General features: G+C 39.6%; 2 long non-coding RNA genes across 2 annotated transcripts; both read right to left on the reverse strand.

Moving 5' to 3' along the window:
* Positions 1-21455: 21455 nt before the first annotated feature.
* On the reverse strand, positions 21456-22756 carry LOC141006788 (uncharacterized). The gene is made up of 4 exons (XR_012179947.1): positions 22688-22756; positions 22392-22563; positions 22038-22147; positions 21456-21542 (listed from the first exon to the last, which is right to left on the reverse strand). It is a non-coding gene; the product is annotated as an uncharacterized lncRNA (long non-coding RNA).
* An 11631-nt stretch (positions 22757-34387) lies between these two features.
* On the reverse strand, positions 34388-59468 carry LOC141007486 (uncharacterized). Its single transcript, XR_012180017.1, has 3 exons — positions 59371-59468; positions 58902-59116; positions 34388-34629 (listed from the first exon to the last, which is right to left on the reverse strand). It is a non-coding gene; the product is annotated as an uncharacterized lncRNA (long non-coding RNA).
* Positions 59469-60981: the final 1513 nt, after the last annotated feature.

Here is a 60981-nt window from a genome sequence, read left to right on the forward strand (position 1 = left end):
ACTCATTAAAAGGTCTATTTTATGTGCTGTATTTATTTATTCTTTACAAAAACATTACTTTAGAAGACTGGGAGACAGTCAGTGATGGAGTGACAGATGCAGACGTGGAACTGGTCAGCGTAGATCTTGGCATGGACAGCAGTGAAGCGGCAGATGGAGAACTGGACCTGGACTGCGGACAACCTGGGAGGGCCAGCGGTGGTGTGGTACGCTCCAACCTGGATCTCTTAGGAGATGCAGCCGAATCAATTAAATTCCTCATGCTCTGTAGGAGTCCTGGCACATCTAGACATAGTATATCAAAAACAAACAACAACAAACACAAAAATTAGTTATCATCACTCTTGTTACGCCCCAGTCTAGGGGTGCCTAGAGCGCAATATGAAAACGGGTCCCCAATCTTCCCCGAGTCCCAAACAGCCACTCACAAGTTTTTATATACAACAGAATAGTTTATTTACAATAACTTAATGGATCAACAACTATAAATATAACTAAGGAAGCAACTTCGGGGTGGACCAAGGCCAAAACAATAACCAAAACACCTCTATCTGGGAAAATAAATCTCTTAGCTCAAAAACCAAAATCACAATAAACTTACCTCCCTCACTAACGAAAAAACAGGAGAAAACACGTTCAAATGAAAGGGCAGTCCACCCTTATGTAGGAACATATCTGTCCATCGCCTCTGCATTACATTGAGGCCCTGTTGTTCTTGTTAACCCTTTTCATCTGGATGAAGATTATTTACATGAAGGAGGCACCTTTCAGGCTGACATCTTATCTCCTGGCAGAGAGGATAGTGTTCTCCTGGACCATAAAGACTTCAAATGAGGACAGTTTTAATTAATTTACAACCCAAAGCCTTTGGATGAACTTTCTCTCCCATTTCTGAACTCTCTTTCCCCTCAAAACAGATAAATCCTGCCCTCACAGGTCAGTCTGAGGAAACATGAAGTTACCTACTCTCTCCACATCAGGAGGGACCGAAGCCATCTGGTTATCAGAGACTGTGTTAATACAATGTCTTTACATTTGCAGATTAAGTAACACGCCTGATCTCTTTCTACCTATTTCTCTCCCTGTCTCTATGACTTCTGATCCACAAACACTCTCCAGAGTGGACACCAGACACCTTCTGCTGAGTTGTTCTATGCTGTTACTCTGTCTTCTGTTATTTACGACCCTTATCTGTGGTCGCATTCCAACCAAATGGTCTCTGTGTTCCTCCAGATTTCAGACCATTTCTAATTAACCATTAAGTTAGGATCTCATTCTCTTAATTCCAACAGATTAAGGATCAGTAAGAGAAGCTCATAAAACTGATCTTTCTCCCGTTTCTCTGTGATGAAATTTGACTGAAATCAAATTTAATGTTTAAATGTGTCTTGTGTTTGGTGGAACCACAGTGCCCTCCAGTGGTGAGTCCTGGTACAGTTGGACGAGAAATATTCTGTTTAATATGTTCATGGTTATAACCAGTAAATGACTCTGATATGTCTTTGTTTTAACAAGTATTAAGCTGAATATGTATAATTAATGTTTAATCACGTCATAATCCTTTTCATGATAGACAAAGTACATCTATTGAGCCATGGTGAGAAACTGTGAAAGGTGAAGCATGGTTTTGAAACGTTTAAAACTATAAGTTTAGTTTAGTGAGTTTCTGTGAATCTTCACACCTCCACTAAATCTTGGAGACAAAGCCGGTAAGCCCCGCCTAGACACGCCTCGATTTGCAAATAATAAAACGGAGAGATCACGTCTCTCGAGTTCAGTTTTTCAGTTTTTAAGGTTCAGTTTTTAGTTTGAATTTTTGTTTTAGTTTAAGTTTTGTTTTAAAGTTTCTTTTGTAACTTATTTTGAAGCTCTTTACTTTACTTTGAAACACGCTCCAAGACAGCGATCTCAACAGAAGTGCTCACACGTTGATTTTTCTCACTTTATATTTTTCGCAGTATTGATTAGCTTCTTTTATTAAGTTTGTACCAGAACGAAGTTCTGTTTTAATTTGTTTTATACAGTTAAGTATCGTAACCTGCTTTTGAAGAAGTGAACTTAATTTAGATTATCTTGCATTAACTAACAACGGAAGATCCGCCTGATCAACGTATCATCCTCAGTTATTTTATTCAAGAAGTTAAATTTAGTTTACAAAGTCAGAGCCTGAAAACCACTCGAAGAAACGAAGAAGAACATCTTTATCACAATCATCATCACGACACTACAGCAACTTGCTGTGTCCGAGACCGTGCAAGCGGTTTCCAACGAAAGACTCTAACAAGCCCCCAGCGCTCGCTAGCGGTACCATCCCGCTGGGCATTGAGCCAAGATCTGCACCGGATCGGTACGGGACCAGCTGCCCTCTTCCTAAGACAAAGGACCGAGGTGCCCAACCGACTGATACCGGACGAGCTGACCCTCGGCCATTGGACCGGGACTGCCAGCTAGAGCCGCAAATCACCCGAGGGAATCCGCTGCCGCGGACTCCGCAGCTCTGCTGAGAAAGTAGGCTCTCCATCACTCACAACAGCTGGATTCACACATGATACATGAGATGGTGTATATGGCTCTGATTAATATCTTTTAGCTTAAGAGAAATTCGTTTAGGGTCTCGTTAGTATTAAAATTACTCACGTAATCTTTAAATGCTTCAACCTAAATCGTAATCTCACCATCAGCCCATATTCCACTAATAACCCATTACTTAGTTATTTCACTTTTCCTGTTACCTGTTGTTATTCATTTAAATTGCCATTTCATTTATTTAACCTGAATTATTTATTATTTAACCGTATGTCGTTGTCTGTGCAGGTTTGTTTTTAATGTGGAGAACCGATGGATATGTGTAGAATTCACTACTTCATTTATGAGATTGAATAAATTGATCTGAAATTGATTAAAATTGATACAAGTTAAACTTGTCCAGTCGAATTTGATTAATTACCTCCGGTTTATTCAAATGGACAAAATAACGGAGGTGGTGCCCCATTAACGAGTGTTTTATTAATCGCCAGTGATTAATAAATTATATTTATTATTAGTGTATCTCCTACACTTACTATTTAAACAAACAAAAGAAAAGCTTGTTGATCTCCACCCAAGGCTTTTCCAAACGGACATGTGGTTGGTTAGAAGAGGAGGAGGATGAGGAAGTGCTGTCTCTTCTTGACAGCCGCCATCTTGGCTCCTTATATATTGGGTGTCATCAGCTGCAGCCAATCACGGGTTAGGATCGGATCTCTCTACACCAATCACCTCTTGGGGATGGCACACTCCTATTTGCATATAAAATCAAAACACACACACACAGCAAAACACACAGCAAACGACACAAACTATGACCACAGTCATAACACTCTTCTTTAGGCCAAAGTAGCCTACAACACAGTCAATTCAGCCTACAGTCATTTAGACAAAAAAGTGTAATAGTTGTCTAATGGTTCAATGATTGATATAATGATACCTTGAAGAACCATCTCCTTCAATATAGCATTCTCTGCTTACGTAACCATTCAAAAAGGTTTGTTCCACCTGGTGTCAACTGTCAAAGTGTTATTATGTCACTTTCAATGTCAAATTGACAGAGGCTATGTCAAGTGACATGGTTGTCAGTTGATATACTGATATGTTAGGACACTTTCAGCAGTACACTGGTTGTAACTAAGGGATTAAGCATGTATAAGTTGTGCTTATGCATTAACTTTTAGTCAAGTTAACTTGTGTAGATGGGTGCATGTTTCTGAAACAAGGTTTCACTGCCAACTAACAACTTTCTAGCATTTGTAGTGCGGTATACATGATGAAATGGTGACAAAACTGTTAAAACAAAAGTATGAGCTCTGTTTAAACAAGTTACACTTTAAAACTAGAGTTGACTTGTTTAAATGTTTAAAGTTTCTACTTTAACAGTTTTATTGCTGTGAACACATTCCACCAAGAACATTCCAAACTATTTTATCATTTATACAACACAACAAATGCGAGAAAGTCTTTTGTCAGTTGGCAATGAAAGTTAACACATAAGCTAAAACAGGCTGAATCTCACCCTATTCATAGTTGAACAACTAACAAATTATTTTGAAATGCTGTAAATTAAAGAGGACAATCTGCAATTAAAGCCATAGTAACTCTATCTTACTACTAACAAAGATGACAGTGCCTCTGTAGTGAGGCCACCCTCCTCGTTGTTTCTTCCCATGGCGCCATTCAATAACAGCTGAGTAGTTTTTATCTCGCTGAGCTTCCCAAAATCCTCCCCTTCACTCCACTGCACCACGGCAAACTTCCTCTTCATGTGTCCTGAAGAGATCAAATAAATCAAATCTTTGCTAAGCTTAGCAATCAATAAATAGAGTAGACAGAAAATATGACTAAGCTAAACATCCTTTTTTGGACAAAAACCACTTCAGGTATCTGCAGGTTTAGGCCAGTTAGATTTAGGATTTTTTTGATGCCGCTCAGAATGAAATTTAAGACAAATGTCACATATATCGTGATATACAATTCTGTTGTCTAAATTGATAACACCAAGCACATATTAACCCAAATTTCTTCCTAAATTTGATCCGAAATATTTGAAGGAATATAATTGAAAATTGCATTTTTGGTTTTATATCACACTTTACATTACCACGCAAGTCTTGATTACAAATAGATGAGCACATATTGTGATGTACAGTATATCGCTATTGAGAAAAAGTCCTGATGATTATTGTGATTTTTACTTACAACCAACCAGAGAGGGTCAGGTGGGTCTGGTGTTTGCTATAAACAGACAGTAGAGAGATGCAGGAAGCACATCACTGGCTACAAGATGTTTTTGATCATGGTTATTTTGGCCAAAGGCTGTGCAACCAAATATAGTACATATATAATATAAATAATTATTCTATTTACTGATTTAAAGGGATACATTTAAAGTTTAGAATCAAAAACAAATATTCTGTAATATTGCAGCAAATAGAATAATATTATGTATTATATGCTCAAAACGTTAAGCCTACCCATTGTAATCTATTCATTCCCCATGTTTCTGTCTTGTAAATTGATAATTCCATGGGAAAAATGGATCTAGTTAACAGCTGTGCAGTCCTGATCACCTGCTACCTTACCCATGTTTATAAACAAACACGTGGCTATGCTTTATACATCTCACAATGCTCTAGTGACAAAACTTAACTTGCATGCAGGCTATATGACTCACCTGTAGCTAGACGAGAGACCCCCTACCAGCCGCTCTATTTTGTTTCTCATCAGATCTGCATTGATCTAAGAAATTATCATTTTCGCTCTTCAATGACGGAATTCTTTAATCCCTGTAGTCTAACGTTAATTACTAGGCTACATGAGTTAACGTATCTGTCCCTGCAAACATAATATGAGGGTTGCGGGTTCCACTTGTGTTATTGGCCTATCATAGAAATCGTATTAAAGCTAATTTATGTTAATGTTACGTTACCTTCTAAAAATGCGCCACTTTGGGTAACGTTAGCTAAAAATGACTGTTAAGCTAGCTAGCTAAGTGAACGCTGAAAATGAATTAACTTTAGCCAGACAGAAAATCAATTGTTACATGAATAAATGTATGTCAAATTTAAGCTAAAACATTGAAATACATATGTTAATTCACTTACCTCTAAATTCACCCAACTGTATGATAGCAAAATCTGGTGGCCGCCATTCGTCTTCATTGAAATTCATTCATTGATTCACGTTAGATAGCGTTGCTTCCCCAGTCGAGTTGACTTACATTAGCTACCCTACAAGACAGTAACGGTAATAGCTATGTCGAAAAGAAAACACAACGTTACTCCCAACACGAAAGAAAAAGATTGGTTGAGAGAAAATGTTCCTAGATGTACTTTGACAAGATGGAAAAAAAGGTTTGTGCTACATCTGTTTCTTAATGCAGGTTATAATTACAGTGATTCTTTCCTAGTTACTTTCGACTGTTTCCTTAGGAAAATCAACAGAACTTTGACTGACACTGAAAAACACACTGACAGCTAGCGAAAGCTGTGTTTGTCTCCAACACAGTCTCCAAACTCTTGGACACTGTTCGCATAGTCTGTCTCCAGTCTGCACGTTTCCAGACTTTTCACTGTGACAACCAAGCTCCTTCGTAATATTATTAACATTAAACTCGCTCCAAACGCTGTTGCATAGCGGACCGAAGCGGAGCTAACTAGTTAGCCAATTTCAAACTGACTTCACATTACTCTTAAGCAACTGTAAATACTATCAAAACGTGGCGACACTTACCTGTGGCTCAGGTGCAGTTGCTGGGTCCCGTATGGTTGGGACTGATACTTTTACCAGGGTCAGTGTCGAGGCAAAGCCAGCTTTGTACTGACCCTCGTTACTGAAGCAGTCCGATGTGAAGTGGTTAGCACACACAGACAAACTTACAGGAACCGTAGCTGGCACGTTGTCTTTAAAAATGAAACGCAACCACTGTCTCTTCTGTTCTGTAACATATTGTGTTCGTAAGCACCAGTGATGATAACTGCGCCTGCAGTAGCTGTGTGACGTCATGACTCATGTATGCTCGCAGCACAGAAGTAAAACAACACAGTTCAGCTCTATGTTCGTGTGCGGTTCTTTCAGCAATACATTACATGGTGTCAGAAGTCTGAAGTGCAGAAAATAAACATTTGTGATGGCGTCCTCACAGTTTGAGCACCCGAGGATCGACTGGGATGCTGCCGACTTATACCAAGTTTACCGAGTTTGAAAGATTCCGAAGTCATGTCACGTTCGTCTTTGATGGTCCGCTCTCGGAGCTAGCAGCTAAACAACAAGCCGGCTGGCTAGGTACGTGGCTTGGGGAGCAGGGCAGGGAAGTGTACAAGACATTCACCTGGGCTGTGGGTGAAAAAGAGGATCCCTCTAAAGTGCTGGATAAGTTTGCAAGCTACATCAGACCAAGAAAGAATAAAAGGATTGCAAGACATCACTTCAAGCAGAGGAAAAAAGGTCAGACTGAAAGTTTTGACAACTTTTTGAAGGATTTGAGACTCATCAGAATCAGAATCAGAAATCAGAATCAGAAACAGATTTATTGCCAAGAAGAATTTTACACCAACAAGGAATTTGTCTAGGTGAATAAGGTGCATACATTGAAGACAATAAACAATAAACAAACAGTGACTATAATAAATATAAAAAAGAAAAAATATTTTTAAAAAATTATGAAAAATAAAAGATGTACAAATTCTGCATTAATGTAATGCAAAGATTTCAAGGGCGGTGATAGGTTTGAGTGCCAGAGTGCAAGAGTCAGTGTCAGTGTCAGTGGGGGTGGGGGTCCCGGGACTTGTTGAGGATCCCAACTGCAAAGGGGAAGAAACTGTTCATATGGCGGGAGGTTTTGGTCCTGATGGACCGCAGCCTCCTGCCAGAGGGGAGGGTGTCAAAAAGGAAAAAAAAATGGACTGTGAATATCCTGATCCGGATGATATATTAATTGATGCAATCATTGCAGGTGTGAGAGAAAAAAGAGTGCAAGAAAGGCTGCTGGATAGAGGTGAGGAGCTGACACTGCCGAAAGCTATTGAAATTTCCCAGCAGTTTGAAATGTCACAAATGAAAATTTTCAAAGAAGCAAAGGTGTCTGTAGTGACTGTGAGACCCAAACATGCAACACCTAATAAGTATATGCACAAAGGACAGACAAAACCCACGCACCAGAAACAAACACCAGATAACAGGCAGAGGAGCTGCACAAGCTGTGGGAAAGATCCAGAGCATAAATGGAGCAAAGGAAAATGCCCAGCAAAGGGATCAGTGTGTTCATACTGCCACAAACCAAATCACTGGGTAGCTGTATGTCGCAAGCGTGCTGTCAGCACAGTGAATATTGAACCAGACCAGGATTCTTCAGAGGAGCAGATACTGAACAACAACCTTACACAAGATGAGAGATCTGGGGATGATAAATGGACAGTAAACTTGGATATCCTGTCACAGGAAGTATTGTTTAGGATTGACACGGGCGCCAAGTGCAACACCCTAACTCTGGACAGGTACCAGTTGCTCATGCATGAAGGTGAGCTGAAACATTCCAATACTGTCCTACGCTCATACTCAAATCACAAGCTAAAGCCTGTTGCTGCAGTTGATCTTCTGCTAAAGTACAAAAAGTGTGAAGTGAGTGCAGAGTTTGAAATCATGGACATTGCTCAGGACAATGTGCTCAGTTGTGCTACAGTGGAGGCTCTGGGCCTGATTGCTCGTCTTCATTCAGTGCAAAAGACTGTTGAAAGAGACAAAATGTACAGCGTTAATGCCTTTACTCCAACACAGAGTGTATCTACAGGTCTGAATGAGTTTCCAGAGCTGACACGCACCACCGGAACCTTGCCAGGTACATACGCCATCAAGATCGATCTGGACGCCAGGGGTGTGGTCCATCCTGTCCGCCGCCAACCCGCCGCACTTAAAGCAAAGATTATAGAGAGGCTGCGTGAGATGGTGGAAGACGGCTACATTACAAAAGTTGGTCAACCTACTGAGTGGGTGAGTTCAATGGTAGCTGTAGTACGTAATGGCAAGATAAGAATCTGCATTGATCCAAGTGACTTAAAAAAGGTCATAAAGAGAGAGCACCACCCGATGCGCACCATAGAAGAGGTTGTGTCAACAATGCCTGGTGCTAAAGTGTTTTCAGTTCTGGATGCCAAATCAGGATTTCTCCAGATAAAACTGGATGAGGCTTCATCCCACCTCATGACCTTCAACACACCAATCGGGAGGTACCGATGGCTGAGGCTCCCATTTGGACTTAAATGCGCCCCTGAAATCTTTCAACGCATCATAGATGAGTCATAAGTGTCATGGATGACATCCTAGTGGCAGCCCCCTCAGTGGAGGAGCATGACACAATATTGCGCAAAGTAGTTGAGAGCCAACCAACGGTGCCATATGTGGGTCATCTGATAACTGCTGATGGGCTCAAGCCAGACCCAGCTAAAATCAAAGCAGTGCAGCACATGTCGCAACCAACTGACAAACAAGGTGCTCGCCGTTTTCTGGGCTTCGTCACCTACCTCTCAAAGTTCATACCGAACCTCAGTGAAGTGGACGCTCCACTACGTCAACTTCTAAAGAGTGATGTGGAGTTCGCGTGGCAACCACCGCAGCAGAAAGCCTTCGCCAGACTCAAGGAGTTGTGCATGGATCCACCAGTGCTACAGTTTTTCGACCCCGCAAAACCCGTGGAAATATTCTGTGATGCCAGCAGTAATGGATTAGGAGCTGTTCTCCTGCAGAATGGGCAGCCCATAGCCTTCTCGTCCAGGTCACTGACTGATGCAGAAACGCGCTATGCGCAAATTGAAAAAGAGATGCTCTCTATTGTCCATGCCTGTGCAAAGTTTCACAACTACATATTCAGCACGCATATCACAGTTTTCAACGACCACAAACCTCTCGAAGACATCTACAAAAAAATCACTTCTGTCCACTCCAATGCGCATCCAGAGGATGCGTCTTCGTCTGCAGTGGTACGACCTGACAGTTAAGTACAGGAGAGGAAAAGACATGGAGTTGCCCGACATGCTGTCCAGAGCACAGCTTTCAGAGTGCACGCCAGAGATCGATGGAGTAGAATGTGTCTCCATGCTCAGCTTTGTCTCAGTCAGCGACCAAAAATACACAGAACTGAAGGAGTGCACATAAGAGGAGCTAAGCCTTCTCCTACAGACATTCAAAGTGGCTGGCCTGAATGCAGATGAGATGCACCCGTGCCTGTACAGCCGTACTGGGACTCAAGAAGTCAACTGGCTTCGTCTGATGGACTCATTTACAAAGGATTACGCATTGTGGTTCCCCCCACCATGCGGGAGCGTATGCTGAAACTCATTCACCAGTCTCATCTGGGATGGTGAAAAGCAAACAGTGAGCACGTGAAGTGCTTTACTGGCCAGGCATGAGTGCAGAAATTAAGGAGGTGGTCAGAAATTGCAGCAAGTGTGCTGACTTTCAAAACAAACTGCCCAGACATCCCCTGAAACCGACAGAGCTGCCATTTGAAGAGGTGGCATCAGATCTGTTTGAGTTTGATGGAAAACAGTACATTCTGCTTTTGGATTACTACTCAAAGTTCATTGAAGTGGATGAGCTAAAGGACATGAGAAGCCACACCGTCATAGAGACTCTTAAAGCTCAGTTTTCTAGACATGGTATCCCATCCTTGCTCCGGTCAGATAATGGCCGTCAGTACTCCTTAGAGGAGCTCAAAGACTTCTGTGAAAGCTATGGAATAGCACACAAAACATCTTCACCACACACGCCGCACTCAGATGGTGAAGCAGAGCGCGCAGTGCAAACAGTGAAGAAACTTTGGAGTAAAGCAACAGACAAACACCTTGCGCTGATGGACTACAGAACTACTCCACATGAGTCAGTAGGTCTGTCACGTGCACAGCTGTTAATGGGCAAGAGACCTCACAATAAGCTACCAGCTGCCATACAGTGCTCCTCAGTCCTACGTGGTGGAGTGTGGAGGCAAGCAGTACTGCCACAACAGCCAACATCTGCGCAGAAGCACAGCGGCAGCTAACAGTTCCCACCACTACGTGTGCGATGAACAATGGACTGAACCCCCAAGTCTGCCTGAGAAGGAGACACATCCTTCCTGCCCCCCTGAACTGCCCCACTCACCCCCCAAAGTGCCTGTGGGCCCCACTCAAGCTCAGCCACAGCGCACCACTAGGCTGGGTAGAGTTGTGAAGCCCCTGGATAGACTGACCCTGTAGCTGACTAAAGCTTGACAAGTTATGTTCATACTGAGAAAGTAAGAGCAAGTGAACTTTCCTCCTGGTTGTGTGAAAAAAAAAAAGATACAAGAAGTAATTGTATTTCTGTTCTGTTTATTTCTTCCTTGTTATTTTTCTTAAAAGCTGATATTACTGCATATACTGAACAATGCATGTTTAATGTCCGAGTTACAGAATTTCAGGTAACAAATGAGCAGTACTGAGTTGGTTTGAAGTTGAGTGAAATGCAGTAAAGTTTGTTTAATGTGTCTATTTTTTCTAAGGAGGGGAGATGTAACATATTGTGTTCATAAGCACCAGTGTTGATAACTGTGCCTGCAGTAGCCGTGTGACGTCATGACTTATGTATGCTCGCAGCACGGAAGTACAACACAGTTCAGCTCTATGCTCCTGTGTGGTTCTTTCAGCAATACATTACATGTTATTTTGTAGCTGGGACAGAATATAAGCACTTATGTTGATTTTCACAACCAACAACAGAACACTTCTCGTTGCGCTTCGATATGGTGCTTTCGATAGCATAATGGCAGATCTCCGAGACGGTAATGCTGTACCTGGTGGGTGGACACTGTGGGTGGGAATATTCAAATGATCAGTCAATGACGTCGGTGACCGATGCCGAATTTGACTCGGTCATCTGGAAACTGCAGGCAAGACACCGTCAGAAATCTGTATCTCACTCAAAAAAGCACAGATGTTTTTTATGCATGTGGCAGCACCATAGACCCAAAATAACACCCCAAATCCCAGAAAAAGTGAGTTTTTCATAATATGGGACAGATGGATTTTTACACATTAAGTTGTATGAAATGCATGCCAGTAGTATAGTGGATGCAAAGGTGTTACGTGTTCACGTTTTCTTACCAAAAAAATAGTACAGGAGATATGAGGGGGTCACAAAACCAACAATTTCATGGGGTCACCACAGGGCCGCCCCTGGCCAAATTGGGGCCCTAAGCAGAATTTTATTTTGAGTCCCCCCCCCCCCCCCCCCCCCCCCATTACAAAATGACTGTATCATGAAAGGCCATTTAGGTTTACAACCTTTACTAGTAGGAACAAATCAAATGAACAGCCTCTTTCAACAATGGAACAAGCCTTTTACAGATGCAGGCTGCTTCAGTAGACATGGTGCTTGATGGCCCTTGTGACGTACTGGGCGCTGGCTCCGTGTCACCCTTAGTAACAAACTTAAGCATTGACCCTGTTATGACAAGAAATCCATCATACAAGCAGATTATTAAGATTTGTTTTGGTCTTAATGGTAAATTACACAATGAAATTAATGTAAACACTAGCCTCACAAAGATTAAAATTAATGCAAATAATAATTATATTCATTATGATTTTATTTTATTATACTATTTTAATCCCACAAGGCGGCGCCCAATGAGCATTGTTAGGGGTCGGTGCCTTGCTCAAGGGTACCTCGGCAATGCCCAGGATGTGAACTAGTATTCTCCATTACTAGTTCACATCATACTTTTTTTTTTTTTTGTCCGAGCGGGACTTGAACCGGCCACATCTGAGCCCCCAAGCCAAGTCCCTACGGACTGAGCTATTGCCGCTATTTGATACCTCTATATTTAAATATTTTTATATACTTATTTTTACATTTTGTACTTAGGTTCTATATTCCTATACTGCTGTTTGCTGCTGCAACGCTTTAAATTTCTCCATTGTGGGTCAAATAAAGGATTATCTTAAATTCACCAAGAGATGGCGACATTTTACCTCCATAAAAATAGCCCAAAACTTCTATTGATAGCATAGATTGATAGGCTATAAACCTGAGCCAACATACGACCACCAACTGGTCAATTAACCACTCCTTTTTCAACCTGCATCCAACTGCCTGTCGGCGCATCTGACCGCTGATTGGTCAGATGCTGCGTGCTGTCAATCATTGCGCCAACGTGTGCGGTGTCAGATTACTCGTTTTTTTTTTTTCTCTCCTGCCTCGGGCTGACTTGGTGCTCTACGCGCGCCTCACGGCAGCGATGCGCATCCTTTGCGCATTTGCAGAGAATGTGTCCCCTTGCGCAAAATGGGGCCCCCCATGGATCGTGGGGCCCTACGCACAGCGCGTGTTCTGCGTGTAGGGAGGGGCGGCGCTGGGTCACCATACCAACAAGTTTTGCTCTACAAAGTAACATGCGTGTGTTATGTTACACTATTTTATCAACAAACATCATCGCATATGTCAGACCCTTGGTTTCATGTCCCCCTCATGTCTCCTGTGCTATTTTTCTGGTAAGAAACGGGCGATAACTCGGAGCAGGAGATTAGTTAAACAATGTGACACCTTTGCATCCACTGTCTGTATTTCATACAACTTACTGTCCAAAAATCCAAACTATCCCTTTAACATTGTGCCCATTTCACATCTTTTACTTCCACCTTCCATTGGTGTTCAAAGAACAACACGGGCAGCAACATACAATGAATTAGAGCATGACACTCGATTCTGATTGTTCAATCACCAAAATTCTGCGGTGGTTATTTCTGGACAGATGACCGATGCAAATATTAATCACTGCTGCTCCATTGCTAGGGAAGCTATAGCATAGCAACCACAGCCCAAGACTGGGGAACAATCAGTTTACATTAGTATCATTAACATTAGTTATCAATATATTATCCCATACACATACATGTTCAAACATGTGATCTACAAACCTTACTGCACTTGTGAGTGGAGCATGTGTGATTCTTATCTTTTCGGATTTATCACGTTTCTGTATTTAATCTGTTTCCTTAATTTAGGTGAATTCAGACTTCATCATGAATGCTATGTCTCCCTCATTCAGTGAGGAAGGCACGACAAGAAGGCATCGGGAGATGAAAATAATAAACTTCCTGCAGGATTTCTTTCAAAAGCTGGAAGACAGAGGTAACAAGCTGGATAGAAACATTTTCTTTGATGATATTTGTCTGTCAATAAGTATTTTTATTGTTTTCCCACTAGTTCTAGGATTATACACTTAATAATAATAGTATAATTCAGTCAGACTTCTTAAGCAGTTTGCATACTTGAGAATTTCTCAGTTTGGTAAACCTTCCTTCTTTATGATGAAGGGCACTGTGCCAATGGCAATGTTTTAATTTATATCTTTGTATTTATATATATGAGAAGAGGAGGAGAGCAAAGAAAACGATGAAGAAGAGGGGATCTCCTGCCAGGAAAGCCACCTGTCAGCTGTGCCTGGAACAACAGGCAGGGGGGAGCTTTTAACTGTGAGGAGTTTCTTACAGTGGGTGACGGGACAAGAACATCTGCCACTGATAGAAACCAAAAGTGAGACGTTCAAAATTTCAATCAGCTTTACCCATGACTGTCAAACCCACTACGGGGAACACAGCCTTTGCTTCACCACAGAAAACGTTTGTGCAACAGGGCTTACATTTCCCACACAGCACATTGAAACCTTTGAGGATTTTGAGAAAAACCTCACAACAGCCATCCATTTTGGATTTGACTTCAGTAGGCACTAAAATAGCCTATCAGCCTCTTTTACTTGAGGTGTGTTTTACCTCAGAGGAGGACACGAGTTCTCACGAGTTTTCCATCATGGCTCATTTTTTGGATTTCTTCTTCATTGAATTTTTAATCCAGATCTGCTTTCAATGTTTCACAACTGTTTTTACTAAAACCCCAAAATTTGCTAATGTTTGGTTTGTTGGCTGCAACAGCGCTGAGGACAGGAGAAGGCACTTGACAGTTAAACACTCAAAACATTCTGATTAAGACCAAAAAGGCATTTAATTCAGTTTCATTGTATCTCATTAATATCCAAATGACAAACATTTTCAACAGATTTCCAAGGTGGAGGGGGTATGGAAAACACTGCTACAGCAGTAAGGGAGCAGCATCGTAACGTTAAGCTATGGCAGTCAGCGGTCAGTTTGCAGACAAAGCAGCAACCACATACTCTCGACACAGGCGGTAAAGATTTCGGCTGTCAGTGTCTCCATTTTCATGGAGCAGCATCTGCATCTCCTCTAGCTGCCGATCATTCAGTGGACAGTCAATTTCAGGGACCACTACCGCACCATCTACATCCTCTCCGAAGTCTGTGGCTACATCCCAGTCAATGGTCTGTCGTCCGTAGTCTGGTTCCTGAATATCCTGGAAATTGTAGAAGACAGAGTAACACACCATGTCTCATTCCATATCTACAGCAACACATGCAATGAGTTATCCTAAATGTTTTGGCTTTAGTGGCAGTTTTGTATAAAGTAACAAAAAAGCATACTTGAACAAATTGAGATATCAAGTTTCTGACAGTCACATAAGCAAAAATTACTTGAGTAAAAGTTTTGTAATGTTGGCTATTAAAAGTACCTAGTGCAAAACTAATTTTCTGGGAATAAACGTTATAGTTTAAGGTAAAGTTAAATGATACAAAACACTTTTGTTACTAATCTGATGGCTGATGAATGAAATTATTTTAAAGATGTGCTAGGCTGGCTAATTGATATAGAAGGTTGATGAGACTTAAAATTATGAGAATTAATAGAAAAACATAGATTCACAATCATTATTATGATTTAAATGTAAAAAAAAAATAGGTCAAAGTCATACTTATAAGATAATTAAGTCCATGTTATAACTTTATTTGAACATGTACAGTAACCCCAAATTATGAGAAAAGGTTACAAATTGGAAGCAAAAACTACATATACGTATCTCACACTTTTGTCTTTTTATCTTATAACTCAATACTCATTACTTTAACTCTCAGAAATGGGCTTTAATAGATACAGCTTGTAATATGCAAACAATTTTTTTTAAATGAAACTGCATATTTTATCCCCAAAGTTGTAGTGGACTTGAAGTCATGAGGCAGAAAATTGAAATACTCCATTATAACGATGAAAAGTGCCTTGAGATGATATATGTTGTGATTTGGTGCCATATAAATAAAGCAAATGAAAATGCTGTACCCAAGTGAAGTACTTAAAGCAAATTTCTGTAACTTTTCACCTGAAAATAACGGTTAAGTAATTTAAAATAATTTGAATGGTACACTGGAGAATTGCAGTCATTTAAAAAGGAAAAGGTAACCTCAGGATTCTCCGGCTGGTCAACTGGTCTGAGCATCCTTCCTGCATGCCAGAGCTGTTCAGGAGTTTTGTTCCCTTCACTTCTGAGAGGGTGGTTGTTCCAGGCCTCGACAAAAGCCTCCAGGTCTGCCTTCAGTTTTGGAAAGAAGGTCATGTGCACAGCAAGAAGATCTTCTGTTGAGGACAGGGTAGTAGTAAATCACTACGTTTATAGGTGCACATCAAACACAGCCTATACAATTTAACATTAAGTACAGGGTTGCCTTTTGAAATTATTAATTAATCCATGATGGTTTTTCTAGTGTTTTTGTAACATTTTGATAATTCAAAAGTTAGAGATCTGCAATGAACCGTGATTCCATTAATGTTCATTACAGTAGCCCTGACATTTGTCAACCAATCTAATCCTGTTGAAACTTACCAATTTTACAAGGACTAGCATCATCTGTTTTTTACTCCAAATGACCCTTACCTTTGGAGGACACATTAAGAAGATGATCAGTTTCAAGGTTATGGAGATCACGGTAATATTTTGATGTGACACATGTCCTGACATCACGGCACAAGCGTTCAATCCTTCAAAGACAGAAATTAACATTATTTCAACCTCTTAATTGAAGCTTAAATATTACAGTGATGGGTGCGCTGTTCAGATTTAGCAGTGTGTTTTTGTTTTTTCACACCTTTTATTTACTCAGAGCTGGGATTTCCATTTTTATTGGTGCCATGTGTAATAAATTATGGCATATTTCATGTCAGAAACGACTTGTTTTTGGCTTTAGTGCAAGCATGGCATTATTATCTTATTTTGCTGTATCTTGCACTTGCACTGCTTATACCGGGGCTCAGTCAGGTCAGATGAGTGTTGATCATCAGGTCAATTCGGTCAGCACCAACTCGAGTTTGGACAGGTAACAGCCTGAGAATCTCAGACCAATCCCAACACCAGGACAGGCGTGCAGAATTTGAAAATACCTTTCATTGTGGACACTTTTTCCAGACAGGAAACTTCTTCGGCCAGTTCCACGGATGGTGAACATGTGTCGTGCAATTTCCACATTCTCCACGCCTTGATCACTTCTTAACCTGAGGTGCAAGCACAAAGATGATTAAAATGTGTAGCAATCTGTCAGTAAGGAATAATGCACAGAACTCTAGCGCACAAAACTTGCAAAGTGCGCCTGGATAAGCTTGCACCTGGTCTACAAAATTACAGCCCAAGAAGTGACAGAGTATAAGAAATTACATTACTAAACCTTTAACACTACAATCCCAGATTCCATGTTGAAATTCTGTCTAGTAATAGCCCACAACAAACATCCTGGTTTATCTGGAAACAGGAATCAAAGGCAGTGTGGACTGGGGCAACAAAATGAATGAAATCATGTTGACTCATCTGATATCTCCCCTCATTCACTCTCTACTTTGCTATCATCGTATGTGAACATGTTCTTCATGTCTTCAGTATGAGCAACATGGAAAACACCCTTGCATTTGATTGAAATTAATTTAATTTTAATTATTCATGCTTGGTACCAGTATTTAATGCTGAAGTTGTATTACAAACTGACTTATTTTAAATAGTCAAATATTAATATGGGGAAGCAAGCATTTTCTGACATGAGCAACAATGTGTTGCAGATATTATAGGAACTGGAAAGAATCCCAAGTGAGTCTCCTCGGTGCATTGATGCAGCAACTCTCCTCCACTGCACATGTATTCCAAGTGACTTCAGCCTCCCTTTCACCATGTGGTAGCCTGCTGCTGGCATTTCAGCTTTTATTTGTTGGACTGTCTCATCCAGCTCCTGGTCTGTAAAGTCTTGACCATACTGGCTGAAACACCCAGTAATTCTGCAATGCCTGAGCAATTCCTGTAAGGGCAGTACAAGTTCTGGGGAGATATTTACATGCCTTGACAGTGCTTCAAATAGATAGAGCTATTGTCGACATGTGAACAGCAGGAAGTCCAAGTCAAGAGGTGCTCTTGAGAGAGCTGACTCTAACTTTTTTTTGAGCCTCGAAATCATCTCATGTCTTAGGATGCCCTGTTGACATGGAAAGCAGAACTTTAAAGATCGCATTAAAAATTATGATCCTTATTCACATAAAACATTTCATACATATAAAAAAGGCAGAAGTTCATATCAGACAACACATGCCCTGTAAACACACATATGTAATGGGGTTTCAGGGAGTTGTTTTTCGGCCAATTCACTATATATTATCTCGCTTAGAACATGGCTTACTAGTAAATAACAATAAATAATATTAGTATTTCCGACCGCTATGTTGGTTTTATTTAATGTTACATCATTAATTGTGATGGTTAGTTACCGTATTTCCTCAATAAATGACGGAAATGAAGACGACCACCATCCTCTGCTTCAGAGAGACAGACTGCACCACCGGACTGCAGGTCTCTGCTCCGTGTCGCGGCAAACCCATGGATCTAACGCTGACTTTTAACTACTGTATGATCATTTGTATGATGTTCATTGTAAAAGACATATAAAACAGTGCATGTTTTTATTTACAATTAATTATATATTCTAATCCATATTATTATTAGTAGTAGTAGTAGTAGTATCATTATTCTATTTTGTTGTTTCGAATCTTTATCATATAACTTTGTTGTCATAACTACAGATATAATGGGAGAAAGTTAACTGTCATAGAGAGTACACGAAAAGGAAGCAAGGAGTGTGCTTTGCTACATATATTTCAATATCTTGTGAGCTCCCCGCCAAAATGGCAACAAGGTATCGTTTGTTGTGTCTTCTGATGTTTTAGTGATAGTGACTGTAAAGTTATTGTATTGTTATTGTTATTGTATTGTTATGAATTTGTATATAGCTACATTTATTGATTTGTATATATTTTGTGTTCACGTAACAGCTCTTACGGTGTTGATGTTGGCAAGGACGATGGAACGATATATTAAAAGAGCTGAAAACTAACGGCGCCTCATCAATACTTGTAAAGCAAAAAAACATGAATTGACTGGGGATTGATACATAGTTAAAAGCCAGCGTTAGATCCATGGGTTTGCCACCACTATGACAGCTACTGAAACCATCGAAACGTAAACATACAGTTCCACCTGATGATAAAAAACGGCTTCCATTGTGTGAAGTTGGGAGAAAGGTGGATAGAGAAATACCAAGAGAGAACGAATGGAACCCTTCTGACTCAACATCACTAATAAGCAAGGTTGTTACTTACCGGTAAATCTTCAGGTGTCGCCATTACTGCTCTTCTTCTTCTTCTTCTTCTTCTTCTCCTTCTTCTTCTTCCAATTTGCCTCTGCTACCACTGAGCTTCCTGTCTGTGACGGAAGCTGTCATCAGCAGAAAACTGAAAAGGCACCCACGTGGGGGGCTGGAAAATGACCAATTATAAGAGGGCCGGGGTCAGCCTTGGTCTCAACCCCCAAAGTGTCAAAAGTCCTTGCTTCCAGTGAGCAGAGCTCCACAGCAGAGCACAGGGGAGAGAGAGAGCGAGCCAGCGCACGCAAAGCAGCTGCACAGTGTTGTTGTGCATGTCGCTGTCGTTTTTTACTCGCTCGCACCTGCCTCTGCTTCACTCTGTTGCTGAATATGCGCGCAAAGATCAAACAAGTGCGCGTGGCAGTTGAAATCTGCGCGTGTGCAGATGTGTTATCGCTCGCGCGACTTTTGACTCAAATATAACGCCATAAGCCCGGTTCTTGTCCTCTGTCTTACGAGCTTAAGGTATACTGTTTAACAGTTATGTATAAGATACTATATTACTTATAGACTGCCATACCCAATATCATTCAAGTCCTGACATTTGTGGACATACTGCAACAGTTATGAATCTGAAAGGATAGCTTCACCAAAATGTGCACAGCTGGCACGGGTGTTTTTCGTGTTGTTTATTCATAACGTACCTGGTGTTTAAAGACCTTAAGGCTGATGTAACATCATGTTGAAACGATCGGTAACATTACAGCATTTACAGCAACTACTGTTAATTAGCTAACTATTCACCTTGTGAAGTGAATTCAGTTCAATTCAAAAGGCTTTACTGGCATGAACGTTTCAACAACAATGTTGCCAAAGCATCAAAATACAAGTTGTCCAAATATTTGGACAGTACACAATAACAGTAATATGAACATTAATACAACATTAAGATTGATATGTATTGTATACAGTATCCTATGCATGTATGTATATTTGAGTTGAACTTGTTAAGCTAAATGTTCTCTCACTAACTTTACAATATTATTGTAACAACTACTATCTCTCTGTCTCTGTCCCTACCCCATCTCTCCCCCTCTTTATCTTATGTTTTTGATGAATAATGGACTTGTGTTATTCTCAAGAAAGTAATGAAGATGCCAGCCAAAGAGAAGAGCAGAGAGCAGAACCTTTCACCTTGCCACAGGTTAGACAAAACTACAGTATACACATTTATGAAGTTAATTACATAATTTGGTACACAGTAAAATTGGTTGAGTAAATTTTACTCAAATTGAATAAAATTTTACTCTAAAAAAGACAACATTTGGTCCCAGTCTGAATGGAGTAAAATTTACTCTCATGGCAGAGTTAAACTTTCAGAGTTAAATTTACTCTATTTAGTGCAAATACTTTACATAATAATTCACTCCATTTAGTATAAAATAAAAACTCCTCTACCCTAGTATAGAACTGAATTTTACTCTTTACAGAAGTGAATTTTACTCAAAATAGAATTAAATTTTATTATAAATAGAACTGAATTTTATTCAAAATAGAATTAAATTTCTCCCACTGGTGGGTCAGGAAATTTTTATTTTTTATTTTTTCTTGCTTACTTTATCTTTGTAGGTCGACTTATCTCCTGTCCCTTACTTCCCCTCTTTCTGTTTACTTATGTGTACAATATATATGTATATATTTTTTTTCTTTTTCTTTTCCTTTAAAGAATCTTTAATGACAGGGCGATGGCACTATGTTTGTAATATAATGTTCAAAAAAAACTTTGTCACAAAAAAAATAGAATTAAATTTTATCATAAATAGAATTGAATTTTATTCAAAATAGAGTTAAATTTTACTATAAATAGAACTGAATTTTACTCCAAATAAAATTTATGATGAATTGAATTTGACTCTAAATAGAATTTAACTTTATTATAAATATAACTGAATTTCACTCACTATATAACTTCTTACACTCAGTCATTATACACTGCAAGGTTTTTAAAGGTAAAATAAATAGATCAGAAACCAGAGCAAAGACCGTGGATCACTTTCAAGTGCTTTGTCAGGGAATTAGCATTTGCCTGAGAGCTCTTACAAATAAAACAGAACATTTCAGATCACCTTAATTCTGTAGTGAAGCCCTCACAGAAAAAAAAGACAATCTACTCAACGCAGCATCCGAGCCCTCAACTCTGCAACTCTAGGATTCACCTTGGTTGTATCAATATCGATTTCATAAATGGTTGTCTGCAGGAAGTTGTACACATTGACCAGATCGTGGTTGAAGTACCAAAGACAAAGTGAGCTTTGAAAAGCTCATCAAAACAGGCAAGAGAGCCGGATGATTTACAAGGTATTGCATGTTTGTCAATGACAATAAAGTACTTGTGAATCACACTCCTCTGAGTTCCCACTGCAAGCAGGTATGGTTGAAGGCTTTCTGTGATGCCATCGAGATGCCCCTGGATGCTGGTCCCCGTCTGTGACACAAAGAGTTTCATTAGTCTGCTGTTAAAATGAACCATCTGAAAATAGTTGGAAAAAACATCTAAAAAAAAAAAAACATACAGATAACATGACATGATTAGACTTGTTAGGATTAGGGACAAAACTACTAGCTAGTTGCATTTCTAGTTGCAATAAAATGAACGTTTGGAATGACTTTTGTATCTTTTATTCACTATAATAGTTCATGATTCACAATTCATATGGAAGTGTTTAAAAATAAAGTTAATGTATTACACAAGTTTTCATTTGTAATGTTGCACATTCAGACCACAAGGTGGCATTAGTGTTGTGTCAACTTAAGTGAGAAAAGGTCAAAGTTTAGAACTGAAGAAAAAATAAGTGTTGGCTATAGGAAGAGAGAGAAATGTTGATATATGCAAATTATGACTGTTCATCCAGTAAAAAACTACAAAAATACAACATGTAGCGTGATATAGCTAGTGATGTTTCCTGTATTGCAGCCTTACCTTGATGAACTTCACAAGATTCTCACATGCTTGTCTGGCGGAGAGCTTTCCTGGTCTCTTGCGGCCATGAGGTGACGGTGGCAGCAGGTGTACAAGGATCAGGTCCCATCCTGAAAGAACAAGTAATAAAGAAAAAAACAAAAAAACACTTCCATAATAAAGTTTAATACAAAAAACAAATCACTACTTGCTGTACCGAAAATGGTAAGCAGGTGGCAGTGTTGCACTTCTTATGCTCCCATTTATACAAAATACAATGAAATTAACTACATCAAGTGCTCTTTCCTAAAACATTAAATCTTATCACAACCAAACCAGAACAACAACAATATAATGCATTTATTTTTGCCTCACCACTTTCCACTTCTGCTGTGGATTCCGCATTCTGAATGAGGTACTGAAGGTCATCTGACTGTGTGAGACCACAGCTTTGCTCGAGGACTTTTTTCTTGTATGTAGTGGGCCACTTCTCCAGGAACTTTGCAGAGATGGCATCATCAAACAGCAAAGTAAAATCTTGCTCAATCTGTAGAATAGATGAGGTCAAGTTGTTAAATCTCCTTAACTCATACAATTTTAATAGTCACTTTTTTCCAACATGCAAGTCAATTTTTACAAGTTACAATGAAGGTAGTTTAAGATCAACGTACTAATACTTCTATGTCCAGGAATCTCGGGAAGGCCAGAAAGATGTCAGAGGACTTCACTGGATCATGAATGATATTTTGGCGATAGTTGAAGGTCTGCCTCATCTTAGTCATAACAATTCCTTCATCAGCTGTATGCTTCGTCAGTGCAAAGGCCTCAGAGCACAAGATGTCTGTCATTAGGTGACTGTCCTCTCTCAAGTCTCGATCAGCTGTTGGGCACCCTGTAACAGTGGATATGGACATGACAGTGTCCTAGGATTTAATAAATAAGGCTTGGGAACTCTGCCAGGTTTTTCATGTGTACAGTTTGGTTCCAGGTAACAATAACACATACCTGTTTGTGTTTTTGACAGTCTCATGGCCTTCTTTTGTCCACCAGAAGCTTCCTTTTGGACAAACTTCAGTCTCCAAGCCAGATACTCCCATCTTCTGCATTGTAATAATGCTCCTAAAAGGTGTTATTCAAAATGAAATATTTTGAATATGTTTAAATCAGCAGGAGAAAATATCTTCACACTTTTAATCTTAAAACTTCAGCAGCTGAGCTGAACTTGCTCAGGACTGGAGTACTAAACTAAAAAAGGGTTTTAAACTCAAAGTCAGGAAAGGGTTTTAAAGTAAGAGTTAGGGAAAGATGGCAGAGATGGTGGACATGCATAAATGTTAGTATCTTTAGTTTTACTCAAACCATAGCCAAGCAAAAAAATCTAGATATACATCATGCCTGAAAAATGTCTTGAGTTTAGAAGTGAAGAGTAAATGCTGAATTTATTGTTTTCTGTACTTACATAACCCAACTTGCTCCTTGGATCAGCCAGGTATGGAAACAAGCTGATGATCCCCTTTGCGTAATCCTCTTTGACACGCCTTGAAGGACTTGTCCTACACAGATAGACACTATGAGCACCGTTGGAAGTATTGGAGTTAGGGCTGGGCGATAAAACGATAATGATAATTATCAATGAAAACTTTTCCTCGATAGAGATATGAAACATGGTCGATATAATTTTCGATAGATTACATTCGTCCATATTTTGACAGACAATACGAATAGCCAATGACAACGAGAGTTGCGCCGCACTGAACCAATCACGTGGCTGGAATAGAGCCATGCCAGCAGCTAGTCGCGGCGTGTTTGTTTGTGCTGCTGCAGCAGTTTAAAAAAAAGAAAATGAGTGCTCCGACGAAGGAAATGACGGAAGCCCAAGACGTAAGGGATGACATCGTTGACAAGAAGGGCCCGAAAAGTTCGGTGGTGTGGAGGCATTTTGGTTTTTTAAAGTCCGACACGAAACAGAGCAGTGTGCACTGCAAATTATGTCAAGCACATGTTCCGACAAAGACGGGGAATACCACTAATCTTTTCCATCACCTGAAGCAGCGCCACCCGCTTGAGCACGGAGAACTTTTACAAACACAGCCCGGAACAAGTACTAGTCTTCCCCCCAAAACAACGCCTGTGCAGCAGCAACAGAAGACCATAGAGTCTCCTTTATCCAGTGTCATACCTTATGACAAAAAATCGAAGAGACACCGTGATATAACAAATGCAGTAGCTTATTGTATTGCAAAAGACATGCTACCAATAAGCACAGTGGAAAATAAGGGGTTCAAGTGGATGCTAAAAGTTGTGGACCCTCGTTACAAACTACCTGGGCGTAAACATTTCTCCCACACCACACTCCCACAGATGTATAATGAGTGTAGAGAGAGAGTCGAGAAAGAACTGCAAAATGTAGCACACTTTGCTACCACGTCAGATATGTGGTCCAGTCGCACATCTGAGCCATACATGAGCCTCACTGCCCACTTCATAGACAAAGACTGGAATCTGATAAGCAAATGCCTTCAAACGGTGTACTTTCCGGAAGACCATACAGGTGAAATAATTGCTGCAGGACTGTCAGAAGCACTTGCATCCTGGGGCTTGAGTGAAGACAAACAAGTCTGCATCACAACAGACAGTGGGACGAATATAGTCAAGGCCACATCCCTCAACAACTGGACTCGGCTGCAATGCTTTGGGCATCGACTTCACTCAGCTGTTGGTAAGCCCCCCTCTGCTGCATATATCCCTGCCTCTGCTGAAATAATTTGTAATTTCATCAATATCATATATAAAAAATAAATGTATGTACAGTGTTGCAATATGCAAACAATAACAAAATCTGGACAGGGTGATTAAATTCTGGCATGTTAACTTAGCATTTAACTTATTGTACTGTTGGATGTTTTCACATTACTGTAAGTAATCTTTTTTTTTTGATTAATTGAATATTTATGTAAATTTCAATTCCTAAATTGTTTTATTTAAGTTCCTAATTACTTTAGAAACTAGGAACTGTTAAGGAAATGTTTAGAAATGTCCAGCTCAAATAAATAAGGAGGAATGAGCTTGAAATCCCACATTAGCATACAGCAACAAAGTGATAGCAAAAATAGAGAGAATAAGGAAATAACAAATAGTAAACAAGAAGTATAAAAAAACAAGGATATGTAAAATATCAATTTAAACAAGAGACACAAAAACAGGAACAATATATACTGTAAAATAACAACAGTTTAATTTATGCTGTTTATCTTTTTTCCTCAGAGAGAGCAGGAAAAGACAAGAGGGTGGAGCGAGCTGTGGGTGTTTGTAAGAAAGTGGTGGCTTCCTTCTCTTTCTCGTGGAAGAAGAAGAGAGACTTGGCTGCTGCTCAGGAAGAGTTTCACCTACCCCAACACAAGCTGGTGACAGAGTCACCCACCAGGTGGGGCTCACGTCAGAAAATGATTGAGAGGGTGTTGGAACAACAGAAAGCCATCTCTCAGGTACTGGGTGCAGATAAGAAGACCAGGCACTTGGTTCCCTCCTGGCAAGACCTAGAAGTGCTGGAGGCTATGCATGAGGCCCTGAATTCTCTACTGGAGTTCACTGATTCACTCTCTGGTGAATGTTATGTGAGTGTGTCATACCTGAAGCCAATGCTGCATCTCTTCAAAACACAGATTCTGAAAACTTCTGACGATGAATCACAACTCACAAAGGACATGAAGATGACAGTCATGGCATACCTGGACGAAAAGTATGCTGACCAGAAAACAGATGACCTGCTTGATGTTGCAACCTTGGTGGATCCACGTTTTAAGGTACAATACACCAAGCCAGAAAAGATTGATGCCATCAAAATGAGAGCAGTGTCTGAGATGTTGGAGGGAAACCAGGACCCGTCCACTTCAGCCAGAACAGAGGGACCAGGAGAAGAAGGGGCAGAAGCTGCTGCAGTGCTACCCACCCAGAAGAAACAGCGAAAATCATTGGGCAGTTTCTTTAAGAAATCATGTCCCACCACCAGCACAGGACTTACTGACAAAGAGACAGTGGAAAGTGAGCTTGACAAGTACTTGCTGGCACCAGATGCGGACAGTGAAATGGACCCACTGCAGTGGTGGAAAATCCATGAAAAAAACTTCCCAAGAGTGAGCTGCCTGGCAAAGCGCTACTTGTGCATCCCGGCGACCAGCACCCCCTCTGAGAGGGTATTTAGCACAGGGGGTAATATTGTGACCTGCAACAGGGCAGCTTTAAAACTGGAAGCAGTGGATAGACTTGTCTTCCTCACCCGCAATCTAGTGTAGGCTTATGTCTGTCTGACCCAAAACATTGACAGCACTGAGAGACAGTACTGCACTCATTGGGATTTCTTGTGCCTTTTTTCTGAGCATCTGATAACAGTTGAGCCAATGTCTATTTTATTTATGTTGTCTTTGAAAGCTGCTTGAAATTGCACTGAGAGTATAAGACATTTTTTTGGCTATTTATTGTTCTATTTTATTGTTTGTTCTTAAAAAAACAATATTTAAAACAATGTATACAAAGGAGAGTTTCTGAAAATTTAATTATATTTTGATACTATTTTATTCATTTGACATTGACAAAATAATGTCTGTTTTGTTTATGTTCTCCTTTAAACTTGAAAGATTTAAGATGTGTGTTACATGTCATGTTCACCTTTGACAGAAAATAAATATTTAATTAAAAATTAACCTTCTGATATCTTCATATCTCAATTAAGAGTAGCAGGGAACATTTAAAATTCACAAAATAGTGAATTGTTTTATATCGTGATATATATCGATATCGTCTGATATAAAAAAAAATATTGTGATATGACTTTTTCCCATATCGCCCAGCTCTAATTGGAGTGTAAATGACACCTTCAGCAAACTAGGCGTGGATGGTGCATAAAAAAACATTTTAGTTGTGAATGAAATAAATATTTCAACATACCCATGTTCACTTGTCATATGTGCAACCAATATCTTGACCATGTCACGCCGTCTGCTATCTGTTAGGCTTTTTGTCCGAGCATACTCATTGATGATCCTCTCTCCTCCAGGTTTGTTCTTTAGAACATTTTCAATCATCTAAGTGACAGTAAAAAATACAATAATATAAAATCAATGTTAACACTTGTCTGCAAGCACACTACACTTGTATGTTGGAAATACTGTCAACAATATGCAGAGCTGTGTCTAAGGTAAGACAGCACAACCTTGTGCTTCAATGGATAATACATTAAAATTTGTGTAAATTTTCTGAAAGGATGTATAGCAATCAGCATAGCTTACTTGGGCAAGAGAGGTGTTGTCAGCTCTCCGTCTTGTGGCAGGACTGTGCTGCAATATTATTGTGTTATCAGAGTCCTCTGCAACCACAATCCCCACTGGAGCATTCCAGTGGGGATTGTGGTTGCAGAGGACTCTGAGGGGAACATTTAGTTGGTGTGATTAACACCAGAGGTGTCAAAAGTATTCACATTCATTACTCAGGTAGAAGTATAGATACTAGGGTTTAAAAATACTTCTGTAGAAGTTGAAGTATCAACTCAAGCTTTTTACTCAAGTAAAAGTGTAAAAGTACTGGTTTCAAAACTACTTAAAGTATAAAAGTAAAAGTAATGTAAGGGGAACAAATGCCATTAAGGACAAAAGCTTAGGCTGCGCCACAGGGGCCTATAGTGCACTACCCCACCTCCCCAAAAAAACATTTTTCTAAAGGCCATAATGACTATAATGTTATGGGGCGATGGATCGCGTACAAACCAATAGGGTGTCGGACAGGGTTGGAATTTCGTCATTTTAGGGGCACCAAGGCCACATGACAGGGCACAAAGGCCATTGAGTAAAATTCCATGGTTTTACCTTTCAGATTGATACCATAACAACCTAATTTATAATAAGACATGGATTATGTATTAAAACATTTTTTAATGTCTATATCAAGTTAATGTTACATTAGAAAACAGTTTTTTTTAAAGTACATACAAAAAAGAGTGTAAAAGAGTGTAATTCACACAGAAAGTCGGCGCCGCAGCTCCAAAAGAGGCGTGACGGTACACGTCATGATGATGACGTGTGTGTTTTTTTCAATGTGTTTTCCCCGGTGTCCTCCTGTTAATCTAAACATGTATCCGCTGACTGTTTATAATCATATGGATGCTGTTATAATGTGCTGTGATTGGGATCCTGACCCACCAAACATCCTGGAAAATGACAAAGTTACGTTTTTCTCTTAATTACATAATCGCCATCAGTAAACGGGATGCTGTCTGACTCTATCACTTGCGGGGAGGGAGGCTGTTTATGGGGGAAAGTTCACTGAAGTCTTCACCGCAACAAACATTTGGCGAGTTAAAGTTTTTTGCCGGGGACGCTGTTTTTCGGGCAGAAATGTGACGAAGAGTCGGTCGGACTTCTCCACGAATAACTGCGGTATTTTTTTACTCATATAAGTTGCCAAAGACACAACCAGTTACTACGTTACTGTTGTATGGTCATGTAACGTTGCTTTGTATCTATATTTTGTTGAGTGAAGGATCTGTACAGTTATCAGACAGTGAACACCAGACCGACACGCCCCCGCTCCGCGCCGCCGGCTTATCCGTTCACACTGATTCGGTTCGCCAATACTGTGCCTCTCCGGAGGCGCATCAGAGGTGCAGCAAAATTTCACGAGTAACTAGGCTATTTTTAAAATGTAAGGAGTAGAAAGTACAGATAATTTTGTGAAAATGTAAGGAGTAGAAGTAAAAAGTTGGCTGAAAAATAATTACTCCAGTAAAGTATAGATACCCAAAATTTCTACTTAAGTAAGGTAACAAAGTATTTGTACTTCGTTACTTGACACCTCTGGTTGTACTGTATGTCTAACCCTAACCCTAACCCTATCTTCCCTTGTTATAATTGCCTTTTTCCAGGGCTCAGGAAATTCATTACTTCTGATAGAGCAGTTGACTACATGAGTCACTGGCACTTGAACAACAGAACCGTGTTTTTTAATAAATAAAGTATCTAATCTAAAATAATCCTTAGCTTTAGATTGCCTTAACTGCATTATAACTTTACCAATTTCACTGATTAACCTTGATTAACCTCTTTAATATGAAAAGAAGTCGAGAGATCTCTCTGTATGTCTTCGAACTCAATTGGTCAGAAATTAGTCGCCAGTTCCTCAACTGATTTAATGAAAAAAGTATTAAATTCGTTTGAAATTTCCAAAACATCATTACCAACTCTTCCATTTATATTCAGTTCCACGTTAGATCTTTTCATATTTGATGCCCGATTAGTCAAAATATTTAGATGTTTCCAGAGTGCTGTGCTTTTCCCTTTTGAGTCAGCAATTAGTTGCATAAAGTAACAGCTTTTTGCCATACGCAACTCCTTTGTTACCTTATTTCTTAAGCCTTTGAAAATAAGTGTGTCTGAATTATTTCTTGTTACCAATGACTGTTTGCGAGATCTCTTTTCTTCATTATCTGGTGAATATCCTTATTTAAGCATGGTGAAGCCCTGGAACGTCATGGCTGTTTCAATTTCTGAATGTATTTCTGCATCAGATCAGTAAATGTTTTCATCATTGTATCACAAGAGGTGTTTACATTGTAAGATTGTATAACATCGTCCCAATTAATATATCGTAACTCATTTTCAAATTGTGTTGTTTTGTTCTTTGGAATACCTGCAAACTCTGGTTTACCATTGCACCAGGATTTTAGACGTTTTTTGGTAAGTTTTCTAACTATTAAAACCATATTGTGGTCAGACAGGCCTGTGATTAAATTGTATGTCTTTGTCACTCTCTCAGTTCTATTAGTGAAGACCAAGTCAATAAGGGTTTTGCTGACTTTAGTAAGTCTCGTTGGTCCTTTAATTATTTGCTGAAAATTATGGTTTGAATAAATTGTTTTTAATTTTTGCTTGCTGCCTTTGTCCAACCAGTTTATATTATAGTCTCCCAAGAATATAGTTTCACAGCTACAATTTAGTTGTTTAAGTAGTTCGTCTAGATCTTGGTAAAATGAGACACCATGTGAGGGAGGATTATATAGGGTTACAATATTAAATTTCGTTTTTGTTGACAACACTACATTAATAGCATTACACTCTAAAGGTGTGTCCAGATTAATTTCAACACATTTAAAACTCTCTCTTATATAAATCATTGCTCCACAACCGCCACCCCCCCACCTCCCCACCCCCCGCCCATCAATCTAACTTTCCTAAAGCATACATAACCTGATACTTCAGTCATATGTGTTGGGATATTACAGTTAAGCCATGTTTCAATCAAACATAAATAATCTACATTGGAGTCTGTTAGTAGGTGTTGAACCTGATCTTGTTTTGAAATAATACTTTGAATGTTTAAGTGTCCTCCTACAATACCCTTTGGTTTGGTCTTTGACTCCCATATGACCTTTGCATGATTTACAGTCTGGAAGAATCTAAATCATCTTTGTTTACCTTCAGCACTACCACTGTGTTTGCAGGATTCACTGATTGCCCATTTCACTGCATATTTTCTTCCTGTTGTTGTGTGTTGTTATGAGCAAGAAGGTTCTGACACTGTTGGCAAACTAAAGTCGACAGCATGAGGAGTGGAATCCCAAGTGTGTTGTTGTGGGTCAGGCAGCAGTTTCAAATGGAGCAGGTCTGTGGGTTCCCTCTCTCCTGTGGAAACATGCTGCACCTGCATGGCCTCAGCTGTATCTAATGTTCTGTGATTGCTCAATTCATTATGGATTTATCACTGTAATATTAAAAAAGTCCCCATTCCATGTGCGTGTGTGTGTGAATGGTAATATCTCCAAAATATTTACTGTCTGTGAGCCAACTTCCTTAAAAGACTGAGCTCTTCTTTGTTTTTCACCTTCTCTGTGACTTTGAGATGCTGCATTATATCCACGTAAGTCCACAAATAGGACACTGATGCCCAGCTGTTTTATTGCTGGGCCTTCTTCTGGGGTGAGGAGACTTTGCTGGCACAGGATTTTTCTGCGCTTCGGCCTTCTCTGGTCTCTGTGTTCAAATGGAAGAGATGGAAAAAATAACATGATGATTTACAGAAATACAATCTTAATCATGTCAAATTTTGCACTAAAATTAGGCGAATTGCTACTTTTTTTGTCCAAGAAAAATGTTTTCAAAAGTGGCATCATCTCACCTGATTGACAGTTGTTAAAATGTTTTGCTTGTCATTGTTGTTATGTTTATTACTATGCACAGAACTGAATTGCTGAGGTTTGCACAATAACTGCCCTTGTTTGGAGATAATAGTAACTCAGACCTCTATATATTCACAAGTTGTCACACCCTCTTCTCTCCCTCACTATTTTCACTAATTCTATCATTATCATATTAACTTCAAGGTTATGTTAATTCATGTGTTTCAGCTCAAGTTAATTCATTTGATTTATAAAATGTTGTATTTTACATGTATATCTACAACTGCCTATTTTCATACTAGTGTTTTACATTTAGCATTAACATGTTACATATTTCCAGAAGCATCTTTAAAACAGCTATAATAATGTGTTGAAATTGGTTCACATTGGACTCTGAGTGGATGGTGTAGTCACATGAGAGCTGATAAACAGGAAACTTAACATGTGAAGCCGCACAGTGACAGAAATACTGTCCTATAAAGTGGATCTGTCTCCCCCTGGTGTTTCTTTTTATCAAGAGTAATTGACTACTGTCTATTGAACCCTCATGTTATATTAATGCAATATAATTACAAAGCAACTATTATTTTTTTGTTATTATTATCATTAGGCTTGCTCAATAAATCCAGTTATAATCAGATAATGTCAGACCACTGCATGAAGACACGTTGTTACACATGCACCCTCTTCTCTCCCTGCAGGTTTCAGCAATGGAAATATTTTATATTTAATATTATTTCATATGTGCTGGCTTTATGGGCTAAATATCAAGTAGCAAAAGTTCATAGTAAAATAGATGTTCTTTGTCAGAATTACTATAGAAGATATAACAACAATTAAGGACAATGTAGTGGAAATAGGACTCTTTAATGTTTTAAAGTTTTAAAATTTTCATTCTGCAGTTTGAAATAATTCATGCAGAACAAACACTATCTGACACGTTCATTTTAATGGAACGACAAAGTCAGGTGAGCTATCTTACCTCTACATATGCCATTATTTTCCCTAGCTGTAGCAGAGCGCAGTGACTCAGACTTCTCCAATTTCGGAACAAATTAACCACTTAGCGCCCGCCACGGGTTTAAGTTGCTATAAACAAGCGACACTGTGCATGAAAGCATATGCAAGGAGACTGTGGGCGGCACATCCGGTTACGAGATGTAGGGTGCTTACCTGAGAGGTAGGTCCCTCCAGTTGACCAATCACCGCGAATTTGACGTTGTTCCGACGTCATTGACCCTTTTTACTTTTTTTTCGCAACTTTGACTTGCTCCCGCAACTTCATTGCAACTTTTCAGAAATATTTGCCGCAAAATCAGGTATTTTTGAATTTTAGCGCAAGGTTTTTGCCCGCTTTTTTGTTTCTTCTTTCCAAAGTTATATTTTGTGTGAAATCAAAGGTGTGTTTTCTGAATTTGATATGGTAAATCGACACCCATTTAGTCTTTAAAATCTCCTCTACTGTAAAAACACAGACGGAGTTGATTGTGCTGTTTTATATAACACAGCACTGGTATGATAATTCTGAGGGCATCATGTACTATACTATATAGTGGTGTCTTTGTATTTAGCAAGGACAAAATAAAATGTAATTTTTTAAAGAGGGGAGCATTATTTATGAACATGAAAGTAAGAGCGTGAGAGTAAGAGTGTGGTGGTAATTTGTGCCACAAGTTCAATTACTCATTATTAAATTAATTTTTCATGTTAGGAGTTTGTGCAAAGGTTGGGTCCTTTGTCAGACTTATACTGAGGGGACAAAGCAGAGAACTACGGGAAGGGAAGATATTGGAATAGCAACAGGCATCAGTGGGACATGCATGTGTACAGATGAAGAGGGAATGAAAGAAATAGAAGCTCAGTGCATCATGGGACATCCCCCAGCAGTCTAGGCCTATAGCAGCATAGCTAAGGGATGGTTCAGGGTTCAGCTGAGCCAACCCTAACTGTAAGCTTTGTCAAAAAGTCTACTCTTAAACAGAGAGAGGGTGTCTGCCTCATGGACCAAGACTGGAAGTTGGTTACACAGTAGAGGAGCCTGATAGCTGAAGGCTCTGCCTCCCATTCTACTTTTAAAGACTGTGGGAACCACAAGTAAGCCTGCATCCTGAGAGTGTAGTGCTCTGGCAGGGTAATAGCAAACAATTAAAATACAATACTTCTTGTGAAGGCTGACTCCAAGACAGGTGTACCTTACAGACATCAAGGACATTGAGGTATAGACACCTGTGAGCACACAATACTGTGCTTCCACACACACACACACACACAAAATGACTGGATAATCATTAATGCTATCAAGACATGTTTTTAATTATGCTCCTTTGTTTGTATTAACCAGCCACCTGTGTGGACCGGAAGAAAAATTTACAACGCTGTATGTGACAGGCCAAAAATGTTTCTAACGTGTGGAATTTCAGGGATTGGTTTGACGTAAACAGTTTTGTTTTTATTTAGAGTCTACACCACCATGCAACCAACCTGCGTGGAACAAATCCTCATTCCGGTGGACCACAATGATAATGGCTACCATTAGTCACCCTGTGAAAAATAGGTCTTTACTTTCTTGTGTTCATGTAGATGTGTGCTGTCTTCATTTAATGTTGAACTTGTACACTTCATACTCTACTCTTGCCAATTCATGAGCAAAACCACCGAGACTGTAATTACCCTGTATAACATACATCCTTACATGTTTCCTGGTACTCTTGTAAAAGTGAGCTATGATATAAAGTAACATAATACAATATCTAACTTATAAACTCCCTTTTCTATTCTAGCCCATTCATAATGAACACTCACCCCCCTATGAGGCTGGGCAAACATCTGATGGGACAAGTGCAAGCACCTATTATTGTGTTGAAGACAGGGGTAAGTGGCTGCACTAGAAAATGGTCATGACTACAGAATCTGAATTACAGTGGCCAGAGTGACTGACAGATTACCTTTGCCTCCTTTATAGTGCTGCTGTGGAAAGAACTCCATTACTATTTTCCTCGTGGTCTTTTTTGTCGTGGTGTTAAGTCTACTGCTCGTCTACATTGTCTACCTCACATTATTTATTTGGAAGTAAGAAGTTTGGGTGGAACCCACGTTACCTGTTTTATCATTAAAAAGTATTACACTTTGTGTTCAAAAGCAGTAATTGTGTGTCTGTTTATTACATCTTTATTTACATTTTCAGATCTTCCATCACACAGATTAAGAATTCCAATGTTTCAATTCAATTTTATTTATATAGCGTCAAAACAAAATACAGGTTAGAGAGAGGGAGGGAGAGAGAGTGGCAAAGCACATTTCCACTAGATGCAAGATGGAGGAAATAAACAATGACAATGTCAATGATACTAATGAAACAACAACAATAATGACAATATTACAGATGGTGTTGAGCAGAATCATGGGGCAGAGGGTGGTTTGTACAGGTCCAGGCCCTACAGCTCCAAATACCTACAGAGAGTAAGAGGGGAAGAGAAAGTATAAAATGGTGGGAAAGGGAAGATGTTGGGTTAGTAACAGGCATTAAGAATTTCTCAATGAACACAAAGATGGTTTCTCCAGATAATATTGCTGTATTTACACTGCAATACAAACATGCAGACAAAGGCAGATGATGTGGCTTCTCCAGCATCATTTAAATTAATATTTATGTAAGTTTTAGTTTGAATGTATGTAAAACAATGGCAGTCAGAGCCCGTCATTTTTCATCAATATCGCTGAGGTTCTTCTGCAACACAGGAATATATCTGTTATAGGGACTTCCTAACTCTGTTGTAGGCTACAATAAAATAAGTAGTAACTGGTAGAAAGAATAGAAACAAAAGTGCTACATAAATATATACATACATAGGCCAAATATTACTAAAGCAATAATTCTGATTTCATTGAATTTCACTGTATTGAGTGTGGTGTCAGAATTTTCAGAAGAGAATCTCAATCTCTCGTGCACACACTGCCTGTCACAATGCAGCACCATGAAATAAATTAATACAACCTTGGAAGAGGGCACAGTAACTAAGTTTGAAACCCAACATTTAACCCACAATGTCAGTACATTATGTCTACATGATCCCACTTCTCCTTCCAAGACACTGTTTGGTAGAGCTGCACAATATATCGTTTGAGCATCGTCATCGCGATGTACGTGTGCGCAATAGTCACATCGCAGGGCCTGCGATGTAGGAAGCAAATGAACTCATCTAATTCCAAGGGTACCTGACACACGCTGTGCATGCGGACTCTGCATGTGCAGCGATCCACCAATCACATTAGTTCTTATTCAGTGTGCCTCAGCAGACCACGCCCCTGCACATGGAGTGAGTCGCTTGTAACAACATTAAAAAATGAGCAACGAACAAGAGAAAATCACCAAAAACGAAGACTTGGTGCCAAAAAGAAAAGCGACGTCAGTTATCTGGAATTATTTCGGCTACAAGAAGGATGATATTGACCAAACACGTGTTCTGTGTCGACAGTGCCTTGCATCTGTTGCCACAACGAGAGGTAACACAACTAATTTGTTTACTTATTTTCTACTATTTACAAAACAAGGGATTGTGGACCACTCAAGAATCTGATGTAGAGCTGCTCTTATTATTTTATATCATTTTTGATAAAAAGAAAGATGTTTAGTTTTGCTGTAAAAGATTTCAGTTGTTGAATAAAAGGTTGAATAACCCGTTTATCACTCATTGTTAGTTACTTAATGTAAGTATGAAGCTAGAATGTTCCATTTTAAGATGAAGAGCTCAAAAGGTTCAAAGGTTTGTTTATTGTCATTCAATTCACGTTTGCACATGATAGAACGAAACAAGTACTCAGGTCCCAGCACAATAAAAGCAAGCAATAAAAGATAACAATAAGAATAACCCATTGTTTCGACCCTGTCTGGGTTTTCTTCAGGCTTGCAAACAAATGCTAATTGTCTGACTGACTTGTGGAGAGATGCTTCCCTTTCAGTGGTCTGAGCAAAGGTGAGATCCTTCTCCTGAGCGTATCATTTTATACCCCTCTACTCTTGTGTTTCAATGGTCCCTCCCCTTTTCGACGTTACGGAGCAATACTATAGTTCCCCTACAGATTTAAACTTTTTGTACATGAAATAATCTGAATGTAGGTTTTTAAAGTAAGTATGAATTTATGTATTTATGAAATGATCTAATTTAAGACTAACTTTTTAAGGTAAGTATAAATTGTTGTTTTAATTGTTTAACCCTTGTTCAATCCTCCCAATTGCCATACACCTTTTGTCCTCTGGGGTCAAAAATGACCCTGTCTGGTTTGACTGTTATTAAAAGCATATAGTATAAATGTCAATCAATTCTGTGTTACACCTTTCGTCTAACTTCAGTCCAACCCATTACCACAAATTTTTCCCTTTGTTTTGGAATTTAGGGCCAATATAACTTGTTTACATAAAAGTATACCCTGTTTTTGAGTGAAATTAAAATGAAACAATTAATTATTTTGACTTTATATCATTTTGACTATTTGACTTATCACAGAGTGGTATTTGTCAAAGTTTAGTGAGAATGCCGTTTTTGAATCATTTGAATTGTTTTAATGGCAGCACATAATCACACCTGCTGTCCTATGGGGTCAAAATTGACCCCGTCTGGTTTGACTGTTATTTAAAGTATATAAAGTGGATACTTTACCCAATACTGTGTTACACCTTTAATTACAACTTCATTCAAACACATTAACACCATTTCTTTATTCCATTTGAAATTCAAGGCCTGTAAGACCTCATTTAAATGAACTTTTACCTTGTTTTTGAGTAAAAATAAATAAAATCATCAATTATTCTGACTATAGTTAACGCGTCACGTGTATTGATAGATCATCAGACTGGTATATGTCAAAGTAGAGTTAGGACGCTGTTTTTAAACCACTTCAATTTTTTTTAATGGCAGCAAATAATCACACCTGTTGTCCTCCCAGGTCAAAAATGACCGCGTCTGGTTTGACTGTTTATGAAACAAAGTATAAATTATCACCCACCTCTGTGTTTCAACTTTTTAGTCAACTTTATTCCAACTCATTACCTGACATATAAAACATGTCAACATTCATTTCCAAAATATTTAACTTTTCAAAACTAACTTTTCAGAATAGGGAGAAGGAAGAGCAACGGAAATGTAGCTTAATGCTGACCTTGCGTCGCTTGATGTGAGGTATCACCAGTTGTCGCCCGAGCTCATATTCAGGAAAGGAAGTTTTTTTCCCTACACACAAATTCAATGCATTACTCCTTTCCATATATATTATAAATATTATGAATAATAAATGTGCATTTCTTTGTCAAGGTTATCGACACCCCCTTTGTTGTGATTGTAATCTTCGATGATTTTTGGCCTTTTAACCTGGCCTTTTAACCCTCTAGGCGCCAGAGTTTATTTAGGAAAATATTCCGTTTGGATTGTAAGATTTCAAAAGGCTGTAGCTTGGAAGTGGTGAGAGATAAATTCATAGTGTAAATGAGAAAAATATTCATAATGACCTAAAGTTTGTGATGGGAGTAAATTTAATCATCTAATTTGCATATTGTGACGTCACCAGGTGACTGAAAGTAACTTTCAGTAAAACTGATTTTTGAACATATTTACACAGAAAAAAAATATTTATATTGTCATCTCATCCTCAAAATAAAGGAACAGGAGTTTGATTGGAGTAAATTTACTAATCTAATTTGTATGTCACCAGGTAAAATTCAGTAAAACGGAATTCTGAACATATTTACACAGTAGATTTTTTTTTTTTCATCCTCTCATCCTCAGAGTAAATGAACAGGAATCTGATAGGAGTAAATGTCCTAATCTAACTTGTAAAAAGAAAAGAAAACTCTCGCCGTGATCAGCGTGTGTTGCTTGTGTGACAGTGTGCGCAGCTGCAGCACCGTCAGTCACTCGTCTCTGACGAGCGATTGTCATCAGAGGGCAAATCATCCCCTTCTGAATCGCGATCTGCAAAGATCTGTGCAAGCACCTCATCCACACTGTAAAGTCTTTTGGGCATTTTGTTTTTTATTACAAAAATCGCTGTCTGTCTCTCGATCTGTCCAGCACACTTCCGCCATCGCTCCGCGGCTCTCTCCTCTCCCACTCTGCCCGCTTAGCCGCTGCCGCTCCGACAGCCGGTGTCGGGTTTCAAACTTTTTTTTCTCAGGTATTTTGCATAGAAACACACCCCCAAATGACGTCAGGATTGAAGCTGTATCTATTGGCTATCTAGTGGTAGCAAGCAGTAACAGCACAAGGCAGTAGATTTAAAGATATGGGCTGTTTTAATGAGCAATGTTGCCTGTCGCAATAATGCGACTTTGGCACCTAGAGGGTTAACCTAACCCTAACCTGGCACGGCCTGCTGCCCATATTTTTATCCCATATTTCCCTGGTTTACTCGGGATGTACTGTTTGAATGGACAGCGACATCTGAAGGGGACCAGGCGCTCATCCAGTCACATCAGTGCATGGATCGTACATCAACGGCAAGAGAGACACCCACTTGGTCCCATACGTCTCGAACGGGAGCAAGTTTGTCTCGTGCACGGCGATCTTCTCTTGTGTCTTTATCATCAAATCGAATCGCTCTTGAGATTTGATGAAAATGGTAGCACGGAAAATTTCCATGCCAGACTGGGCTTGCAATATACTAGCTGTAGCTTCTTAACTGGATCTGTACATACCAGCGAGAATCAACATACCCACATATGCCTGCAGGACCATTCGATCCATCTTTCTCCACTTGTTGCCATACACACGTTGCCCCTCCTCGTTTCTCATGTTCAATAGGCTTGGGCAGAAACATGTCAAAAGTGGACTTTATGTCATCAATACGAAACCTTGCATATGCGGTTGGACCATGGTGGTTTGTCTCTCTCTCTGCTGTCAACATGCGTCGTTCGTCACTGGGAGGGATGGAAGACCAGATCAATGTTTCATCCTTTGACTGGAAATATTCTTCTATCTCAGCTTGGTCCTTTTCCTCAGATTCTTCCTCATCAGTTGATTTTCATCTTCTCTTCATCATCGTAAGTGCATTCCCCCACTTCTGACACTTCTTCCATTTCAGCTTCAGATTCTACCTCATCATCATGTTCATCATTTTCCTTCACTTCATACCCTTCTTCCATTTCTGCAGCAGGCGATGTGGGGGCTTCTTCAGAGGAAGAAGTAGCATGTGGTCCGTATGTTGGATCAATCACCTCATCATTATTTCAAGTTCAAGTTACTTTATTTGTACCCAGAGGTAGATTTTGTTTGCAGTAGAGTCCTCGTACACACATATGGAAAAAACATAGAGGCACATATCACGCATCATCCAACTTAGGACAGTGGAAATTAAAAAAATGGCAAATTAAAAAGTTCTTACAGGTCCAGATCATACTAAGATATTGAAGTGAACTACAATACTAATAGTAAAAAGAAAATAAGTAAGTAAATGAAATAAATACAGCAATGAGTAAATAAATAAAAGCAGCAATAAATAATCACCTGTGCAAAATATAGCTATGACTTATTCCTCAGTGTAATGGCTGCAGGGACAAAACTGTTTTTGCGTGTTTTTGTTCTACACCTAGGGATTGTAAACCTGCGCTCAAAGGGGAGAAGCTGAAACTCAGTGTGCAATGGATGGGAACTGTCATTTAAAATTGAACCACATATGCGCTGTAGCTGTTTTGTATGCAAGGTCTCCACGTTGAGTTGTGGCTCACCAATCAGCCTGCTAGACCACTTTACTATTTGGTTGAGTGAGCTTTTATTTTTCAAAGAGAGGTTCCCAAACCAGGCTGCTAGTGCAAATAATAAAACGGATTCAATAAAAGCATGGTAAAAGAGAGTCATGATGGATTTGTCAATGTGGAAGCGACTCAGTTTCCTCCAACAGAACAGGCACTGATGCCCTTTTTATACACACAGCTTCACAGTTAGTTTCAAATGTGAGTTTTGAGCCTATAATCGTTCCAAGGTTTCCCTCCTCCCCTCTTCTGACCCTGAATCCTTCTCATCAGTTGATTCTTCCTCCTCATTATGTTCAGCATTGTCCTCCTGGTCATTCTTTTCCACAACATGGTTAAAAATGAGCTCACAAGCCTCCTGTGCAGTATAGCGCGTGGGTCAATGACTTGAAGGTTAAAATTAGAAAATAAACTTACATACATTCTCTTTTTGAAGACCTCATCTAAAATTTCTGGATTTAAATCAATTTTCAGAGAATATTCAGGGGATAATGGCAAAAATGTCAATGTGGTGTAACCATAAAAACTTTGTATCAAATAGTTAAACTTGTTCAAAAAAGGTGAAATTCTCAATAAAACACCCTATCAACTAGTTTGGCATAATCTTACATTTGTGTTGTTTAATAATGAATAAAATACATGGAACACCATTGTTCTGAATATTATAATTAATTTGGGGAATTGTGTCTCTAAAGTCAACTTCCTAAAGTGTCAAGGTGGTGTAACCAACATTTAAGGAGCCATTTTGTTAATTTGTGCAAGAAGACCATGTGACAGGAAATTATATCACAGAGAAGGACCCCTGATTAGCCTAACTGCTGCATGACGAGGTTAGTAACTCTCTTGGAAATCTTGATAATTTGACATTTTTAGGGTATGGTCAGGTGTGCTTAGGGTTACATGTCAAATGGTATGACCCCAGGAAAACATTTATCATTCATAATAATTGTAAAAATAAGTATTTATTTTAAAAAATGTGTTTGAAATCTTCACACCAAGGCCATGTGCTTACATAGGTGTCCATCATAATGCCTGTTAAATTTGAATTTAAATTGAAATGTCAAATGGTGTAACCGGTTTCACCATCTGACTTTTATTACATTCCTTTTGGTTAGAGGCCGATTTTGTCAAATATCAGTAGTTTATGATGCTGATTAAAGATGTAATATGAACTAACTTACTATGTGGAACTATGTTTAAGTGTTGCGTGTTATATTTCTCTTGACGAAGTGGTGATTTATCCACAACTTTATTATCAAAGCTCTGGAAGGTTAGGATAAAATCATTATTTTGCATGGCTTTGATATTTTTTTTAAATGTTTAGCTCCATTCACTTACAATTTTAAGCAATATATAGTGCAATATATGTAATTTCATAATATAGCAGAATGAAGTGGGTGAACAGTGACAATGTTGAACATGAACAGCAGCTTTAAAAAGACTTAAAACTCCAATATGAGAAATGTTAGTCAAAGATTAAAATGTAGATCTGTAAAATTACATTTATTAACTTTCTATTGTTTCATAATTATTGCAATATAATAGAGCCTCTTTTCCCCCAATAGATGCCATTATCAAGCAAAGAAAAAGTGGCTCGTCACAGAGCACGAGTCAGTGCATATCCTGCTGCAAGGGCCAATTACCTTGCCAAAAGGCGCGAAAGGTGGTTTTACACACACACACACACACACACACACACACACACACTTTAAATACTGTGAAAGAATATCAGGTTAAAGTCAGAGTAATATAGTGATTTAGGCTAATTGCTTTTATTTTTCTATTTTACCATTTAGTTATCAAAGGAGAAAAAGAGAGGGAAAGACTAAAAGTACTCCAGCAGCTGAGCTTTCCAAAACAAAGCAGGAGAAGTTGAGGGAAGAGTGGAGAAATTACCAGCGAGACTACAGAGAACAGAAAAGGGTACTTGCTGATGTTCTCAACTTAACCCCACAATCTATGGACACGTCAGATGAGCAAATTCAGCATCTCGACAATCCAGAGCCTATGCATAATCATCTGGACGATCATGACTATGAGCAGCCAGTTGTAGAGAGACCGCAAGCATACTCAACCCCTGCAAGGAAAGGAAAGGAAGGGAAAGAAAGAACAAATATTATAGCTCAGTGCTGAAAGAGAGGGAAAAGCTGAGGTCTGAATGTCGCAAAGTTAAAAGGGAACAGAAAAAAAAGAAAATGGTCAGTGAAAAGAACAAAATGAAAAACAAAAAGAAAGCCTCACAAATGAAAAGAGAGGAAGTGGCCAGCTTTCTCTGTAAGGATGAGAATAGTCGCATGTCATCACGCAAAAAGGATACAATAACTAAAAATAAAATCAAGCAGCAAAGGAGGGTACTGCTGCACTCTCTCAAGGACCTCCATGCACTGTACAATTCAACAGCCATGAGACACCTCAGAAGTCTGCATTCATGTAGGCTCACATGGAGCCTGTATTGAAGGATGCCATAGGCAAGTGATGGACCAGTGACCCAATACAGGAACAAGAAAAACTTTTTTTTTCTCAGCACAGTGCCTTTTCTGAGTGAGTTTCAAAGGGTCACTTGGAATTTCAGTGAGAAATCGCATGGGAAAGGAGCTCCTGATGGAGTGGAAGGGGCTGTCAAGCGTACTGCAGACACAGCAGTCCAAAGAGGCACTGACTTGCAGACAGCTGAGGAACTTTACAACTTCCTGAAGGATCAGCCCTCAAGCATCAAGTACTTTTGGATATCCGAGGAAGCCATTGCCAAGTACGACGAATCAGTCCCAACAAATGTCCCAGCCGTAAAAAGGTACACTGAAAATTCACCAAGTGACCTCTGAAGAGCCAGCTGCGATTCAGTGGAGGGAAATTTCATGTTTCTGTGCAAGACCTGATATCTGCAAGCACTATGATCCAACTGCAGTAGATCTCCGCAACCTGCAATCAGAAGACCTCCCCTCAACATCTACCAACTTACAGCAGGATCTTAAAGGCAAGTTCATTCTGGACAGATATGAAAGTAAGCCTTTCGTGGGACAGGTCATCCAGGTGGTGGGTGAAGAAGTGGAAGTGAGCTGCATGCAACCCTCTGGGTGGGAAGAATGTCTTCACCTGGCCTCATCCACCTGACATCCTATTCTATTATGAGTCTAATGTGCTGCACATAATCTCTGAGCCAGAACATTTGAACTCACGTCATTCAAAACTCATGACAGAGGACTGGAAACATTTCCCAGCACACACACAGCCCTAAACACACAATTCTCCCTCTCTCTCTATCCCTTCCAGCACCACCTCACACACACAACTTTTGACATGTTTTTACACTTATTCATTGCAGTCAAAACATGAGTTCACATGATTTTTTGAAGTTTGTTTTTTAAATTAATTCATAAAATAACACAAGTTCACATGATTTTTTGATGTTTGTTTTTTAAATTAATTCATAAAATAACAAGTCCACATGATTTTTGGATGTTTAATTTGTAAAAATGAATTAATCTTGATGTTTTTTCTTCATTGAAAATAATAAACTGGTTTGTTTCAATTGGTGTAACCAGTATTTTTCATAAAAATATTATAATATTCAGGAAAATTCATGTGGAATAAGATGTAATCCTCTATTGCAATGTATTAACATGTTTTTTAACAGTTTATACATAATTTGTCAAATATTATTTAGAAAACAAAGTGTTTTCAGCATTTGTCCTGCTCTATATTACAAGTAGTACACTTGCATACACTCTAGGTGGAAATAAATATTTAATATTTCTCCTTTGTTGTGGTTACACCACTTGACATTTTCAGGAGCAATCAGTCTTACCTTTCGTAAAAAATAATTCAAATGCTATTTCAAATTGCATGAAACCAACATAAATACAAAATATATATTTTAGCAAATCTGATGCAAGCTTTTAAAACATTTTTGAATTGCTCATAATGCAAACCCTTATTTGTCACTGACCCGCCTCTGCCTCCTCATTGTGCTGCCTGTCTCTCTCAGACTAAAATGTGAAATGCTCCAACACCTGTGAGAGAAGACCTTTTTTGTTGTTGTCATAACCGTTGCTTGACCCCACACATCAAACATCCAAGATCAAAGATGTTTTGGAAAGCAGTATGGTGTGACAATTTGCTCCATCGCACCACTTTGTGCTGCAGGGTCTTATTGACCCCAGAGGACAATTGTTAAGGACAAGTAATTTTATTGAACAATAATTCAATCAAATTATTTCAAATTTATTTAAATCATGAAGAGCATAGTATCGGACAACATCCATTATTTTCAGACCATTTGATGAATAAAAAACAAATTTTGACGGGAAAAGATTTAACTTGGGGTCAGAACCCCAAGTCTACACGAGGGTTAAGGTAAGTATGAATTGTTGTTCTAAGTTTTTAAGGCAAGTATGAATTGTTGATTTTCACTTTTATGGTAAGTATGAATTGTGGTTCTAACTTTTTAAGGTAAGTGTGAATTGCTGTTTTCAACTTTTATGGTAAGTATGAATTGTTGTTCTAACTTTGTAAGGTGTTCTGTTTAAGCCGCACGTGAGTGGTCAACTACATGATGTGTGGTGGCGTCTATGTGTCCGCACTGAGCGGGGGGGGGGGGGCGGGGGTTACAGACACAGCACACACAGACAGAGAGAAACAGGAGGGAGGGAGACGCGTGCGTGAGAGAGAGAACAGCCCCTACAGAGATAACACGCTGGAAAGGTGAGAAAATGAGTGACGGCAGGAGACGCAGTAAAATTGAGTGTAGAGTATGCAAGGCTAAAATCTCATATCGAGCAGGCTCTACAAATAACCTGCACAGGCACATTAGAACTGTACATTCATCGGTGCAGTTGGAAGAGAACCTTCTACTAATGAAAGTGCCAGTGTGTCTGCTGCATCTGTTGCTGCTGCTGCTGCTGCAGTTGTAACCCAGCTTTCATTTTGAATTGAAGACCGTCCGGTATTGAATTGTTCTCAGGGGTTGAGAAAGGGACTCCCAATTCAAACAGACAAGGAGCATCTTGTCCGGTGCCTTTGTAAAGAGTAAAAATAATAATTTCATTGTTTATAGAGAATGTAAACAATCATTTGTTTTCACAAAGAAAGAAAGAGGGAAATACATTTGTGTTTTATTTTTATTTTAATCTATTGATGCAGAGTTAAGGTCATACAGTTGTGGTTGTATGTTGATGGTTATGTATATTTCTATGGTTTCCACTTCCAGCATTTGTAGCATTTCAGTTCAGAAATTGAAAATTGTGAATAAAACTGGATAGGTGGTAAACTGCTACCATAACCCTGGATAAATTCCACTTATTGGTTACCCAGTGTCTACACTACACCACCACAACCCAGAGCTCTATAAAGACAGTTTGTGTAAAAGGCTATGTACTTAAAAATTAATTTTTTGTAGCACTCTGTTGAGTATAATAAGCCATATAAATAATGAATATTTGTACATTAGTAATTAAATTTACACATAATTTTACATTATTTTTTGTAATCAATTAATTGAAGCAACAAAAAATCGGAGGAGCCACTTGGGAGCTGAAAGACCCGGCTCTTTTTAGTGAGCCGAGCCATAAGAACAGGCTCTTTTAAAACAGCCGGAAGTCCCATCACTAACGGGAGGTGCACGGTCCTTCCCACTTGAAGCCTCAATCACTCTGTCCCAACTGGGTTGATGGTCGCGCTGGCGCCTCCTGCCGTAGCGTACCTCTGTCCAACCCCCATCCATTGTTTTGTTTTGGAGCTGTGTATTTATGTAATTATAGTTATTGAAATATTATTATTATTATTATTATCGTCTACGAAATGAAAATACATGTATTTTTTAACTAACTAAAATGATCTATGAATTGAAAAAAATAAATTTGTGTGTAAAATGAAAAGAAATTAAATTGTTTTTAAGTATATAAATGAAAAAAGTGTGTGCCAAGGGTGACGTTTTGACCTGTAGCACTTCCTCAAGCCAAGGCGCACTAAAAAGAAAACAAGTTGGCTGTTCTTGACTGGCTGACTGAGGTGCTTCTCTTCCTGTGGTCAGAGCAGAAGTGAGCTCGCTCTCCTACAAGCCTCCTTTTATTACCTCCCGATTTTGTGTCCCTTAAGCTTTAGTGGTTTCTTCTTAGATTGTCCTTTTCACTTCATTTGTCCCTCCCCCTTTCCTCCAATGTTATAATCTCCATATGAATTTAGATAAATTTAGAGTTTTTAAGGTAATTATGAATTGTTAACTTTTTAAGGTAAGTAAGTAGAGGTGTGTAGCACTAGTGTCCGCCAGACACACTATTAAAGCACCGATTCTTGAAACTTGGCAAAAACATGCCCCACTAAGAAAAGTGCTAATTCTGTTGGAAATTAATAACATTTTCATGAATAAAAAGAATCAAGGTTATAATCAGGGGGTCCTTTGCACATATGTAAGGTTCTTTTATAGGTTTATTTTTATATGCTGGCCCATTGCCTACAAAATCAGTTGTCCTCGGATAGGAGAATCATTTCAACTTGATTAAAAAAGAATAATATCTTTACCACATGACAGAGTACATTGTAATATGTACGAACAGTGAGTTTTGAACAATATTTACTATTATTTTGTGGTTGCTCAAAATGTGTCCCACATATTCGTCACCACCGTCAGATATTTATAAAAAGCAATAAAATCAGGCAACTACAAGGTCAACTACATTCCTGAGGACCCCATTTTCAAACCTTCAGCTCTACTGCATGCTTCAAGATCAATCAAGCTCCCGTAAGTTTGCTATTTTCTCTTAAACTTGTTCATATTTTTGGACACTGCTACTGTCACAACCATAACATGTCAACACCATCTCTTTTGTATAAAAAATATTAGATTATGACATAAATGTTTACTTTTTACGAAGAGGTCTGAAGTAGCTAGCAACAGAGGGTAAACAAGATGGCTAATGTGAACAACTCATGCATATCATGTGAAAGAGTAGGTTTTTGTCACCACCGTCAGGTTTTCTGTCTGACGGTGGTGGTGACAAAAACCTCCAAATGGTCCTCAACAGAGGCTAGAATATAATTGTTGATCTGTAATGTTTCATTAACCTCTTTTATATTTTTATTTATGTAATTCCCCCTATATTTCTTCCATATCGTCCAACCCTAGGGGATGAGGTGCGCCTTCCTTCTCTCTCAATTCACTATTATGCCATATTCATTTGGCTTACGTCATTTGGGATGCACATAGTGCACCTATTACCTACGTACATAGCACATAGTATACAATATCCCTTGTAGGCTATGCATCTCCAATGACTAAAGCCAAATGAAAATGGCATGACAACATTTAACCAAATCTAACATTCACTGTAATTGTTATGTGCTTTATTTCTCACTGCGCATGTGCAAGTTACAGGTTTGTTCTGGGGGAGGAATGCGGAAGTCTGTCATTGTTATTGGTGTGCTGAGGTTGCAGTAAAGTCATGAAAACCTACAGTTGTCATCGTAGTTATTGAGCCAACATTGGTAGTAGAGGATGGCCGCTGGTAACTATAAAGTTCCGCCAGCGTTTGATGAGAAGAAATCTTATGAAAGCTGGAAAAATGAGGTTGAAATCTGGAGACTGGTTAGTGACTTGGATAAGAAGAAGCAGGCCCTGACGGTTGCCTTGTCGCTAATGGGAAGAGCGAGGGACAGCGCGCTGGAAGTAGCCGCAGAGGATTTGAACATAATGGATAATGGAATGACTACACTTCTGAAAAAACTGGACTCTGTGTTTTTGAAAGAGGAAAAGGACCGCCAATACGAGGCGTACACGGAGTTTGACCGGATAACGAAAGACAATGGCGTTTCGATAGTGGATTACATTGTTGAGTTTGAACGGAGGTACAACAGAATTCACCAGTTCAAAATGGAGCTCCCGGATGCAGTGTTAGCATTCAAGCTGCTAGACACTGCGGGACTGAATGTTAAAGATAAACAGTTGGCGCTTACCGCTTGTCCACGCCTCACGTTTGACAACATGAAGGCCACATTGAAGAGGATTTTTGGCGATACTACGCCACAGAGGGGCGCTGATGCACTGCAGGTGAGCGGAGATGCAACTGACGCTGCCTATTACACAAAGATTACCGGCAGAAGAGAAAGTAGGTCAAATATGCAACGTCAAACAGCTGTTCAAGGTACCAATCCGCTTGACAGATACGGCAGGAGAACGAGATGTGCAGTCTGCCAAAGCATATATCACTGGGCAAAGGACTGCCCCCACAAAAATGAACATGCTAAACTGACAGAAGATGAAAGACAAACAGAGTTTGAAGAATGCAACATTACTTTATTGTCTAAAGACACATTGTCTAACACAGAGATTTTCATGTTGGAGTCTTTGGGATCTGCTGTGATTGACACGAAAAATGGCTTGATCATTATGTCAGTCAACTAACACAGGATGAGTTACTTAAAATGAAGGACATAAAAAGTGCAAGACCATTCAAGTTTGGTGATGGGAGAATTGTCCATTCCACAAAGAAAGTGAAAATCCCAGCTGTGATAGCACAGACTAGATGTCAAATTGAGACAGAAGTTGTCCCAGCCGATATCCCTTTGCTTTTAAGCAAAACGTCACTGAAAAGAGCAGGTGCAGTTTTGGACATTGAGAATGACAAAGCCATTATTTTCAAGCAACCTGTGAAACTTGAACTGATATCGTCAGGACATTATTGTGTGAACTTGAGGGATGAGAGTTCCCCAGGTGGAAGTGACATCCAAAATGAAGATGACATCCTAATTGTGACAGAAAACATGACAAAACAGGAAAAACAAAAAATTCTATTGAAACTGCACAAGCAGTTTGGACATGCCTCAGTTGACAGACTGAAAAAACTACTGACCTGCTCAGGTAATACTGATGAGGAGTGCACCACAATCCTGAAGGATATTGTAAAGAACTGTGAGACATGCATTAGATACAGTAAACCAAAGCCAAAGCCAGCAGTAGGTTTACCCATGGCCTCAACCTACAATGAAACTGTATGGACTTACATGAGCTAGAGCCAGGAGTGTGGTATCTGCATGCCATTGACCACTTCACACAATTCAGTGCAGGGAGCATTATAACCACCAAGAAACCCAAAGAGATAGTGAAGCACTTTATTCACTGCTGGATAAGTGTTCATGGTCCTCCACGCAGACTGTTCACTGACAATGGGGGTGAATTTAATAATGAGGAAATGAGGGACATGGCTGAAAACTTTGAAGTGAAAACGACTGCAGCTTATAGTCCATGGAGCAACGGTCTATTAGAAAGGCATAATCAAACTCTCACTGAAATCCTGTTGAAAGTAAAGAGAGACAACGGATGTGATTGGAAGACAGCCCTAGACTGGGCCCTGATGGCAAAAAAACTATGCACAATGTACATGGCTACAGTCCCTACCAGCTAGTGTTCGGGCAGAACCCAAATTTGCCGTCAGTTCTCACTGATAAGCTCCCAGATCAGAAGGGACTAGCATGGCTACTTGGATGGCCCAACACATCTCAGCACTACATGCTACAAGGAGAGCATTCACAGAAACAGAATGCTCTGAGAGGATACGAAGAGCCCTTCGTAAACAAGTGCGACCCACTGATGACCGATATGAAATGGAGGATAAGGTTTACTACAAACGGGTGGATTCTACAGAGTGGAAAGGTCCAGGTGTGGTCATCGGCCAAGATGGTGTGGTGATGTTTGTTCGCCATGGAGGCACTTATGTTCGTGTACATCAATCCAGACTTCGAAAGGTTGATGGCTCGCAAGATATGCTGAGAGAAAGAGATAATCAGTTGATGGGAACTGAAAATGCCACATTACCAGAAACTGGACTCTATAAAAATAAGACTGACAATAAAAGTGAGGAAGAGGCACCCTCAAATGATGAAGATGCTGAGGATAACAATGAGCCCCCTCACACATCAACACACTCAAATACTACTTGTGAAAGGACTTAAGCTGAAAACTGGACAAGTAGTTACATACACAGACAGTGGAAGTGACCAAGTACACACTGGAAAAATCCTCAGCCGGGCAGGAAAGGCCACTGGAACGCACAAAAACTGGTACAATTTACAGTACACAGAGCCTGAGGAAATTGCTGGTACAACTGGATCAGTGGACTTAGGACAAGTAGACAATCTTCAACTGGGTCCATCTGAACATGTTGAGTTATGTGCAGACTGCCATAAAGAGGACGTACTGATTGTGAATGATGAAGCCTTCATACCTGCCAAACACGCTGAACTCAGCAACTGGAAACAGAACAATGTGTTTGAAGAGGTGAAAGATGAAAGTCAGAAATGCATCTTTACAAGGTGGGTGTGCACACTCAAGGAGACACCAGATGGTGTTGTCCCTAAAGCCAGACTAGTTGCAAGAGGCTTTGAGGAAATGAACACTGAGGAGCTACCAAAAGATTCACCTACGTGTGCTTCAGAGTCCCTAAAAATGATCATGGCTGTTATATGTCAAAAGAAATGGCAGCTGAACTCCATAGACATTGAAGCAGCCTTTTTGCAAGGTAAAGAGTTAACCCGAGATGTCTACATTCGGCCTCCCCGAGAAGCTCAGAGCAAAGGAACTGTGTGGAAGTTGAAGAGGTGTGTTTATGGCCTGACAGATGCTTCTCTGTACTGGTACAACAGGGTAAAGGACATTATGCAGCAGTCGGGAGGTACTGTTTCAAAAGTTGACCCAGCAGTGTTCTACTGGTTGGATGACTCCTACCATGTGATGGGAGTCCTTGCTTGTCATGTGGATGACTTTATCTGGGGAGGTTCGGAAACGTTCTCCATGACAGTCATTTCTCACTTGAAAGCTACTTTTCAAATTGGACGTGAAGAACACAACAGCTTCAGCTACATTGGGATGGAGGTACTCTCTGTAGAGGATGAAATACAGGTGCAACAATGGATGTACATAAAAAATCTCCAACCCATTCATGTGGACCCCACGAGAGCCCCCCCCTAACAGACACTGAATATGATATGCTTAAGTCAAAGATTGGCCAAATATTGCGGGTGGCGAGGCAGAGCAGACCCGACATAATGTGTGACATATCCATCCTGGCGTCAAGTACAAAGCATGCCACTGTTCAGACTCTGCACTGTGCAAATAAACTGATCAGAAAACTAAAGTCAGAGGAGGTGACTTTGAGGTTTCAGTACTTGGGAAAAGACAGCTCCCTAAAGCTGGTGGTGTTCAGTGATTCATCCATGGGAAATCTTCCAGATGGAGGCACTCAAGGTGGGCACCTGATCATGCTTATGGGAGAGGTTGGAAGATTCTCGCCTATATGCTGGCAGTCAAAAAGGATCAGGAGAGTTGTTCGGAGCACTTTAGCTGGAGAGACTTTGGCACTTGTAGATGGCATCGACAGTGCAGTCTTCCTAGCTACACTGTACTCAGAGATCACCACAGGTGACTGTACAAGCAACAATTTGCCTATAGTGTGTGTAACTGACAACCACTCTCTTTTGGATGCTGTCAAATCCACCAAATCAGTCACAGAGAAAAGACTCCGACTAGAGATCAGCAGTGTCAAGGAACTCATCCACTCTGGGACTATTCAGCAGATCATGTGGTCAGCAACTAAGGAGCAGCTCGCTGACTGTTTGACCAAGAAGGGGGCGTCTGCACTCGTTTTGCTGAGGGCTCTCAGCGAAGGTGTATGGCAGCGTAAAAGCTAAATGGACTAAACAACAAAGTTTTTTTTACTGTTCTACTTTAGTTATTAAAGCTGAAACTTTAAACCTGGCTATCTGTTAAGGACACTAAAAAGGAGAAAAATAAATATTTTCTTTGCACTGTTTTTCTTTAAAGAGAAAAGGGGAGTTTGTTATGTGCTTTATTTCTCACTGCGCATGTGCAAGTTACAGGTTTGTTCTGGGGGAGGAATGCGCAAGTCTGTCGTTGTTATTGGTGTGCTGAGGTTGCAGTAAAGTCATGAAAACCTACAGTTGTCATCGTAGTTATTGGGCCAACAGTAATTCCCCCCAATTTCATAGTCATTACACTCAACTTTGACTTTATGTATTTTAGGAAGTTATGGCTAGGCAGCAGCTATCTGTGGAGGAGAGAAGGAGAAGAAACAGGGAATATCAAAAGAAGCGTAGAGAGAAAACACACAGTGATGCAGAGTTAAAGGAGGAATACCTCAGAACGGAAAGGCAAAGATGGAAGAAGAGGGTGGAGGAAAGGAAGATAAAAAATATCAATGACTTGAATGAAAGGGAAAAGAGAAGTCAGAGAAAGGCTTGGAAACATAGTCAACAAGTATCAAGAGAACGTAAGAGTAAGGGCTCAGATCACCCAGAAACTCCCCCAGACAGTCCAGTGGATCAGGCCATACACAAGCCAGCTTGGAGTAGGCAGGCTATAGCAGGAGAAAGGGAAAGAAAGAAAACAGGAGCGAGATTCTCTAGAGAGATGAAAGCTATGAGAAATAAACTTCAAGAGGTAACAAAGGATAGGAACAGAATGAAAAAGCGTTGGGTATGAGAACAAGCTTGGAATAAAAAAACACAAGAATCCCCAAAAAATACAGAGCAGCTGCTGCGGGGAAGCCAACTCAAAAACCCCTCCATTAAGAAAACTCTGCTGTTCAACAACACACTCATTCATGAATTGAAACAAAACAAGTCTGCCCACAAGAACAAGAACTTGACTCTGTCAGGCAAGGTTCTCATATAACACACTGCGGAAGAGGAGGCCTACTGACAAAAAACACATTCAAGCAATTACTCAGAAGGTTCAGGATTTCTACCATAATGCAGCAGGAATGACAACTGACAAACAGGACACAATCACACGCAAGAAAATAAAGCATCAGAGAATGATTCTGACTGATACAGTATTGAACCTCCACAAGGAGTTCACCAAGAAGGAACCGAGAGTGAAGCTCAGTTATTCATCCTTCTGTGCCTTACATCCATTCTATGTCACAGCACCAAGACCGTCGGATCATAAGACACGCCAATGTCAGTACCATGAGAATGCTAAGCTGATGCTTGAAGTCCTAAGAGAAAATGGTGTCGTCAAGTCTAGCAAACCGGAGGATAGTTTTGAACTTGTCTGCTGTTCACAGACAAGCGAGGCATGTCTTCTGCGCTCCTGCACCCGGTGTCTCCACAAACATACACTTCCCACACCACAGCAAGACCAGACCAATGTTGAATGGCAGCAATGGGAACGAGTTCAGGATCAAACAGCAGATGGGCTCCACTTCAACACAAGACTTGCGATGCACAGTGGCACGCTGGGAGAGCTTCTCCAACGATATGAAGACAAACTGAAGACAGAAACAACAACACACGTGTGCTCAGTTCAGAACCAGACCCATGGATTAAAGCAAAAAAAAATCTTTTGACTGAAATGTTTTTTCGAGCTGTAGCCAAGTCATATTCCCAATTTGTAATTTCTGAAACATGTTACAGGGCATTTTACTTGACACGTGCTAAAAAAATAAGATAAGATTTACAGCCTCACCCCACACCATGTTCTCTAATGCAGACATCAAGCTTAAATATTTGACCAACAGTGTTTTACAGGAGGATGATCTGAACAGCTGTTCTATTCACACTTAAAATGTTTTTTGTCTTTTCAATGTAATTTTCAATCTATGAAATCAATCTGTGCCTTTTTTTTGCCAAGCTTCTCTCAAGTTTTACTCTTTCAAATAATCAACCACCTACAGAACTTTTCGGTACGCTATTTTTCTACTTCTTCTCATCATCATTATCATTAATTATTATCATTAATAATATTGTTTAAAGTGAGCCTCTTATCGTTTAACAGAAAAATACATCATACATACAGCAACTTTTGCAGCCTTGTCAGTCTGATGGCGAGTTATCACCTGTCATCACTAACATACTGTTAATAATCAAAGAAGCTCTGAGGCTTTGTTCTATATGTTATAATACAAGATTTAAGCATTGAGCTACAATCAGGCAACATTCATGATTTTGTACAGTTAAACTAACCAAAAGCTTCTTATTGATCATCATTATAAAGTTTCAGGGCGTTCCTGTAACCATGGTAACTCACGGTGCCAGAGGGGAGGGAGAGACGCTGAATGAAGCCGTTTACACAGATACACTCCAGAAAAAGTCCAGACTATAGCTGTTATTTCACACATGTAGCACACAACAGGGGACTCTCCGTGTCAGACGAGTTCTCACATGCCGACTAAACTCAATTGTTAACGTAGCAGCGCGATGAGTCCGTGTTGAGATCCCGCCCTGTGTGGGTCACAAGAACAAGAAGAACTTTTCTCTCCTCTGCAGTGTCCCTCCAACTCTAGGTTTCAAGAGAACAACCAGGAACTTCTTCCCCACCTCACATGGGAAGGGAGCCCCAGACGGCATTGGAGGAACTGTGAAAAGGACTGCAGACAGCCTTATACTGCGGGGAATGACATTGTAAATGGGAATATCTTCCATGAGATGGTTGGCAGAAGCCTCTGCAGCACTAAGCTCCATCATTACTGAAGCTGACATGCAGCCATACGATGCACTCCTTTCTCAATCACTAAAACCTGTACCTGCAGCAAGGAAACTCCATCAGGTCACACCAACACACCGAAACGACTCTGAGATCCATTGCAGATCACTGTCCTGTTTCTGCAGTGAGCCACAAATGTGCAAGTGTTTCAGCCCAACAATATTCCAGGTGACTGCCAACACACCAAGGGTACAGGTTGAGGATGATGGTCCTATACCAATGCAAAAGAGGAAAGGTCCTTTGGCAATGTTGAAGGAGGAAACGGAACGGGAGGAAAGTGAGCAAGAACCACTGACCAAGAGTGGTCCTGACGGGACTGCGACAGATCTATCTGCTGATGTAGTTCATTGCAGAGATTGGCTTGCGGTCATTTATGACCAGAACTGGTGGTTAGCAAAGGCTGTCACTGTGGACTCATCATCAAGATGTGGAAGTGGAGTTTTTCCACCCTCATGGGCCCAACACACAATTCTATCCAAAAGGAGGTGGAAAGGATATGTGCTTCATACCATTTGACCATATTCTGGTCAAACTTGTGGAACCGTCATCACCAGGTTGTGTAAGCAGGACGAGGGAGATATACAACCTGTCTGCTGAAGTCATGGATTTCATAGAGGAGAAACATATACACCATATACTTCCTGATGAAGCTAAATGAGTGGTGGAGTGATGTAAAACAGTCAGGGAATACTCACAGGGGTTCACAAATTATTATTATTATTTTTGTGCCAGATGTGTTTTGTGGTATTTACACAGAATGCTTTCTGTAATTTGAAACATTTCAGTTTACAGGGTCTGTACACATTTTTCAACGTCAAATTCAAGCACTTTTAAGGGTCATTTTCAAAATTTTCCAGCACCTTATCGCTGGGGTAAAATACATATCTACAGGAATATATATACTCATTTTTTTTTTTTTTCACTTTATCACAATTATGTACATTGTATTACGCTGTAAACATCTAAAATTATGTTTCATAATAGCACAAAGTTTAAAAATTAAAGGAGAATACAAAGTTTTATCCAAAAAAAGAGAAGCCACTTGACGTTCTTCAGGCACACTCTCACCGAGACAAAGAGAGACCTGAGAGGACCCTGTAATTTTCTTTTTTGACATAGATTTTTATGTTTCAAAATGTGTCACCTATCTGTAAGAAGTCTTGGCTTGCCATCTAATCTGGCAGAGTCAATATATAAAATAAATAAATAACTTTATTAGAAACTTTATTAGAAGTAAGTTATGAAAAGTGGAGAAAAGTGAACATTCCCTTTTCACACTTAAAGCTCTTACAGATGTCAGTGCCTGGTGTGACGTTACAGAGACAAACTGAACAGTCCCGTTTCTGACTCTGGAACTTTCAGCTCTGGTGTTAACCAGTGTGAGTGACTCATCTGCTGACAGCCTGTGAGCAGCAGGAGAGATGCTCTGTGCTGCACAGAGCGCTGTTCGCTTATTCATCAAAGTTTATTAATATTGAACGTGTCATCAGTCCAAATTGCATCAAATTCGACCTTCTCCTCAGCCATCCTTCTCTATTGCTACCAGGCTGCATGTGTGACGATACACACACAGGCCATAGACTGCATACACAGACAGTCAGGCGCTAACTTAGCTAGGTCATGTAACGTGATTAATGGTGCGTTGATTATTCTTTAGCGTGTTATGGTTTCCATATTAATCACATGCGTTAACGCGTACTTTTTTCTACAGTCTATGGTTAACACGTTAACTTTGACAACCCCACATTTTATATAATTTAGTCTGTAAAACCGCTAATTTAGCTAACGTTAGCGGTTAGCATAAACAAAGTGTTAAGGTGCAGCGTTGGTCTAAGTTACTCAATAAGTCTTAACTTCCTTTCATGTGACTGGAGAGCACAGGCTCTCCCATTGCACAAATGCCTCCTGGCATTTTGTCATCTCTTGCTCTCTCTCTTTGAAGGGGGCAGGGCGGGGTTACACACAGACTGGCAGGTCGCAGAGAGGCTCAGCGGAGCCCAGGCAAAAAAATCTCCACATAAGGTTCTCTTACTGATTTTATTTCTCCTTGTAATAAGCAAACTATCCAGTCTGATCCCAATTTTGTGAAAAAGACAGAGTTATAATGTCAAGCATTTTCAAGCACTTAAACTAAAATCCAAGCACTTTTCAGACCTTGAAAACACAACATTGACATTCAAGCACTTTCAAGGATTTCAAGCACCCGTACGAACCCTGAGTTTATGGAAAAGAGACTGTAAGACGTAGTTATTCATTTATCTGTTCTTCACGTCCAATATACAGTTTAGTTTACAGAAGAATATGATCTATATTATTTTATTAGTGAGGGGCACTACATGACAGTTAAATATGAGGTCAGTGAGGAATTCTATCTTCTTGCTACTGGAAATGATTTCTTTTTTACTTATGATGATTATTAAGGGGCACTTTTATTAATGATAGCCTATTGCTAATTCAACATGTTTCTTATTGACTGTTTGCCACAGTGCTCACTAGGGCTGAACGATTTATCGTTTTCTGATCGAAATTGCGATTTCAGACAACGCGATCATGTGATCGCCAAAGCTGCGGTTTTTGCAGCGCTCCTGACTGACCCAGGATCTGTTGTGTCAACTATTTTACACATACATGCCGTCTCTCTACCATCCTGCCAAGCTCACCAATCAGAAGCGGCATGCTACTCGTGGACAGGTCACGCTAACCAATCAGTATTAACCTGTTCCTTAACGTGTTCTGAAATGGCTCCAGCTGGACCAGAAGCGGAGTTAGGGGATTTAATCCCGAAGAAAAACAGCACGTTGGTCATTTGGAAGTATTTCGGGTTTGAGACGTGCACCAGAAACAGGTACTGTGCAAAACCTGTCGTGCTAAAGTTGCAACATCCAGCGGAAACACAACCAATTTATACCGGCACTTGAAAAATCAACACAGGCATTTGCATGACGAGTGCATGACGAAAAAGTCTGGTGAAAATGATACTCAGGCCCACTGTAGCAAACAGACTACAATTACAGCATCTTCTGCCAGAGTAACTCCGCATGATAAGAGCAGCCACCGGGAATTGTTTTGTATTTTATTTAAAGGAACTTGGGGCAGGATCAAGAAATAAGACTCAATAGTGACACGACGGCCTTTGTGGCTGTTAGGGTAACTGCAGCCATCAGCCATGCATGTTTCTTGTTAATAAATACATTTGGAAGCAATTTTTAACTTTAGTTTTCATCCTTGCATTAGAGTAATAGCATTTAATGTTTTAATGTTACTGTACATTGTGAATATTGCACTGAAGCTTGATTTGAAGGAAATCGTGAATCAAATCGAAATCGCAATACCTGCCAGAAAAATCGCAATTAGATCTTTTCCTAAAATCGTTCAGCCCTAGTGCTCACAATTGTTATTTGTTATCTGTTCTTCACGTCTAATATACAGTTTACAGAAGAATATAATGTATTATTTTATGAGTAGGGGACACTAGATGACAGTTTAAGATGATGTCAGTGATGCATTGTACATTATTCCTACTGGTAATGACTTTATTTTTTACTATGATGATTTATATATTTGATGACATGTAAGTAAACGTATGATGTTAGATCTTTTACACGTGAAACAGTATAAAAAATGAACAAAATTGAATATTCAACATTTAACAGCATGTGTACTAAGAATGCCAGATAATGATTTAAAAGCTCTAAATACATATTAGACCAAATAAATAAAAATTAATTTGCTTTTTATTGTGTCTGACAGCGTTGACAATAACTGGAAAAACGCCTATTTTATGAAAAAATTACAAAATGAGGAGGTTGCATCGGTACATTGCTGAACAGCCAAGACCTTGGTCTATAATGATATACCTTCAGATTTTGTAATTTAACTAACTTTTTATTTTCAAAATTAAAACCTGTTTTATCCAAATTCCCAAGAATCATTGAAAGCCACTGGACCAGTTCTAGGTTCTGATGGAGTGGGGCGACAGGTTCAAATTAAACCAGAGACCAGGTTCTTTAAAATTAAAGCCGGTACTTTAAAGTCAACAAGAACAATAAACATAACAGTGTTCAGACAGTGTCTAAGGTATCCTGCAGGTACGGGTTAGGGTTGGTATTCACTTTCCCTTTTTCAGGTTTATTTTCCTAAATAAGAAATATTCTTCCTTAATAATTCATCCAGGTAGGATGATTTAAATTAGAGATTTTGTTATGTTAGACCGGTCTGTGACTAACTATCTCAATTTATGGTAATAGGTTGCACCTATTTTGGTTTCCTTATTGTTCTATTAATTCCATAAGTAGAAAAACCTTTTCACCATTTAAAGGCATCTAAATCCAAATAAAGTGAAACAATATTACACCTTAAATTACAATATTGACAATTATGAAACAGAATGTAAACATGTAACACTTCAGTTCAAGTTCAATAAGTTTAAGTTCAGTTCAGTTATTGTTCCAACTCAGTTCAGTTCAAAAGAAATATCTACAACACTCCTACCTCTCTGGCAGCGAGTTTACCAGTAATCCATCCGGCAAATCCTCATTGAAGCGATGAATATGAAGGTGAAGATGAAGATGTCTTTAAGGAACGTAGTCTGTGGGTTTGTTCGCCATCTTGTGTCCCACGGTCGCGTGCGTACGTGCTGTCTCCCGCACCGAGGGAGAGTGTCTCTCTGGTCAAACTTCATTCAGGAGCAAGCAAAAAAACCTGACCTGTACAGCAGGCCATAAACAAAATAAATTACTCTGTCCATGCAAATGAAATAGCCTTTTACAGCGAGTTTAAATCATAATGTAATGTACATAATGATGTAATCTTTTTACGTGAAATAAAACTCTTTGGTCGATAAACCGCAGACTATTAGCCGCTAAACAGTTTAGCTAAGGCTAGCTCTCTTTGCTAGACCAGTCACTCATTCAAGTGCAAACAGTACAACGAAGCATCAATAAAACGAGCTGAAACTCACCAAAACCGCTGTGGCTTATTCAAACATGGTCCTCATGAAACACCAAGTAGATGGGTATTATTTTCCAGGCGTTAAACCAACTGTCTTTGTAACTATTTCACTCCTTAATTTCTCTGCTTCTCTCCCCTCCCCCCTTCGATCTCAGCTCTGCTCAGCTCTGGCCGGAGCATGCGTAAACACGGGCAACGGGTGCCTTAAAGGGGAAGCGTCATCACATTTCTTAAAGGCATTTTTAAATCATTGCCATTAAATTATTGCCGAATCTGTGTTAAAGCAACACTAGGTAGTTTTTCGACCTTAAAATAATGTTTCTAAACTCAGTCAAGTGGTAGAAAAACGGTTAATAGGATGAACGATGACGTCTCTGCAGCCTGAGGGGGGTCGCGCCGGCAGAAACCGCACTGTGTAACTTCCCAGAGCGGGTTTATTCGTCAGTGGATTTAGCCAGCAGCTACTTGGATTTTTTCGTAAACCAACGCCATAGCCGAGCCAGCTAAAAAGGCCAAGAAGGTATTGTCTGAGGAGGCGAAGAAAAGAAAAAGAGAAAGTGATAGAACAGAGCCCGGACACGGATAAATACTGGACTAGCTTACACTCGGTGGAGCTGAAAGAAGAAATGGGTTTCAAGACTGATGGCGACTTAGCCTAGCCTTGATGCTACTGGATTTGTAAGTCATATATTACATATATACATATTTATTATCTTACCGACTTTTACTTTGAGTTGATTTGTTGTTATGTGGTGTTCATTGGGGCACTATTTGTCCACAGTTTATAACCGTAATAAAGCCTGGAGATAATCTAAAGCTGTCCGTTTTGATAGCTTGCACGTTTTCATGTAGCGACTGTAAACGATGACTAACTTACTAAAACACTATGAACATCTTGTCTCGAAAAGTTGCAGATTCCTTAGTTCATGCAGATAATCAACATAATTGTTGAACAGTGTGGTCGGGAGGTAACGTTAGGCTATTGTTGTTATCGGTAACGTTAGCAGGCTACTTACTGTTGTCGTACCGAGTTGGTTGTAGTTATTACACCAAACACAATGTGAACTTGCGATTGTATTCGGTAACTCCCAAAAACATAGTTATATTTTCAGATGTTACTGAACACATTCATTTCATTCATTCATTTTTTCAGACGATTTCGTGATTCGCCCGCTCCGTCAACAAATTCACGTGTATTCATTTTCCCCAGGGATGCTCATACAGCAACAGTATTTACGACACTGGTAACAGATAATTGCGCTTCTCAACCAGCTGGGGGTAGTAATGAGTCCAAACTACCTAGTGTTACTTTAAGTGGCTCTTAATGAAATGAATGCATTTAATCCAAAAACATATTGATGCTTCTTAACAAAATAACCATATTTATGCCTTTAAAGTAAATATTTATATTGTATCTATTTTCCTTCTCTGGGCTGTGGACCATCTTGGATTACACTGTAATACTGTTGTGGTAAGTGAAGACCAGTCGTGTTCTACAAAGTGTTTTACCAAAAGAGTGTGTGCGTTTTTCTAGGTTTTTCTCTTATCATGTGCTTCGTCGAGAGCGGATTAAGATGAAAATCAATGAACTCAGCTGTATAGTAGGTTTCACTGCTGCAAT

Source organism: Pagrus major, chromosome 13 (genome assembly GCF_040436345.1).
Source record: "Pagrus major chromosome 13, Pma_NU_1.0".
In the NCBI taxonomy this organism is placed as follows: Eukaryota; Metazoa; Chordata; class Actinopteri; order Spariformes; family Sparidae; genus Pagrus; species Pagrus major.